General features: G+C 39.2%; 2 long non-coding RNA genes across 6 annotated transcripts; one reads left to right on the forward strand and one right to left on the reverse strand.

The window, feature by feature from the left end:
• The first annotated feature begins 1350 nt into the window (after nucleotides 1-1350).
• On the forward strand, nucleotides 1351-8407 carry LOC125692531 (uncharacterized). Of its 2 annotated transcripts, XR_007376739.1 has the most exons (7): nucleotides 1351-1532; nucleotides 2040-2222; nucleotides 2422-2615; nucleotides 2700-3100; nucleotides 3184-3347; nucleotides 5875-7034; nucleotides 8001-8407. It is a non-coding gene; the product is annotated as an uncharacterized LOC125692531 (long non-coding RNA). The 2 variants fall into 2 exon arrangements; XR_007376738.1 differs by having other exon boundaries at nucleotides 5875-8407.
• Nucleotides 8408-28927: 20520 nt separating this feature from the next.
• LOC125691933 (uncharacterized) lies at nucleotides 28928-47095 on the reverse strand. Of its 4 annotated transcripts, none has more exons than XR_007376357.1 (7): nucleotides 47061-47095; nucleotides 37284-37359; nucleotides 35108-35180; nucleotides 34813-34928; nucleotides 32656-32776; nucleotides 32346-32405; nucleotides 28928-30943 (listed from the first exon to the last, which is right to left on the reverse strand). It is a non-coding gene; the product is annotated as an uncharacterized LOC125691933 (long non-coding RNA). The 4 variants fall into 4 exon arrangements; XR_007376356.1 differs by having other exon boundaries at nucleotides 28928-31302; XR_007376358.1 differs by lacking the exon at nucleotides 28928-30943 and having other exon boundaries at nucleotides 31315-32405; nucleotides 32656-32773.
• Nucleotides 47096-72089: the final 24994 nt, after the last annotated feature.

The following is a 72089-nucleotide window of genomic DNA, read 5'->3' on the forward strand; positions in this document are numbered from 1 at the left end:
AGCTCTGCGCTTGAGCTGGGAGCTGGCAGCTTGTGGGCGGGTTCCAGAGTCACTAGGGGAGGCTCTGGCACATTAGTGGCACAACTTAAATACCCAGCCTTGCCTTCACACCTTGGCATCTGATAGTAAGCCTTAAATAGCTCCTGAGAGTGGGGAGGATAGCTTCTTCCCACAAGTCACATCAGGTGAGAAATTGTTGTTACTGTTCATTGGAAAGGGTCAGTCCGTCCTTGCTCTGGTGACTGGATTTTCTTGAAAGTCTCTGAGACAGTCTCTGAAAACACAGGCTGAAACATTGTCTCCAGTAGACAGCGGGCTCCTTGCAAGCAGACTGTAGCAACCCAGACTGAAACCCTGGTAAGAAATGTTGCTGTTCAGGCCTCTGGCTGCAGGGAGTGACTGAGCCTACTTCTGCCTGGGGAGAGTGGCAGGGACTTAACCTATGCTAGGTGTCTGCAGGTGGACGAGCTTCTCAGCCTGGTGGTGGAGCTCAAGGATGAGGTGAAGAGACTTAGGACCATCATGGAGTGTGACTCACTGGCTTACCTGAGAGAAGGGCCCTGGGGGAAAAAAAAAAACCCAGGCAGCTGGTGGACCCCCTATCCTGTCGCAGTCAGACAGACCACACTGATGAGGAAGGTTGGAAAAGAGAAAGAGACAAAACAGGCCTCTCAAGAGATTAGCTTAGGGGAAAGATGCTCAAGCAGGGGATGAGGCAGATGACTCACCTGAAATGTGTCTATACCAATGCATGCAGCATGAGCAACAAGCAGCAAGAGTTGGAAATGACTGTGAGTCGGGCCAATTACGACCTGGTTTCCGAAATGCGGTGGGACCACTCCCTTGACTGGAGTGCTGAGATAGATGGCTACAAGCCCTTCAGAAGGGATAGATGAGGAAAGAAGGGTGGTGGCGCAGCCCTTTATATTAAAGACTGTTTTGATGTAGAAGAGCTTGGGATTGGGAATGGTAGTGAAGTGTCTATGGGTAAGGATTAGGGGGAAGGCCTGTAGGGGAGGCATCTTGGTGAGGGTCTGTTATAGACCACCAGAGCAGGTAAGTCTGTGTGGGCAAAGGATCAGGAGTGAGAAAAGGCTAACTAAAAAGCTCTTCTTAAGGCTTTTTTAGGACATGGTTGAGGCAAGCATCAGCACAGTGCTTCAGCTGGCAGCTTGTGGACAAACTCCGGAGTCACCAGGGGAGGAGCTGGCACATTGGTGTTAAGGTTTAAACACCCTGCAAGTGTGCTGTAGGTCATTTGCTGCAGACACTTGCTTCTGAGCAGGTAAATCTGTGTGGGCAAAGGATCTGGAGTGAGAAAAGGCTAAGAAGAGAGCTCTTTGTAAAGCTTTATAAAGGCTTTTTTTGGACTTCTTTTGCGGCTTGCATCAGCACTGTGCTTGAGCTGGGAGCTGCCAGCTTGCGGACGGGCTTCTGAGTCACCGGGGAGGTGCTGGCACACTGGCGGCACGGTGTAAACACTCTATGGAAGTGTTACCGGTCATTGGCTGCAGACACTTGCTTGTGAGCAGGTAAGTCTGTGTGGGCAAAGGATCTGGAGTGAGATAAAGATAATCAAAAAGCCCTTTCTGGGCTTTTTAACGGCTTTTTTAGGACTTCTTTTGAGGCTAGCATGAGCACTGCGCTTGAGCTGGGGGCTGGCAGCTTGTGGGTGGGCTCCCGAGTCACCAGGGGGGGAGCTGGCACATTGGCACCATGGTTTAAACTCCGTTTTAGTGTGCTATCAGTCATTTGCTGTGGAGTCCTGCTTCTGAGCAGGTAAATCTGTGCGGGCAGAGGATCTGGAGTGAGAAAAAGCTGACCAAAAAGCTCTTTTTCAGGCTTTTTTATGACTTTTTTAGGACCTCTTTTGATGTGCTTGAGCTGTGTCGTGGTTTAGAATATGGGGTGGAATGTCATGGTTTTGTGATTTTTATTTTTTTTTTTAATTTTTTTTTTTTTTTTTTTTTTTTTTGCTTTTGGTATTCCACATCGTGACATCATGTGGGGCACTGGGACTTCAACTGTTAATGCTCAAGTCCTGGGTACCTGCCCTGAAGAAAGGAAGAACTACATTCCCCAGCGGACTTTGCGGTCAGGGAGAGGAGGTTTAACTCCTGGCAAGGCCATCTGATTTCTCTTTCTTGCCTGCCTTTTGTCGTGGACACTGCTCCTGTCTCCCTGCTGCTCAACTGGACCGCGCATCTCACCTCAGTGCTGTGGTGAGGCCTATCCACCTTTTAGACATTCTCTCTCTCATTTTATTTGATTTATTAGCTTCAGTTCTGATTATATTGTATTATAGTGTGTTATCTTGCGTTCCGATAATATACTTAGTAAATTAGTTTGTTTCTCCTCAGATCAGTGCTGCTGTTTGAATTATTTTGGGGTCTCCTGTTTCCTTTTTTTCCGGAGGCACAGATCTGCGGATCCCTCCGCCCCTCCCGTCACGGAACCGGGCCGAACTAGCCCGTAAACCGGTGACAAGCTGGGAGCTGCCAGCTTGCGGACGGGCTTCTGAGTCACCAGGAACGTGCTGGCACATTGGCAGCACGGTTTAAACACCCTATGGAAGTGCTGTCGGTCACTTGCTGCGGAGTCCTGCTTCTGAGCAGGTAAATCTGTGCGGGCTAAGTATCTGGAGTGAGAAAAGGCTACAAAAAGAGCTCTTTTTAAGGCTTTTTAAATGTTTTTTTTAGGACTTCTTTTGAGGCTAGCATGAGCACTGCGCTTGAGCTGGGAGCTGCCAGCTTGCGGACGGGCTTCTGAGTCTCCAGGGAGGTGCTGGCACATTGGCAGCTCGGTTTAAATAACCTGTGGAAGTGTTATTGGTCATTTGCTGCAGAGTCTTGCTTCTGAGCAGGTAAGTCTGTGCGGGCCAAGGATCTGGAGTGAGAAAAGGCTAACCAAAAAGCTCTTTTTAAGGCTTTTCTTATGACAGGGTTGAGGCTAGCATGAGCACTGCACTTGAGCTGGGAGCTGGCAGCTTGTGGGTGGGCTCCAGAGTCACCAGTGGAGGAGCTGGCACACTGGCGGCACGGTTTAAACACCCTAAGGAAGTGCTGTTGGTCACTTGCTGCGGAGTCCTGCTTCTGAGCGGGTAAATCTGTGTGGGCAAAGGATTTGGAGTGAGAAAAAGCTGACCAAAAAGCTCTTTTTAAGGCTTTTTCATGACATTCTTAGGACCTCTTTTGATGCAAGCATCACCACTGTGCTTGAGCTGGGAGCTGCCAGCTTGCGGATGGGCTTCTGAGTCACCAGGGAGGTGCTGGCACATTGGCAGCACGGTTTAAACACGCTATGGAAGTGTTATCGGTCCTTTGCTGCTGAGACTTGCTTCTGAGCAGGTAAGTCTGTGTGGGCAAAGGATCTGGAGTGAGATAAAGCTAATCAAAAAGCTCTGTTTAAGGCTTTTTTAGGACATGGTTGAGGCTAGCATGAGCACTGCGCTTGAGCTGGGAGCTGGCAGCTTGTGGGCGGGCTCTGGAGTCACTAGGGGAGGTGCTGGCACATTAGTGGCACAACTTAAATACCCAGCCTTGCTTTCACACCTTGGCATCTGATAGTAAGCCTTAGATAGCTTCTGAGAGGGGGGGAGGATTGCTTCTTCCCACAAGTCACATTAGGTGAGAAATTGTTGTTACTGTTCATTGGAAAGGGTCAGTCCATCCTTGCTCAGGAGACTGGATTTCCTTGAAAGTCTCTGAGACAGTCTCTGAAAACACAGGCTGAAACATTGTCTCCAGTAGACAGCGGGCTCCTTGCAAGCAGACTGTAGCAACCCAGACTGAAACCCTGGTAAGAAATGTTGCTGTTCAGGCCTCTGGCTGCAGGGAGTGACTGAGCCTACTTCTGCCTGGGGAGAGTGGCAGGGACTTAACCTATGCTAGGTGTCTGCAGGTGGACGAGCTTCTCAGCCTGGTGGTGGAGCTCAAGGATGAGGTGAAGAGACTTAGGACCATCATGGAGTGTGACTCACTGGCTTACCTGAGAGAAGGGCCCTGGGGGAAAAAAAAAAACCCAGGCAGCTGGTGGACCCCCTATCCTGTCGCAGTCAGACAGACCACACTGATGAGGAAGGTTGGAAAAGAGAAAGAGACAAAACAGGCCTCTCAAGAGATTAGCTTAGGGGAAAGATGCTCAAGCAGGGGATGAGGCAGATGACTCACCTGAAATGTGTCTATACCAATGCATGCAGCATGAGCAACAAGCAGCAAGAGTTGGAAATGACTGTGAGTCGGGCCAATTACGACCTGGTTTCCGAAATGCGGTGGGACCACTCCCTTGACTGGAGTGCTGAGATAGATGGCTACAAGCCCTTCAGAAGGGATAGATGAGGAAAGAAGGGTGGTGGCGCAGCCCTTTATATTAAAGACTGTTTTGATGTAGAAGAGCTTGGGATTGGGAATGGTAGTGAAGTGTCTATGGGTAAGGATTAGGGGGAAGGCCTGTAGGGGAGGCATCTTGGTGAGGGTCTGTTATAGACCACCTAATCAGGATGAAGAGTTGGATGAGGCATTGTACCAGCAGCTCATGGAAGTCATGTGATCGCCAGCACTTGTTCTGATGTTCTGCTTCCCTGGTATATGTTGGAAATATAATACAGCGCAGAGGAAGCAGTCCAGGAGGTTTCTGGACTGCTTGGAAGATTGCTTCCTTAGGCAACTGGTTGGAGAGCCTACCAGGGGCGGTGCCACGCTGGACCTGGTCTTCACTAACAGAGAAGTACTGGTGGGAGAAGTGAAGGCTGGAAACTGCATTGGGCAGAGTGGCCACAGAATTGTGGAGTTCTCTGTTCTTGGGGATGTCAAGAGTGGCCAGCAAAACTACCTTCCTCAACTTCCAGAGGGCAGACTTTGACCTGGTCAGAGAGCTTGTAGCGCAGGTCCCTTGGGAGTCGCTTCTCAAGGGTAAAGGGGCACAGGAAGCCTGGATGCTCATCAAGACCGAAATCTTAAAGGCACAAGAACAAGCTGTTCATGAGTGCCGTAAGGTGAGCCGCAGGGGAAAACGACCGGTGTGGATGAGCTAGGAATTACTGTTGAGACTCAAGGAGATAGAGTCTACAACCTCTGGAAGAAGGGACAGGCTGCTTGGGGAGATTACAAAGAAATAGCTAAGGTATGCAAGGAGGAACTTAGGAAGGCGAAAGCCCAACTTGAGCTCAGGTTGGGCTCTGCAGTATAAGACAATCAAAAAATCCTTCTGTAAATACATCAACGGGAAAAGAAGCAAAGATAATTCTCATCCTCTACTTGATGCAGCAGGGAATGTGGTCACCGAAGACAAGGAGAAGGCTGAGGTCCTCAATGCCTTCTATACATCTGCCTTAAAAAGCCCAAAGGCTAACTGATCTGGCTATTAATGCCCCGATCTGGAAGTGTGGGACACTACAGAAAAAATGACCCCAGCAATTCCGGTGGAGACAGTCAGAGAGCTCCTCCTCCGTCTGCACTGCCGCAAGTCCATGGACTGGGTGGGCTGCACCCTCGGGTGCTGAGGAAGCTGGTGGGGGTGATCGTTGAGACTCTCTTGGCCATCTATTAGCGCTCCTGGTTAACTGGTGAGGTCCCTTGCTGATGTGGCTCCCATCTTCAAGAAGGGCCGTAAGGAGGATCTGGGGAACAATAGGCCTGTCAGCCTGACCTCAGTACCGGGAAAGATGATGGAGCAAATCATCTTGGATGAAATTGCGCAGCACGTGCGCAGTGTCCAGGGGACCAGGCCCAGCCAGCACGGGTTTGTGAAAGGCAGGTAATGCTTGACCAACCTCCTCTCATTCTATGAGTGGGTGACTAGTCTGGTAGATGAGGAAAGGGCTGTTGATGTAGTATTACTAGACTTCAATAAAACTTTTGACGTGGTCCCTCACAGGCTTCTTCTGGGGACACCGGCTGCCCATGGACCGAACAGTTCTTTGGGTAAGGAACTGGCCACAAGGCCGTGCTCAGTGGGTCGTGGTGAATGGAGTGAAGTCCAGCTGGTGACCCATTTCAAGTGGTGTCCCCCAGGGGTAGGTACTGGGGCTGTTTAATATCTTCACTGATGACCTAGATGAGGGGATTGAGCGCACCCTCAGCAAGTTTGCAGATGACACGAAGCTGGAAGGTGGTGTGATCTGCCTTAGGGTAGGGCTGCCCTTCAGAGGGATTTAGACAGCCTGGACCGCTGGGCTGAGGTGAATGGGCTGAGTTGAAACACTTCTGTCTCTTTTTCTTCATTTTCTTTTATGTAATAAAAAAGAAATCACCCTTGATTCTATCTACAAGAAACAATGTAGTAAAGAAAAGAAGATAGTCCATGCTCAAAATGAAAGTATAAAAAGGATACCACTACTGAGTGGATATATCAGTTCGAAGAAGTGAAAACGATGGAATAACTAATGTAACAGAGTTTTTCAGTTACCACAAATGATTGCCTAGCAGGGTGAGTTCTAAAACATGTTTACATGATCTGGGAAGTTGTTTGCATTAAAAAAAGTGTTGTAAATAAAGTACAAGTGTAATTGCTGAATCCATTGTAATACAGCAGAGTTGGATTGTTAAAAATCACAAGATGCTAAGAAAAGGCAATGTATATTTTTTTTGTGTGAGAAATAAAGTAAAAACAGTATAATTATTTTTAAACTTTGCAGTAAGGCAACAGATGTTGACACCACTGAGGAAAGCTGTAAGTATAAACAACGGTGGGTAAAGCTAATGGTGGATGAAATTGCGCAGCACGTGCGCAGTGTCCAGGGGACCAGGCCCAGCCAGCACGGGTTTGTGAAAGGCAGGTAATGCTTGACCAACCTCCTCTCGTTCTATGAGTGGGTGACTAGTCTGGTAGATGAGGGAAGGGCTGTTGACGTAGTATTACTAGACTTCAACAAAACTTTTGACGTGGTCCCTCACAGGCTTCTTCTGGGGACACCGGCTGCCCATGGACCGAACAGTTCTTTGGGTAAGGAACTGGCCACAAGGCCGTGCTCAGTGGGTCGTGGTGAATGGAGTGAAGTCCAGCTGGTGACCCATTTCAAGTGGTGTCCCCCAGGGGTAGGTACTGGGGCTGTTTAATATCTTCACTGATGACCTAGATGAGGGGATTGAGCGCACCCTCAGCAAGTTTGCAGATGACACGAAGCTGGAAGGTGGTGTGATCTGCCTTAGGGTAGGGCTGCCCTTCAGAGGGATTTAGACAGCCTGGACCGCTGGGCTGAGGTGAATGGGATGAGGTTTTACAAGGCCGAGTGTGGGGTCCTGCTCTTTGGGCGCAGCAATCCCATGCAGTGTTATAGGCTTGGGGACGAGTGTGAAGAAGAGAAGGACCTGGGGGTATTGGTTGATGCTCAGCTGAACATGAGCCAACAGTGTGCGCAGGTGGCCAAGAGGGCCAACAGCATCCTGGCCTGCATTAGAATTAGCGTGGCCGGCAGGAGCAGGGAGGTGATCATCCCCCTCTACTCAGCACTGGTGAGGCCGCACCTCAAGTACTGTGTTCAGTTTTAGGCTCCTCACTGCAGGAAAGATGTTCACATCCTGGAGCGTGTCCAGAGAATAGCAATAAAACCGGAGAGGGGTCTGGAGCACAAGTCTTATGAGGAGCGGCCGATGGAGCTGGGATTGTTCAGTGTGGAGAAGAGGAGGCTCAGGGGAGACCTCATTGCACTCTACAACTTCCTGAAGGGAGGTTGTAGTGAAGAGGGGTTTGGCCTCTTCTCCCAGGCAACAAGCAGGACACGGGGTAATGGCCGCAAGTTGTACCAGAGGAGGTTTAGATTAGACGCAAGAAAGAACTTGTTTTTTCAGAGTGGTCAGGCACTGGAATGGCCTGCCCAGGGAGGTGGTGCAGTCGCTGTCCCTGGCAGTGTTCAACACGCGTCTGGATGACGTGCTGCATGATAGGGTTTAGTGCTTGTGGTGGCAATGGTGATGAGGAGACGATTGGACTGGATGATCTTGTAGGTAGTTTGCAACCTTGGGATTCTATGATTCTATAAACATTGTAACAATATTCTTAAGGCTGCCCTGAAGACAGACTCCCAGTCCCTGCAGGGGTGGACGAAAAGATTCTATGAAACCCTGCGGGACCTGAATGAAAGACCTCAAGATGGCAGACCCAGTGCCCGGAGAATGTTGCGGACAACATGGGCCACCCCGCTTAGGATCCCAATTACAGGCACGGATCATCAGGTAAGAGCCCAAATGGGTAACGAAAATAATATTCTGTTCCCTGCCCCTGAGAATTTAGATCCGGGTGCCCATAAAATAAAATGGCCCCAGAAGGTGCTGGTAAAACCCAAGCGGTATGGCCTACTTGCACCTCGGGAGAGACTATTGGAGGAGGGAGGCTAAGTAGTCCCTCCAGTAATAGGTACATGGCCTACTGATATTGTGGTCAACTCTCCGATCTTTATTGCTAAAGGGACCCCCATCGTGTCCCTGTGGCTGATCAGGACACCTCCTTTGGTGCCTGATATCATTATGCAGCCGCAGATATCCGGCCAAAAGGTGTGGTGCAGGGGGCCAGGACGTGCTCCAGTACAGGCATAAGTGTTGACCCAGGATAGAAATACAGCCTGTATCTTGCCCTGGAGAGCAGACCTTCCCCTCCTGGTACCTGTAAAACATCTGTATTACTCCCTGTGAGTCTGTGAGCTTTCAGGATCATCAGAAAGAACAAAATGCCATCAAGCGTTCCAGTGTTGCTGTCAGATCACGTACAACACCCGGTGATGGTCTGCATGGGACTGCTGGAACACAGAACGGACCTGCACCTCAGGACCTCATGCCTCCAGTTACATCATGGAGCACTGGCCCATAGAAGAACATGGACATTGACTGATCATCACTCGTCTTGAATTGTACCAACACATGTAGCGATGAAAATTGTATAAGCGTTGCGATATAGCTGATATTTGTATTAGGGTAAGCTTAGCCTTTAGTCAACCTGATCAGTGGATCACGCTGTGAAGGCATGAGTGTATGCTGTATGAACGCTGTGAGTGTATGGCAGATGCTGGGACAGGGCCTGAAGCACTGTTTGATCACCTGAGGTGAGCCATGAGTTAGGCAGAGGAGCACAGGTGAAGGCTCCACACTTCCTAGACCTATTTGAGAGCTGGCTACCAGTGGGGAAGGATCTCTTCTGGAGATCTGCTCTGCTGGTGTTTTGTGAGTGAGCCCAGGATAGCGGTAAGCTTTCTGAATTGTTGTTGTTATCATAGTCTGCTTTGACTCACTCTGTTGTTTACATTGTGATAATAACATCCTAATATTCCTAGATTAAACACCAAATAACAGGTGAGAGAGAGATCAGACAAGGCTGGTTGATTGAGAGAAAATCAGTTGTATACAGTTTTGAAACAATTCTGTCTTTTTTTTTTTCATTAACTGTTTTGTAATAAAAAAGAAATGACTCTTGATTCTATCTACAAAAAAAAAAAAAAAATGTATTAAAGAAAAGAAGATAGTACATGCTTAAAATGAAAGAATAAGAAGGATACCACTACTAGTTAGACATATCAGGCTCAAGAAATGAAAATGATGGAATAACTGATGTAACAGATTTCCAGCTACCACAAATGACTGCCTAGCAGGAAGAGTTGTAAAACAAGTTTTCATGAACTGGGAAGTTGTTTGCATTAAAAAACTGTTGTAAATAAAGTACAAGTGTAATTGCTGAATCCATTGTAATACAGCAGAGTTGGATTGTTAAAAACAACAAGATGCTACCAAAAGGCCAATGTATATTTTTTTTATGTGAGAAATAAAGAAAAAAAAGTATAAATAATTCTAAACATTGCAGGATGGCAACAGAATTTGACACCACCTAGGAAAGCTGTAAGTATAAATAACGGTGAGTAAGACGTAACGTAACGTAACGTAACGTAACGTAACGTAACGTAACGTAACGTAACGTAACGTAACGTAACGTAACGTAACGTAACGTAACGTAACGTAACGTAACGTAACGTAACGTAACGTAACGTAACGTAACGTAACGTAACGTAACGTAACGTAACGTAACGTAACGTAACGTAACGTAACGTAACGTAACGTAACGTAACGTAACGTAACGTAACGTAACGTAACGTAACGTAACGTAACGTAACGTAACGTAACGTAACGTAACGTAACGTAACGTAACGTAACGTAACGTAACGTAACGTAACGTAACGTAACGTAACGTAACGTAACGTAACGTAACGTAACGTAACGTAACGTAACGTAACGTAACGTAACGTAACGTAACGTAACGTAACGTAACGTAACGTAACGTAACGTAACGTAACGTAACGTAACGTAACGTAACGTAACGTAACGTAACGTAACGTAACGTAACGTAACGTAACGTAACGTAACGTAACGTAACGTAACGTAACGTAACGTAACGTAACGTAACGTAACGTAACGTAACGTAACGTAACGTAACGTAACGTAACGTAACGTAACGTAACGTAACGTAACGTAACGTAACGTAACGTAACGTAACGTAACGTAACGTAACGTAACGTAACGTAACGTAACGTAACGTAACGTAACGTAACGTAACGTAACGTAACGTAACGTAACGTAACGTAACGTAACGTAACGTAACGTAACGTAACGTAACGTAACGTAACGTAACGTAACGTAACGTAACGTAACGTAACGTAACGTAACGTAACGTAACGTAACGTAACGTAACGTAACGTAACGTAACGTAACGTAACGTAACGTAACGTAACGTAACGTAACGTAACGTAACGTAACGTAACGTAACGTAACGTAACGTAACGTAACGTAACGTAACGTAACGTAACGTAACGTAACGTAACGTAACGTAACGTAACGTAACGTAACGTAACGTAACGTAACGTAACGTAACGTAACGTAACGTAACGTAACGTAACGTAACGTAACGTAACGTAACGTAACGTAACGTAACGTAACGTAACGTAACGTAACGTAACGTAACGTAACGTAACGTAACGTAACGTAACGTAACGTAACGTAACGTAACGTAACGTAACGTAACGTAACGTAACGTAACGTAACGTAACGTAACGTAACGTAACGTAACGTAACGTAACGTAACGTAACGTAACGTAACGTAACGTAACGTAACGTAACGTAACGTAACGTAACGTAACGTAACGTAACGTAACGTAACGTAACGTAACGTAACGTAACGTAACGTAACGTAACGTAACGTAACGTAACGTAACGTAACGTAACGTAACGTAACGTAACGTAACGTAACGTAACGTAACGTAACGTAACGTAACGTAACGTAACGTAACGTAACGTAACGTAACGTAACGTAACGTAACGTAACGTAACGTAACGTAACGTAACGTAACGTAACGTAACGTAACGTAACGTAACGTAACGTAACGTAACGTAACGTAACGTAACGTAACGTAACGTAACGTAACGTAACGTAACGTAACGTAACGTAACGTAACGTAACGTAACGTAACGTAACGTAACGTAACGTAACGTAACGTAACGTAACGTAACGTAACGTAACGTAACGTAACGTAACGTAACGTAACGTAACGTAACGTAACGTAACGTAACGTAACGTAACGTAACGTAACGTAACGTAACGTAACGTAACGTAACGTAACGTAACGTAACGTAACGTAACGTAACGTAACGTAACGTAACGTAACGTAACGTAACGTAACGTAACGTAACGTAACGTAACGTAACGTAACGTAACGTAACGTAACGTAACGTAACGTAACGTAACGTAACGTAACGTAACGTAACGTAACGTAACGTAACGTAACGTAACGTAACGTAACGTAACGTAACGTAACGTAACGTAACGTAACGTAACGTAACGTAACGTAACGTAACGTAACGTAACGTAACGTAACGTAACGTAACGTAACGTAACGTAACGTAACGTAACGTAACGTAACGTAACGTAACGTAACGTAACGTAACGTAACGTAACGTAACGTAACGTAACGTAACGTAACGTAACGTAACGTAACGTAACGTAACGTAACGTAACGTAACGTAACGTAACGTAACGTAACGTAACGTAACGTAACGTAACGTAACGTAACGTAACGTAACGTAACGTAACGTAACGTAACGTAACGTAACGTAACGTAACGTAACGTAACGTAACGTAACGTAACGTAACGTAACGTAACGTAACGTAACGTAACGTAACGTAACGTAACGTAACGTAACGTAACGTAACGTAACGTAACGTAACGTAACGTAACGTAACGTAACGTAACGTAACGTAACGTAACGTAACGTAACGTAACGTAACGTAACGTAACGTAACGTAACGTAACGTAACGTAACGTAACGTAACGTAACGTAACGTAACGTAACGTAACGTAACGTAACGTAACGTAACGTAACGTAACGTAACGTAACGTAACGTAACGTAACGTAACGTAACGTAACGTAACGTAACGTAACGTAACGTAACGTAACGTAACGTAACGTAACGTAACGTAACGTAACGTAACGTAACGTAACGTAACGTAACGTAACGTAACGTAACGTAACGTAACGTAACGTAACGTAACGTAACGTAACGTAACGTAACGTAACGTAACGTAACGTAACGTAACGTAACGTAACGTAACGTAACGTAACGTAACGTAACGTAACGTAACGTAACGTAACGTAACGTAACGTAACGTAACGTAACGTAACGTAACGTAACGTAACGTAACGTAACGTAACGTAACGTAACGTAACGTAACGTAACGTAACGTAACGTAACGTAACGTAACGTAACGTAACGTAACGTAACGTAACGTAACGTAACGTAACGTAACGTAACGTAACGTAACGTAACGTAACGTAACGTAACGTAACGTAACGTAACGTAACGTAACGTAACGTAACGTAACGTAACGTAACGTAACGTAACGTAACGTAACGTAACGTAACGTAACGTAACGTAACGTAACGTAACGTAACGTAACGTAACGTAACGTAACGTAACGTAACGTAACGTAACGTAACGTAACGTAACGTAACGTAACGTAACGTAACGTAACGTAACGTAACGTAACGTAACGTAACGTAACGTAACGTAACGTAACGTAACGTAACGTAACGTAACGTAACGTAACGTAACGTAACGTAACGTAACGTAACGTAACGTAACGTAACGTAACGTAACGTAACGTAACGTAACGTAACGTAACGTAACGTAACGTAACGTAACGTAACGTAACGTAACGTAACGTAACGTAACGTAACGTAACGTAACGTAACGTAACGTAACGTAACGTAACGTAACGTAACGTAACGTAACGTAACGTAACGTAACGTAACGTAACGTAACGTAACGTAACGTAACGTAACGTAACGTAACGTAACGTAACGTAACGTAACGTAACGTAACGTAACGTAACGTAACGTAACGTAACGTAACGTAACGTAACGTAACGTAACGTAACGTAACGTAACGTAACGTAACGTAACGTAACGTAACGTAACGTAACGTAACGTAACGTAACGTAACGTAACGTAACGTAACGTAACGTAACGTAACGTAACGTAACGTAACGTAACGTAACGTAACGTAACGTAACGTAACGTAACGTAACGTAACGTAACGTAACGTAACGTAACGTAACGTAACGTAACGTAACGTAACGTAACGTAACGTAACGTAACGTAACGTAACGTAACGTAACGTAACGTAACGTAACGTAACGTAACGTAACGTAACGTAACGTAACGTAACGTAACGTAACGTAACGTAACGTAACGTAACCGTAACGTAACGTAACGTAACGTAACGTAACGTAACGTAACGTAACGTAACGTAACGTAACGTAACGTAACGTAACGTAACGTAACGTAACGTAACGTAACGTAACGTAACGTAACGTAACGTAACGTAACGTAACGTAACGTAACGTAACGTAACGTAACGTAACGTAACGTAACGTAACGTAACGTAACGTAACGTAACGTAACGTAACGTAACGTAACGTAACGTAACGTAACGTAACGTAACGTAACGTAACGTAACGTAACGTAACGTAACGTAACGTAACGTAACGTAACGTAACGTAACGTAACGTAACGTAACGTAACGTAACGTAACGTAACGTAACGTAACGTAACGTAACGTAACGTAACGTAACGTAACGTAACGTAACGTAACGTAACGTAACGTAACGTAACGTAACGTAACGTAACGTAACGTAACGTAACGTAACGTAACGTAACGTAACGTAACGTAACGTAACGTAACGTAACGTAACGTAACGTAACGTAACGTAACGTAACGTAACGTAACGTAACGTAACGTAACGTAACGTAACGTAACGTAACGTAACGTAACGTAACGTAACGTAACGTAACGTAACGTAACGTAACGTAACGTAACGTAACGTAACGTAACGTAACGTAACGTAACGTAACGTAACGTAACGTAACGTAACGTAACGTAACGTAACGTAACGTAACGTAACGTAACGTAACGTAACGTAACGTAACGTAACGTAACGTAACGTAACGTAACGTAACGTAACGTAACGTAACGTAACGTAACGTAACGTAACGTAACGTAACGTAACGTAACGTAACGTAACGTAACGTAACGTAACGTAACGTAACGTAACGTAACGTAACGTAACGTAACGTAACGTAACGTAACGTAACGTAACGTAACGTAACGTAACGTAACGTAACGTAACGTAACGTAACGTAACGTAACGTAACGTAACGTAACGTAACGTAACGTAACGTAACGTAACGTAACGTAACGTAACGTAACGTAACGTAACGTAACGTAACGTAACGTAACGTAACGTAACGTAACGTAACGTAACGTAACGTAACGTAACGTAACGTAACGTAACGTAACGTAACGTAACGTAACGTAACGTAACGTAACGTAACGTAACGTAACGTAACGTAACGTAACGTAACGTAACGTAACGTAACGTAACGTAACGTAACGTAACGTAACGTAACGTAACGTAACGTAACGTAACGTAACGTAACGTAACGTAACGTAACGTAACGTAACGTAACGTAACGTAACGTAACGTAACGTAACGTAACGTAACGTAACGTAACGTAACGTAACGTAACGTAACGTAACGTAACGTAACGTAACGTAACGTAACGTAACGTAACGTAACGTAACGTAACGTAACGTAACGTAACGTAACGTAACGTAACGTAACGTAACGTAACGTAACGTAACGTAACGTAACGTAACGTAACGTAACGTAACGTAACGTAACGTAACGTAACGTAACGTAACGTAACGTAACGTAACGTAACGTAACGTAACGTAACGTAACGTAACGTAACGTAACGTAACGTAACGTAACGTAACGTAACGTAACGTAACGTAACGTAACGTAACGTAACGTAACGTAACGTAACGTAACGTAACGTAACGTAACGTAACGTAACGTAACGTAACGTAACGTAACGTAACGTAACGTAACGTAACGTAACGTAACGTAACGTAACGTAACGTAACGTAACGTAACGTAACGTAACGTAACGTAACGTAACGTAACGTAACGTAACGTAACGTAACGTAACGTAACGTAACGTAACGTAACGTAACGTAACGTAACGTAACGTAACGTAACGTAACGTAACGTAACGTAACGTAACGTAACGTAACGTAACGTAACGTAACGTAACGTAACGTAACGTAACGTAACGTAACGTAACGTAAACGTAACGTAACGTAACGTAACGTAACGTAACGTAACGTAACGTAACGTAACGTAACGTAACGTAACGTAACGTAACGTAACGTAACGTAACGTAACGTAACGTAACGTAACGTAACGTAACGTAACGTAACGTAACGTAACGTAACGTAACGTAACGTAACGTAACGTAACGTAACGTAACGTAACGTAACGTAACGTAACGTAACGTAACGTAACGTAACGTAACGTAACGTAACGTAACGTAACGTAACGTAACGTAACGTAACGTAACGTAACGTAACGTAACGTAACGTAACGTAACGTAACGTAACGTAACGTAACGTAACGTAACGTAACGTAACGTAACGTAACGTAACGTAACGTAACGTAACGTAACGTAACGTAACGTAACGTAACGTAACGTAACGTAACGTAACGTAACGTAACGTAACGTAACGTAACGTAACGTAACGTAACGTAACGTAACGTAACGTAACGTAACGTAACGTAACGTAACGTAACGTAACGTAACGTAACGTAACGTAACGTAACGTAACGTAACGTAACGTAACGTAACGTAACGTAACGTAACGTAACGTAACGTAACGTAACGTAACGTAACGTAACGTAACGTAACGTAACGTAACGTAACGTAACGTAACGTAACGTAACGTAACGTAACGTAACGTAACGTAACGTAACGTAACGTAACGTAACGTAACGTAACGTAACGTAACGTAACGTAACGTAACGTAACGTAACGTAACGTAACGTAACGTAACGTAACGTAACGTAACGTAACGTAACGTAACGTAACGTAACGTAACGTAACGTAACGTAACGTAACGTAACGTAACGTAACGTAACGTAACGTAACGTAACGTAACGTAACGTAACGTAACGTAACGTAACGTAACGTAACGTAACGTAACGTAACGTAACGTAACGTAACGTAACGTAACGTAACGTAACGTAACGTAACGTAACGTAACGTAACGTAACGTAACGTAACGTAACGTAACGTAACGTAACGTAACGTAACGTAACGTAACGTAACGTAACGTAACGTAACGTAACGTAACGTAACGTAACGTAACGTAACGTAACGTAACGTAACGTAACGTAACGTAACGTAACGTAACGTAACGTAACGTAACGTAACGTAACGTAACGTAACGTAACGTAACGTAACGTAACGTAACGTAACGTAACGTAACGTAACGTAACGTAACGTAACGTAACGTAACGTAACGTAACGTAACGTAACGTAACGTAACGTAACGTAACGTAACGTAACGTAACGTAACGTAACGTAACGTAACGTAACGTAACGTAACGTAACGTAACGTAACGTAACGTAACGTAACGTAACGTAACGTAAACGTAACGTAACGTAACGTAACGTAACGTAACGTAACGTAACGTAACGTAACGTAACGTAACGTAACGTAACGTAACGTAACGTAACGTAACGTAACGTAACGTAACGTAACGTAACGTAACGTAACGTAACGTAACGTAACGTAACGTAACGTAACGTAACGTAACGTAACGTAACGTAACGTAACGTAACGTAACGTAACGTAACGTAACGTAACGTAACGTAACGTAACGTAACGTAACGTAACGTAACGTAACGTAACGTAACGTAACGTAACGTAACGTAACGTAACGTAACGTAACGTAACGTAACGTAACGTAACGTAACGTAACGTAACGTAACGTAACGTAACGTAACGTAACGTAACGTAACGTAACGTAACGTAACGTAACGTAACGTAACGTAACGTAACGTAACGTAACGTAACGTAACGTAACGTAACGTAACGTAACGTAACGTAACGTAACGTAACGTAACGTAACGTAACGTAACGTAACGTAACGTAACGTAACGTAACGTAACGTAACGTAACGTAACGTAACGTAACGTAACGTAACGTAACGTAACGTAACGTAACGTAACGTAAACGTAACGTAACGTAACGTAACGTAACGTAACGTAACGTAACGTAACGTAACGTAACGTAACGTAACGTAACGTAACGTAACGTAACGTAACGTAACGTAACGTAACGTAACGTAACGTAACGTAACGTAACGTAACGTAACGTAACGTAACGTAACGTAACGTAACGTAACGTAACGTAACGTAACGTAACGTAACGTAACGTAACGTAACGTAACGTAACGTAACGTAACGTAACGTAACGTAACGTAACGTAACGTAACGTAACGTAACGTAACGTAACGTAACGTAACGTAACGTAACGTAACGTAACGTAACGTAACGTAACGTAACGTAACGTAACGTAACGTAACGTAACGTAACGTAACGTAACGTAACGTAACGTAACGTAACGTAACGTAACGTAACGTAACGTAACGTAACGTAACGTAACGTAACGTAACGTAACGTAACGTAACGTAACGTAACGTAACGTAACGTAACGTAACGTAACGTAACGTAACGTAACGTAACGTAACGTAACGTAACGTAACGTAACGTAACGTAACGTAACGTAACGTAACGTAACGTAACGTAACGTAACGTAACGTAACGTAACGTAACGTAACGTAACGTAACGTAACGTAACGTAACGTAACGTAACGTAACGTAACGTAACGTAACGTAACGTAACGTAACGTAACGTAACGTAACGTAACGTAACGTAACGTAACGTAACGTAACGTAACGTAACGTAACGTAACGTAACGTAACGTAACGTAACGTAACGTAACGTAACGTAACGTAACGTAACGTAACGTAACGTAACGTAACGTAACGTAACGTAACGTAACGTAACGTAACGTAACGTAACGTAACGTAACGTAACGTAACGTAACGTAACGTAACGTAACGTAACGTAACGTAACGTAACGTAACGTAACGTAACGTAACGTAACGTAACGTAACGTAACGTAACGTAACGTAACGTAACGTAACGTAACGTAACGTAACGTAACGTAACGTAACGTAACGTAACGTAACGTAACGTAACGTAACGTAACGTAACGTAAACGTAACGTAACGTAACGTAACGTAACGTAACGTAACGTAACGTAACGTAACGTAACGTAACGTAACGTAACGTAACGTAACGTAACGTAACGTAACGTAACGTAACGTAACGTAACGTAACGTAACGTAACGTAACGTAACGTAACGTAACGTAACGTAACGTAACGTAACGTAACGTAACGTAACGTAACGTAACGTAACGTAACGTAACGTAACGTAACGTAACGTAACGTAACGTAACGTAACGTAACGTAACGTAACGTAACGTAACGTAACGTAACGTAACGTAACGTAACGTAACGTAACGTAACGTAACGTAACGTAACGTAACGTAACGTAACGTAACGTAACGTAACGTAACGTAACGTAACGTAACGTAACGTAACGTAACGTAACGTAACGTAACGTAACGTAACGTAACGTAACGTAACGTAACGTAACGTAACGTAACGTAACGTAACGTAACGTAACGTAACGTAACGTAACGTAACGTAACGTAACGTAACGTAACGTAACGTAACGTAACGTAACGTAACGTAACGTAACGTAACGTAACGTAACGTAACGTAACGTAACGTAACGTAACGTAACGTAACGTAACGTAACGTAACGTAACGTAACGTAACGTAACGTAACGTAACGTAACGTAACGTAACGTAACGTAACGTAACGTAACGTAACGTAACGTAACGTAACGTAACGTAACGTAACGTAACGTAACGTAACGTAACGTAACGTAACGTAACGTAACGTAACGTAACGTAACGTAACGTAACGTAACGTAACGTAACGTAACGTAACGTACCGTAACGTACCGTAACGTACCGTAACGTACCGTAACGTACCGTAACGTACCGTAACGTACCGTAACGTACCGTAACGTACCGTAACGTACCGTAACGTACCGTAACGTACCGTAACGTACCGTAACGTACCGTAACGTACCGTAACGTACCGTAACGTACCGTAACGTACCGTAACGTACCGTAACGTACCGTACCGTACCGTACCGTACCGTACCGTACCGTACCGTACCGTACCGTACCGTACCGTACCGTACCGTACCGTACCGTACCGTAACGTACCGTAACGTACCGTACCGTACCGTAACGTACCGTACCGTACCGTACCGTACCGTAACGTACCGTACCGTACCGTACCGTACCGTAACGTACCGTACCGTACCGTACCGTACCGTACCGTACCGTAACGTACCGTACCGTACCGTACCGTACCGTACCGTACCGTAACGTACCGTAACGTACCGTAACGTACCGTAACGTACCGTAACGTACCGTAACGTACCGTAACGTACCGTAACGTACCGTAACGTACCGTAACGTACCGTAACGTACCGTAACGTACCGTAACGTACCGTACCGTACCGTACCGTACCGTACCGTACCGTACCGTACCGTAACGTACCGTACCGTACCGTAACGTACCGTAACGTACCGTAACGTACCGTAACGTACCGTAACGTACCGTAACGTACCGTAACGTACCGTAACGTACCGTAACGTACCGTAACGTACCGTAACGTACCGTAACGTACCGTAACGTACCGTAACGTACCGTAACGTACCGTAACGTACCGTAACGTACCGTAACGTACCGTAACGTACCGTAACGTACCGTAACGTACCGTAACGTACCGTAACGTACCGTAACGTACCGTAACGTACCGTAACGTACCGTAACGTACCGTAACGTACCGTAACGTACCGTAACGTACCGTAACGTACCGTATCGTTGTTTTTCAATATACCTCTTATTTATCATAATGTTTACTTATGTATGTATGTTATCATAATGTTTGTTTACTTATGTATGATATTATATTTTTTACATATAATACATATTTTTTACATATAATACATATTTTTTACATATAATACATATTTTTTACATATATAGTATATTATATATTTATTTCTTTATTTTAATATATTATATTTTAATTATACTTATATATATTATTTATTACCTGTTTTATATTGTATTTATATTTATATATATATACTTTATTTATATATATATATTTATACTTTACTTATATTTATATATACTGTTTATTACCTGTTTCCTACTTATTTAACACAATGAAATATAGGTTTTAAATTGTACTGATAATTGTCAATTGTATTTGATTGTTATATGTCTGTGTTGTAAATGTGTGCTATCTCATGTTACTGTTAGATTATATTAGTGTTGGAACTACGGTGTCCTGAACCTCTGATTGATCACCTGAGGTGAGCCATGAATCAGGCACAGGAACACAGGTGAAGGCAATTCATCTGCGCTACAGGAAGGGGAGGTGCCTGGCCCCACCCCTGCTAAACCCCTTTAAATACTGGCTTTGAGGGTGAAAGTATTTCTTCTTGAGATCTGCTCTGCTGGAGTTTGTTCAGGGATCCCAGTATACAGGTCAGCTTTTTCTCTTTTTTTCTTTGAGTTATCATTATCTGCTTTCCTTAACTCTATTGTTTTGTTATTTTTTTCTAATTGTAAATTTGTAATATTCTTTGTCTGAAAGTTTGGGTAACCAGGCAGGCTAATTAAACTGAAAGTTACACCTTGTCTTGTCTTTCGAATTTCTCTAAGTGTATAAATTCTACTAATTAATGTTACTGCCTTTGTTAAATGTTTAAGACGTTACGGAGCGTTAGGGTATGGAACATCACAGTATGGAAAAGAAAAGAGAGAAAATGAAGGTAGATAACAAGAACAAGTTAATTAGTAAATTACTAAACAACTTAATTAGTAAATAAGAACAAGTTAAAGTTAACAAGTTACCCAATTACTACAAAAGATTTCTTGGGCTTGGTTACAAATGTTGCCATGAACAGTAGACATGGTTACAAAGTACATGGAGGATACCATTTCGTAACATACCCTTGCGTTCCATTACCTTTCAGTAACATCTTAAACACTTAACAAAGCCTGTGACGTTAATCACTACAATTTGCGCCTATATAGATACTCAAATGACAAGACATGATGTAAATTTATTTGGCCTGCCTGACTCCCCAGCTTCCCAATCAATGAATATTAAGCTGATATAATTTCAAAATGAACAAGATAGTAAAGTGAATCAGATGATGATAACGCAAATAAATCAAAAATTAAAAAAACAAAACAAAAACCAAATAGAAAGCTAACCCACATACAAAGCTTAGCTGTATTGTGGGCTCACTTACCAAACTCCAGCAGAGCACATCTTCAAAAGAGATCCTTCCCCACTGCTGGCCAACACTTACATTGGTTTGAATTGCCTTCACCTGTGCTCCTCTGGTTGATTCATGGCTCACGTCTGGTGATCAATCAGAGGTTCAGGCCGTGACTCAGCACTTCTAACACAAACATAATCTAACATTTAGTAACATGACATAGCGCACATTTACAACACAGACATATAACAATCAAAAACAAGAGACAATTATCAGAACAATTTAAAGACTATTTTTCATTGTCTTAAAGAAGTAGCAAACAGGTGATAAATAAGAGAATCATTAGGAAAGCGGTACGTTAATTAATGTAAACACTCTCAGTAAATATGAACAAGATCTTCTGTTCTGCTGTCTTTTTTTCTTTCTTTTTCTCACCACTTTTGAGTGTCACTTGTGCTTCAATTCAAACCGTCTTTGGGTGTTGAGGTTGTGTGAGCTACAAGGGCTGATCTTGTGATTAAATCAATGTGAATGAGACTTAAGTAGGATCCATCAGGACATATTAGAAGAAATTCCTAGTTTGGTAAACATAGAATCAGTATCACAGAGTACGTTTTCCTTCAGTATAGGGGTTATGATAGTTATTCTGCAATACACAGTATCAGGGTGGGGGAGAAGGGGGGAGGAGGAAGAAAGCAGCAAATACATAAGACTCACACAGCTCTGACTTAAACTTCTTATATTAAAAGTGGTTGGTGTTCTATCGGAAAGTTGTTATTTCTCATGCAAATGTACTTATTAGTGTACTTCTGTAAACAGTATCGCAGAAACAACAGTATATTGTAGAGCAGCTGTGGGTGGCCAAAGCCACTTACAACTAGCTCTTAAACCTGCCATTACAGCCACTTGATTTTCCAATTAGATGTTCACTCACCTTGAGGGACATTAGAAGGTGCAAATAAGAGAAACTTAAGTAGCTTACTGTGTAGACAAACAGAATAGAAAAGGATGTGTGTTTTGAGATGGAGATCTGTCTTTGATTTAAAAAAGAAAAAAAAAGTCAATGTAACTGCATCAGAAGACTACTCTATTTCAGAAGACTAGGCTTAAGGAAGACCATGGTCTTGATTATCCTGTAGCTAGCCTGTCTCAAGTGATTCCAAACCTAAGTGATATTTATACAGGATGGGATTTGCAAGGACGTTTAGGCTGAGCTAAAATTTCAACTTAATTTTTTAACTTGCTCACACTATCATCCCTTAAACAGCCTACAAAATTATCACAATTGCAGCAGCAGCAAAGTCAGGTCATGGACACATCTGAAAGCCCTTCCCTTCTTATTTTTCTTCCATACTTTCACCTTAATTTTCTGTGTTCATTCAATTTAAATTTCATTTTGCAACGTCTCTGCCGTTTGTGGCATTAATAAAATTAACTTCGCAAAGAACAAAAATACAAAAAGCCGTACCAGAGAAACAAAGCTTTCTTCCCTTTCCTCTTGCAAGGGAAAGTTTAAAAAAAAAAAAAAAAAAAAAAATCATTTTGGCGTGTGTTGATGCAAGTTGTTATTCTGTTTACAAACAAAATTAAATGTCACTGAGAAGTTAGAAAACTTCATCTTCAAATGTATCTACTAAAGGCTATAAATTACTAAGACATGCTTGAAAGTGAAGTGCTGCACCCTAAAGGTTATTCACTTACAGGCGAGTGGAAAGCATGCTGTGTGTTGATGCTTATTGGTGAATGAAGGCTGCACAGACTACAAATCTTTAGTTCTAGACATAAAGTACTTGTCATGGTTCTGTGATTTTGGTTTTTGGTATTCCACATCGTGACATCATGTGGGGCACTGGGACTTCAACTGTTAATGCTCAAGTCCTGGTACCTGACAAGAAGAGAAGAAGAGCTACATTGCCCAGGGGACTTTGCGGTCAGGGAGAGGCGATGTAACTCCTGGCAAGGTCACCTGGTGAGCTCTTTCTCGCCTGCCCTTCGTCGTGGGCGCTGCTCCCGACTCCCTGCTGCTCAACTGCACTGCGCATCTCCACTCAGCATTATGGTGAGGCCTATCCACCTTTCGGACATTATCTCTCTCATTATATTTGATTGATTAGCTTCAGTTCTGATTACACTGTATTTCAGTGTGTTATCTTGCATTCCAATAATATACTTAGTAAATTAGTTAGTTTCTCCTCAGATCGGTGCAGCTGTTTTTTATTATTTTGGGGTCCCATGTTACCCTTTTCCGCAGGTGTGGATCCATGGATCCCTCCGCCCTGCTCGTCATGGAATCGGGCTGAACCAGCACATAAACCGCTGACATTCTTGGTGGAGAATGTGGGCAAAGGTTGTTTTTTTATCTTTTTAGATCCCTTCTCTCAGCTCAGAGATTCTCCCCTTCAACTTGGAGACTTTCTTACTCAGCTCGGTGACACTCTTGCCAGGTTTTGAGATTCTCTCTCCTGGCTAGAAGACTCTCCTTCTCAACCTGGAGATTCTCTCTATCGCCTTGGAGACTCTCTGGGATTTCAGGGAGTCTCTCTCGATTTGGAGAGCATCTCTCTGGGACTTGAGGATATCCCGCTCAGATTGGAGGTCTTTTCTCTCAACCAGGAGACTCTCTCGCTCAACCTAGAGATTCTCCCTCTCAGGTCTCAGACACTCTCTCTCAATTTCACAAACTCTCTCCCTTTTTGGGATACTATTGAATAAGGCCCGATAAGCATTAGCCAGGCCCCAAACCATTTGTGCCTCCTCAGAGCTGCTGGAACTGCAATACTCCTGTCTCAAATAACTGTTTAAGCTCTCAGGGTCTTTCAGGTGTTCAGGAGTGAAGTTCCATGACACCGAAGATGCCCATCTCTCTAAAGTCTCTCCCAAGCCTAAAAAACAATCTTTGCCCACATTCCCCACCAAGAATGTCAACAGTTTATGGGCTGCTTTGGCCCGATTCCATGACGAGCAGGGCAGAGGGATCCATGGATCCACACCTGCAGAAAAGGGAAACATGGGACCCCAAAATAAAAAAAAACAGCTGCACTGATCTGAAGAGAAACTAACTAATTTACTAAGTATGTTATTGGAATGCAAGATAACACACTGAAATACAGTGTAATCAGAACTGAAGCTAATCAATCAAATATAATGAGAGAGATAATGTCCGAAAGGTGGATAGGCCTCACCATAATGCTGAGTGGAGATGCGCAGTGCAGTTGAGCAGCAGGGAGTCGGGAGCAGCGCCCACGACGAAGGGCAGGCGAGAAAGAGCTCACCAGGTGACCTTGCCAGGAGTTACATCGCCTCTCCCTGACCGCAAAGTCCCCTGGGCAATGTAGTTCTTCTTCTCTTCTTGTCAGGTACCAGGACTTGAGCATTAACAGTTGAAGTCCCAGTGCCCCACATGATGTCACGATGTGGAATACCAAAAACCAAAATCACAGAACCATGACAAGTACTCAAACCTGTAGCCCTCAAAACCAAGAAGAGTTGACAAAAGGCTAATCCAACTGGAACTAGACCCAGTAGGAATATGTTGGTCTGCAGATATGGACTCAGATAGAATGAAATAAGGAAAAATCAATAAAGAAAACACGCCATTTATATTACACTATGGGGGGGGGGGGGGGGGGGGGGGGGGGGGGGGGAGAGGGGGGGGAGAAATCACTAGAACAATAGCTTTGGGAAACCTTGTATCTACAGAAAACCTGAAAACCTTCTGGACCTAATGCAATTCAAATCTGTCAGAAAACATCTATGAATAAGTGCTTTTACAATTGCAAATATAATGCGAATATGGAACCTCATCCTAAACTCAATTTTTCCAGGAAGGAAATAAGGCTTATTTTTTTTTTTTCTTCCACACGATGTTACTTAGTTAGCTGATTTAATTAGACTGTTGTTGGTAAACAAAATTACTTCATAATGAAGTCCCCATAATAATCACCGATACATGCACAAAGACTGTTGCTGTGCTTAGATGTTCCACTTGTAATAGCTTATTAAAGACACCTGTAAGAGTCTAGTATGATAAAAAAAACCACCTTCCCAGAAGAGAAATGATCAAAGCAATTGCCAGATAGCATAAGGCCAGCCTTTCATGTACCACACAAGGGATTCTTTCAGCTTTGTCTTGATAGACCCTCTGATGCTCCATTCCATATTGCACTTCAACTCCGCACGTGAAAGGTTAATGGAGAGCGCCTTTAATATATCGGCACATCTTAACACGGATGAACAAAATAAAAGTAAGTTCTCATTAAGGCGTGTTCATTTTTTAACATATTAAATTGATAACAGAACTAATGCCTTGCCTTGACACCAGCACATTCAAGCAGCTACTCAACGCAGTGAATGATAAGCCTCAGAGAAAACTTCCCGTTAGACACGTGACATCAAACGTCTAACGCAGGCCAGTAAATACATTCCCTTTAATACATATTCACTATCGATCCATATAACTAAATGCTCATTTCTGAGTGGGCAGAATGAAGGTGGATTATTTTTAAACAAACACGGCTGATGAGAATAAGTATCTATTTGAATATTAATTCAGTACACACACAGTACAGCTTTCAGAAAGGACTGGAGAATCCAAGCAGCACTAAGTGTCTAACTAAGTAGAAGGAAGGCTCAGAATACGAGAATGACGACTTAAGTAAACTCAACTAGTAGAATCTTTCCGTGCGATTCAATAAATAGCTTAGCATTTTGGTTAAAAACACACTTGACATAAGATGCCAGAATTGGATAGAAACTGTAGAAAAGCAGTCAGTTCTCAAGTGTCCGCAAGTAAGCTCAGTAACCTTCAAGTTTATGGTCTAACAACAACTGAGGAGCCGGGTAGTTTTCAGCATGAAAAAAAATAATAAAGCAAGAATAGCTATCGAGCTAGAAAATATAGTCTGTGAGCTGAAACAATAGCAAGTATGTTTACCAGCCAGCACCAGATTCAGTACAAGTAACTGAAGGGGGTTGCTGTACAAGTAAGGCTACAAACAATGAGAAAACTTTCATTTCCTTGCCAGTCTACTTCAGTTTATTTAAACACCATTGACAGGTAAGGTTAAAAGTGATCTGAATGCAGAAATACAAATATCAGTACTCTAGATTAGTGCTAGCAACATTTCAACGGCTCAAGCAGAAAGTTCTAGTGCCATTTTTAGAGGACTAGTTTAGTTCGCACTGAAAATGAGTAACAGTTATGAGAAGAGAGCAGTTCTTGTAAATTCATGTACGTTGTCAGACAGCAAGGTTAATAAGTTTTCTTCAGGTACATTCAGGGAACTGAGATGCATACAGCTACAAGGGCTGATCTCGTGATTAAATCAATGTGAATGAGACTTAAGTAGGATCCATCAGGACATAAAAGAAGAAATTCCTAGTTTGGTAAACATAGAATCAGTATCACAGAGTACGTTTTCCTTCAGTATAGGGGTTATGATAGTTATTCTGCAATACACAGTATCAGGGTGGGGGAGAAGGGGGGAGGAGGAAGAAAGCAGCAAATACATAAGACTCACACAGCTCTGACTTAAACTTCTTATATTAAAAGTGGTTGGTGTTCTATCAGAAAGTTGTTATTTCTCATGCAAATGTACTTATTAGTGTACTTCTGTAAACAGTATCGCAGAAACAACAGTATACTGTAGAGCAGCTGTGGGTGGCCAAAGCCACTTACAACTAGCTCTTAAACCTGCCATTACAGCCACTTGATTTTCCAATTAGATGTTCACTCACCTTGAGGGACATTAGAAGGTGCAAATAAGAGAAACTTAAGTAGCTTACTGTGTAGACAAACAGAATAGAAAATGATGTGTGTTTTGAGATGGAGATCTGTCTTTGATTTAAAAAAGAAAAAAAAAAAAGTCAATGTAACTGCATCAGAAGACTACTCTATTTCCGAAGACCATGGTCTTGATTATCCTGTAGCTAGCCTGTCTCAAGTGATTCCAAACCTTAAGGAGCATCCATCAGGACATATAAAGAGAAATACCTGGTTTGGTAAAAATAGAATCAGGATCATAGAATACATCTCCCATTACCAATACAAGATTGAGTACAGCCTTACAGAAAAAGACCCAGGGGTACTGCTGGATGGAAAGCTGGGTGTGAGCGAGTAATGTGTCCTCACAGCCTCAAAAGTCAACCGTATCCTTGGCTGCATCAAAATAAGTGTTAACAGCAGGTCAAGGGAGGTCATCCTGCCCCTCTACTCTGCACTGGTGAGGCCTCACCTGAGTACTGCATCCCCATGTGGAGTCCTCCGTACTGGAGGGACGTGGATCTGTTCAATTGCATTCAGAGAAGGGCCACAAAAGTGATCCAGAGGATGGAACACCTCTCCAACGAGGACATGCTGAGAGAGCTGGAGTTGTTCAGTTTGGTGAAAAGAAGACATTGATGTGACCTGATACCTGCTTTTCAGTATTTAAAGGGGAGCTACAGGAGAGAAGGGGACTGACTCTTTAGCAGGGTCTGGGGGAAAATAGTTTCAAGTTCAAAGAGGGTAGATTTAGGTTAGATATGAGGAAAAAAATTTCTACAGTGAGGGTGGTGAGACACTGGAACAGGTTACCTAGAGGTGTAGTGGATGCCCCCTCCTTGAAGACTTTCAAAGTGAGGCTGGATCAGGCTCTGGGCAACCTGATTTATCTGCAGTTTCCTTGCTGATTCTGGGCTAGAAGGTCTTCAGTCTTCTTTTCCAACTGTAAGGATTCTATGATTCTAAACAGACATTTAGGATATGAGAAGACCATCAGTTTTAGTCCATTCTCTGCCTATGACAAGCCCTTCATAATGTAATACTTTTCACAAGGCGATTAAATGCCTTCTTAAGAGTGTCTGCGCTTTTGTTTCAATAAAGAAACCATTCCAGAACCTTGCAGTTCTAACAATTTCTTTCAATTTCAGCTTGAATTCATTCAAAGACTGCTTACAGCCATTACTTAGGAACCATTCTTGCCCTTTATTTTAAGCAGTTCTCTTTGCATCCCTGGTGTTTATCTCCCTCAAGAATTCAACTTCATTCAATTACATTTCCTAAGACTAATTATCTCAAAATGAGGGAACACACTTTATAAGACCATCAATGACATATTCCACAAGAAGAAAAACTAACTTCTCTAACAATTAAATATTCACTCAAGTTGAAAAGTGCACAGTAAGGGAGTTAGGAGTCCATGCAAAACTCACGTTACAACAAGACATGAGAAGTAAACCTAATACAAAGATATTAAAGGAGATTAGAAGCGTAGAAGCATGTTGGAATCCAAACTAGCTCTTATGAAATAAAATATGTTTATTTTTCAACGCTCTCACATGCAAGTAATACTTTTCCAGGGAGGCTTTTACTTAATTATTTATTGTCTATTTCTTTTGCCATTCTGCAAAATTGAGGGAAAAAATTAGAGAGCAGTAAAATGAAACACAACAGGGTGCATGAAAAGAAAAAGGAGTACTCCATATGCCTTTGAAAGGTTGAGAAGGCTTTCTAATTTTTACTAGGAAAACTTTTAATGTTATTTTGGTACCTCTTGATAGTTCCTACAACAGTCAAGACAAAGTAAAACCAAATGACAGAACAACTTCATCTTTTTATAAAATAATCTGTTTTGGGAAGCAATCTGTTAGACTCCCGTTAAGTAATTCATCTGATCACTACTCTGTGGAAAGAAATCAGAGGTTATAACAGTATTTCAGAATCACATACTCATTTATTTCAGAAAAATTTATGCTAATAAACCTAGGTGTTCCATATACAATATAATTTAAATTAAGTTATTGATTTAAAGAAATTCAACTTAGTTTTATCATCTGAGTTTTCAGTTTGTTCCTGCTTAATGTAGTGTGAAAACAAGAATTCCAACACAATTCTCATACTAATAATTCTAAGAAAATGCATACCTACTTCTAATTGGAAGCCATCAACTTGTTAAGAAGCAGAAGTATTACTAACTCAAGAAATCAAGAGGATGTATTTCAGAAAAAAAGAGTCAAATTCTATTTTACTGTACACAGCAAAGAAATCATCTATTCCTTATCTATGAGGAGTAGAAGACAACAGATTTGAGTTACCCTACAATTTCTGTGAAGTGAAATCCAGCTTTCGCCCAACATTCTACTTGTTTAGTGAGCTACACTAATAACTGCCTTTCATCTGAAGTATGAGCTCTTTCCGTAAGTACAAGATTCTGCATTAAAGAACCAAACCACAGACCAGACCAGTTCTCTACTTCACTGAAATCTTCACAGCAAATCAGAGTTTTCATGTTTTGCTGACTTCAGATCTTCAAAGAGTTATTGAGACTATATTAGTACTATGCTAAAATTCAGCAAGCCTGAATAATCAGAGATCTAGAAGCCTAAACAAGTTAGACTCATGAGAATGGCCTAGGCAAAAGATTTTTTTCGTACTTTCGTTGTGGTCTTCCTCCCTCTTTATGTGATTCTTCTAATCAGCGTGTAGAACCAAGGTTCAAATCCCATTATTACAGATCTGTGGATCTTATTAGGTGGAGCTGCACTGTGTAGTAAAATGCCCATTTGGCATACTTCAAATGACAAGCATGTCTTAGCGATGTTCTGCGGAAATCAGACACGAACAAACTTTCAAGAGAGAAACAGGATTTAGCTTTAGAACCAACACACTAATGTTTGGAGATGGCGAAAAGCAAGCATCAAAACTTGTAATATATTTCTTTCATATCTCATTAAAAACTTACGTTAGCAAATGAATGTTTCACACTAGACTGGAACCAAACTTAAAGTGCAGGCAGTGCTAATACAGATAAGCAAACAAAAAACGGGTTTTTTTTTCCAGAAAAATCACTGCAACAGTCAAAATATGGTCAAACATCACTATGACAGAAAATTTCTTCAGTCAAACAAACAACAACAACAACATCAGTGTCTCTAAATATTAGCTACAAAAACCTTTCACTCATAATGTGATGGAGTGCTGACTGTTGATTTTCATTCTGTGAATTTTCTAGTATGAATTCAATAACCGTTGCTAGAAGAAAGAAAAAACACCTGACAAGTTCTCTTCCCTTCTGGAATGTGAAGCTGTAGTAGCCCATAATTTTCAATGAGTATTCTTAAATGCTCTTCGTACTGCCACAAACAGAAAATCAGGATGATTAAAAATAAAACAAACCTAATACAGACTGTGTTTTTAGTAAGTCTTCAAGGCCAGTCACAAGTTACTAATTCCTGGTAGGCGCAATAAGGTTGACGTTGTTCAACTTTTGGCCTAAGCACACAGCATTATGAAAATACGCTTCACAGAATTATTGCGAAAAGGTTAACAATTCTTCCATCTGCATTACTGCAGAAATACAAACCGTGCAGTTTGTATCCATACAGGGTCCGTGTTGAAACTCATTCAGCTGAACTTGGATATTTGATTCTTTCTGTAACAATGTCCTTTTACATTAAAAGAAAACTTTCATTCGCAGAATTTTCATCGGAAACTAGAGTAGATGAAAAAGAACCGATTGTTCTTTCGTCATTTTGGCCATAATTATTCTTTCAGCCACTCATTTTTCTTAAAGCAAGCAAAACTCCACTGCATTACTTTGTGTTTTAGTATACCATTAAAAAGACACCACTCATCATCTTAAATTAACTAGTTTAACAATACTGAACTCATATGACTGCTCAATGCTTTTGAAATTACATGTTCTTTAACATAAATCAGTGGCAACCAGCAATTTCACATTATAAAAGATGAATAATTAATATCAAAACTTGATCACGGTAAATAAAAGAAACAAAAGATCTAAAGAACAAATAACGTAACAGCCTACTATCTTATTTACTACTTGAAAGAGAAAATAAACAAACTTCTCCCTTTTCAATAAGAAAAAGCCCTCCTTGTATCTGAAAACAATAATTTGCTTTGTACAACTACATTTTTAATACTTCTGCGTACTTTTTTCTTTTGTAGTTACGGGGAAAAAAAAGAATAGGGAAAGAAAAGAGAGTAAAACATCAGTAATTTGTTTAGGTGGTGATGCAGGCTGTTCTCCAATCAAATTTTGTTTCCCAAAGGAAGATATCAGTTTTAAATTACACAGCAAGCAGGCAAGAAAAAGGAAGCCAACAATCAAAACCTTCCCAGGAGGAGTAAGAATAAGGCTAGAGCTCCAGAGATCCTATTTAATAAATAAACACCTTCATTTCTGTAAGTTAATTTCACCAAAGAAAATAAGTTTAGTTTTAATTGCATTGCTTTATGTCATGTTTTATAAAAGGTACACGAGGCTCATTGACTCTCTCTTATTAAAGCCTTTACATGCTGTGGAGATGCTACATGTAGATTAAGTCTCAGTACAGCCTTCGTAGTAGAGTGCAAAGTGATGTAAACGCAAAATTTTCATCATAATCCTAGATCCACAACAAATGCTGAGATTACGAACAAGGTGTTGCTGCAGTTTATTTTTTTTTCCAAACAACAAAAGGCACAAACAATTAGACATAAAAATATAGCTATTATTTACGCAATAAAACGTACCATCAACACAGAGCTTGGCTTGTTCAGTTGAAGGAGAAGTTTTTCCATAAATCCAGAACCCTAAGAGGTTATATGAAATTAAAAGCAAAGTTAATAAAAATTCATTTCCAAAAAATAAAAAAAATTCAGAACGGTTTTGCTATCTAACTTGGACCACATCATGTTGAATGATATGCTAAGAGTTGTGGAACACTGGCATAACTTTCTTGGACCTTCTGTCAGCATTCTCTATCATAAGACATCAAGTTAACTATGGGAATCTGTGGGAATTCTGTCTTACAAGGCAAAAAGTAAACGTTAATCGAATTACCTTTCTTTTCCTCGGGGCAGAGTTACGATGCACATTCATCATTGCTTCTCTCCCTGTTGCATCCAGTTGCAGCAGCTTTCATTTCAGACAGCAATCAACAGGTTGCTTGTTCTTCCACCTGCTGAAGAAAAAAATAAATACCCTACAATAATGCTGAATTCTTTAACATAGGTCTAATTTGCTATGACTTTTCAATATCCAGAGTCATACACCCATGCAATGCTTTCTGCAGTTTCCAAAGAACAAGAACAAATCCTGGGCACTACGGCCATGGAAGAGAGAAGTCTATTTATATCCCAGACTGCTACTTGTGCAGAGCAGGCATCGCCTTCTCTTGCTATCAGCCTAACGCTTCTAAGGATTAAAGAAATATCTCATAAAGGGGTAGAACTCTTGTAGCATTGACAACTTCACACGAGACATAAAATTCTGAGAAATGTAACTCTTACTTTCCATACAATTTGCTGTTAAACAGTTTGAAGATATAAAGGGAAAGCCAGTTAGATGAATAGGGAATGTATGCAAACCACAAAACTAATAGACCCTAGGCAGTGCAGCTGGGCTTGGACTAGGCACTGAGAGTAAGTTCAGAAAATATTTATACATATTTTTAATATTGAAGTTAATTTCCATCGAGACATGAGCTACGGTGAGCTGTACAAAATTCATCTCATTTCCATTTATATTCCATTCCATATTTAATGCATATTACAAGGGAGATGCTACACTATGCTTCCTTACTTTGATCACTTTCCTGTCCTATTCTAGTTCAACAATGCGTGCAAGTGTACTGTTCTTATTAGAGGCATGGTTTAGAGAAGCTGGGGGAGTTGAACGGCATTTCTATTTCAACTGTTGAAGCATCCAGTAACTTTGTATGTCACTCACACTTTCAGACAGAATACTTTCAGGCATACTTATTGGGATCAGTAAATAGCCGTATGCCATAACTACCATTGCTAATTTGGGGCAAGTGCTCCAAACTGCATATAAAGAAGAAAGTGTTCAAACGCAGCATCCATGAAAAGTTGATTTAAATATTTTAGTACACTTCTAGTATAGGTCGTTACATTTAGAAAAATGTTGATCATTTTCTTCTTAATATGGATCTTGAACGTATCACCAGGTTATCCAACGAGGTCTATTTTTGCTCTACATAAATATACAATATTCAAGACTAATTAAATCTCAGATTGTCACGTAGATCAGCTAAACTTCTGTTCACAAAACTTTTAAAATATCTTGCTTCCTTAACCTGTAGCCTAGCTCTTCCACATCTGTTCGGACATATTCTAGTAATATTCATTGCCTACTTACAACAGAGATACAGTTTGGGAAGGGCATTTCATTATGTGTCAATATCTTGCATATTGCAATTGCCCAGTATTCTGTAGCTAGCAGATCAAAGTTCCCATTTTTGTGAAACGGCCGTAGGTTTGTCCTATAAATTTATTTAGATTTGCCAAGTATCACAGGTCATGAAGTATTTTCACCTTTTGAAAGATGCTCTCTATCTTCATTTTAGTAAAGCATTATGCTATCAGGTTCCACTCCACTGATTAATGACTAATGTCCCTCTCCTTTCATCAGCTCTTTCCCTTGTTTTATAACTTATGAATTTCAAGACGAAGCTAGTTCATGCAGAAAGTAAGATATTTAGAGAGCATCTCCACTGCACAGTGCCATTGCTATAGCCTTCATTACAGCTTACTGCTTACACACATCCAAAATCGTAGGTAAAAACAAAAAGAATACAGGAGAACATGTATACTGGTAGGCAGCTACATAATGTATTATCCAAGTGCTAGCATTCTCCCCATGCCTTTGCTCTGTAGCTCTGTAAATTAAGAACTAATACAAGATGATGATACTAGAGACCAAGACACAGAGATTAATTCTGTGTTTGCCTTGCACTTTGTGTAATCAGTGAATATACAGATATTACAAATAAGAAATAATACAAGAAAGTTAGGCTAAACAGGTTATCACTCTGAAGAAAAACAGATGGAAAGCCTACCCTTGTCCTGGGCTAGCTGAGAAGATTCCAGAAAGAGCAATCTCCAAAAGAGATCCATGCCCAGCGGTAGTCAGCTGTTAAATGGGGTCTGGGAGACGTGGAGCCAGGCTCCACCCCTTCCAGCAGCACAACTGAATTACCTTCACCAGTGCTCCCAGGGCTGACTCATCGCTCTCCTCTGATGGTCAGTCACAGGTTCAGGCCACGATTCAGAAGTTCCCATACACTGTTAAATTCATCATTAGCATATGTGCACCTAAAATGAATACAAGAAATGCTTTCATGCACTATAGTATTGCAGAGATGAACTCTGGACTTTGCATAGAGCCAGCATATAGCCAAATGCAAGCAAACACACAATCCCCACACCTAAAATACTGGTAGCTTATAGTAACAACAGAAAATGATGTGTCATTAGTAAAGACAAAACCGTACCTTTCTCAAAATGCCTTCATTCTTCCTCTCAAAAGCCACAGTTTCAGAACACTTCTCTCTCCTAAGCAAACAGCTACTAGGCATGAAAAAAATGCCAAATATTCAGTAGGTCAGGTAGAATGAAAATAACAAAAGCAGACCCAGTCCATCATTGTTACTTTTCTGTTCTGTAAAGGCAAAAATTCTAGGCACCTCATTAAATTACGCCCATGGTTCCACATACACAAAATTGGTGAGGAATAAACAATAAATGTGAAGACATTTGATTCTAGAAATATTAATTTCATCTTGGCTTGCAGCATCTGCATTGCTAAGAAGTATCCAAATATACCAAGTATGAGAAGCCAAATAATTACAGATATTTACCACCTCCCCGTTACTGTTTTGTGATGGTTCCAGTAGTCAAGTTCTGAGTGAAATGAAGGGCAACTTTTGATAAAATTTATGATTGCTTCCTTAGCCAACTTGTATTCCTAACAGAAATCTACAGTACGATTCTTCTGCCTCACTTTGCATAATGGAAACTTGCACCGCAAAAACACCATCTACCCCTCACGCATTGGAATACCACCCTTACGTTGGAATATTCCAACTTGCAAAATATCAGTGAAGTCTGATCCGCAGAGCTCATTTAAAGCAGCTCTTCATTGTGAAAATGTTAGCTCTTCAATAGAATTGGAACCTAAAATAAGAATATTGTCCTTTTTCACTAATAATAATTATAATAATCATAACAATACATTAACAGAAAATAGGCCAATAACAAATGGCTGGCCATTTTTGGTATTTCATTCCTTTCAATAATACTTTCATGTCTAATGAAGATGATCGTAATTACTGTTTTTATAAGAAGCCTGCAGAAGAACAGACATCAAATCTTCATTGCCATTTTCAGGACTGCTGTGAAATCACTGTTTTCAATGCAGTACAGAAAGAATAACGTGTAAACTCTGAAAAACTGCATGGGAACTGCATGAAAGCATTGCTTTTATGCAAATCGTATCATGGGTGTCACAAAAACAGGTGATTTTAAATATTAAAGAAAGTTTAACCCAATTGTTCCTGAAACACTATATGATACCTAGATGATAACTATTCCACAGATTGTAGACTTCGTAAAGGAGCACTATGACCCCAACCCATCAGCAATTGGATTGAATCTGAAATGTAATGGCAAGGGTCAGCATTAAGGTGAATCTATTTTTGTATATGTTGCAACATAAAGCTATCAAACGAGTTCTGCCAATTTGCAGGCATTGAGAGATGCCAGGTTATCTGACAGATTAGCATGGGAACTAAGTGAAACTGTCACAGAAAAATGACTGCTAGCAGAATGAAATTTAGATTTAAAATGCATCCTGGAAATATCTCTTAGAAAAGCTTCAACAACAAAGAATTCACTGACTTCCCAAAGGACAAGAGGTTGTATATTACACCAAATCAATCAGCTATGCTCCTCCACTGAAATACTAGAGAAGAAGAGCTAAAAGTGACTGAAATAAAAAGAATTTATTAAAAGGAAGAGTGAGACCCTATAACTAGGGACATGGGTTGCAGCATTTAAAAACAGAAAAAGCATTATTCCAATGGGCGCAAGAAGAGAACCAGAACGATCCATTTCCTTTGGAAGATCGGAGCGTTCCTGTATGCTGAGGAAAACACATGCGAAGCCCTTGTTTCCATATCACTAGGAATGTTCTGGTAACTCTAACAAACCACTACTCAACCCAGAAATGTGCACAAATGGAACATATCCACTACTGTTCCTCATTTACTTGATGTAATCATGTTTTACATATGTTCAATATATATGTACATACCTGTTTTATATAAAGGGTACTATATTTAAGCATATAGGTAATAAATACTACTGAAAGCTTCTAAAACCTAGAAAAACTAGACAATGAATCCTCCTCAAGCATTCCCAGAGCAAAGGGTACCTTCTTTCAACAGATTCCTTTTTCTAAATTCATTTATTCTACATCTTTTCCCTCCCCCAGGAACACTGGATGGAAACTTTCAGAACTTGTTTCTGCACAAAATACTGGCTGCTCTGGGTTGTTCAGAAGAACTAAAAGGGTTATTAAAAAAAAAAAAAATGCAGTTGGATCTGTATTTATTTATTTATTTTGTTCAAAACGGAAGGTTTTAATAAGTCAGTAAAGTTCAAACTCACCTCAATGAGCAGCCTGAGCCTACAGGATTTCGGCATAAAGCAAGTATCAATGCTACCAATCAGCCATCTTGGAAGCCTGCAGTACAAACAGATATTCATTTTGTATTCCAAAAAGGTTCTCGTTGGTATTGTAAAGTCATAAAACTGTTTTAAACCAGCATCTTAAAATTCCTTCAGTGGCAAATCATAACCAGCTGCAGTCACTCTGCTGTATAATATTTTTAATTTGTTGAGTATAGAAGAAGAATGATGTAGAGGGGGGGAAAAAAAAAAAGAAGAAGAAATGATAGGAGCATGCTATCCAAGAGGAGTTACTGATCTAACAGCCTTTATATCATTACAGTGTGCTAGCCTAGGTTGTTCAAACTCTCAGATTGCCTCCCTGCTGTTCTAGATACTTAAGTAGCAGAATGCAGTCTTTCTTCCCAGCATTCAAGGATGTTTGGTCTGATTTTACTTCCAATGCCAAACGCAAAATAGAAAGACATAATTTAACTGAGAGTATAAACAAACAGAAGAACTGCTATTCTCAAGATATTTCTAACTGTACTTGAGTGATTTTTCATCATTTTAAAGCATGATAATCTTAATTTTTTTCTGTTCTTCAAATGTGGAGATATCAAAAGTAGCACCTTGAAAAACTTGAAAAAGTTGCATGTATGCATAAGCCCCAGTGTTTAAGTCAGAATTACCCATCTTCACGAGTATATACTTTTTAATTAAAATAATGACCCTACGTAATTCCACTGAGGCCTGAGTAGAAAGCCCTCGTCAGTTCCTAATATTTACAAACATGCCTTCCCTAGAGACAAACTTATTGTCAATAACCAGGTTCCCTGAATCATCTGAGTTAGGAATACTAAATGTAAAATTGCAAGCTCAGAATTAAAACAGTAGGTTACATGTTATTAACGGACAATTTGTCTATTACATATTTACTTTTTCTAAACACCATTGCTCACTCAGCTATTCAAAAATAGATGAAATTCTTATGAGTGCCAACCATTTTTAGCAAAATACAGAAGAAAATGGATAATCGCTCTCTAGAGTACAAAATATTTTTAAGAATGGATTTAAAAACATGCCAAAAGTCAGAGGAATAAATTGTAACTTTTTGAGTTTAATCACCAATGCAACTCATTCTCCACATTAAAAAAAAAAAAAAAAAAAAAAAAAAAATCAATAGAATGTCAAATTCAATGAAACTTTCTGAAGACTAAACCTCCAACAACTTCTTTGTGAAGTTCTTACAAGCAGTATATTTATACTCAGAAAATCACATCTCACATGACGAATGTGAGAAATGATGTCTGCGCTACCAATTATCTTACTCTATTAGACTTGCTTGATACAAGCCAGTTAGCTTGGTAATGCAGAAGACATGTGGGCATGCAACCAATGAAAATGAAATGATTCTTGAGCTCTCAAGAGAGACAAAAAAGTTGCATCTTCCAGATTTTGGACAACGTATTTATGGAGTAAACAGGGCAGTAAACTGATGTTAAACATTCCTGAGAAGTGGCATTCATCCTCTTTTTCCATTCCCTTTAATTTCCTGATAAATGTACATCAGTGACTCACAAAGTGTCACAGATGTGTTCCACTTAGAGAGCAGAACAGAAAGATAATACCTAAAAAACTAAATGTAGTTTTGCAAAGTTATCTTGTCTAGATCTTACGAGCAGAACAGATATCATCACTACTGAAGTTTCACTCCTAGTTCCCAGCAAGTTCAGCCACATTTCCTTCAAAGTAGAAAAGAGCAAAGGGCAGAAATGAAGTCCACCTAATTTTTTGGACATTGATATTATGTCAAGGCAGAACAGTTCTTTATGGATACAGTTTAACACCATATTGTTAATTAGGAGAAACTATTGGGTTTTGAAGTCTTTTGCATAAAAATTGGCTTCAATAGGTCAAGGAGTACAGCTAAATCTCTCAAATCCTTTCCATCCTTCAACCTACTGTCCGTTTTCAAAATGTCACAACTCTAAAATTCTTTATAAGTCTTTCCTGCAGGATTTACATAGGGAATATTACAGTAACAGCAGTAACAAGAATGTGGGTCTTCTGAACACGTGACCACTGAAGCACACGGCAGCTGCAACTAAGGAGCAGCAGTATGTCTTCACGAAAAACACCCAGTCCGACAAAAATTTCTTGAGAAGATTGTCAATTCTAGTGAAGTATATTCTTCTGAGTAGTGAAGTATATTACTGAAATTATGAAATTTCGAGTAATCTGATCTGGTTGAGTAAGTGCCAAATTCTTTCAGAACATAGAGAATGAGGTTTCTAAAATTCAGTTGCTTATTCAGTGGTATCAGAACAAACAAAACTATCAAGCTACAATCACACTGAATTTCAATGGGAGATGAAGGGGGGAGTTGAGAAGCTCTGTTCTAAACAACGTATTTATCTTGAGGTCATTTTTGTCTCTATTTTCCCTCCAAATGGGTCAGAGTTTCACATAACAGAAGTATTTTCTGGAACCATCCTTGTCATCTACGCTTGCTCTTCGTGTGTTTGTGGGTTGTTTCCCCTCTCCCATCCCCAAAACACCACACCTTCTGAAATGATATAAAATTTTGCAGTGCTGTCACATTACCCCATGTTCTGTTAAGCCATCTATTTTAAAATAAATAAATAAATAAAACAACTCTGCTCTTCAAGTTCATCCATTACTACAGAAAGAGTTGTATATCATTTCATTGAATTGCTTGAAATGAGTAATTGTGGAATAGCGTATGTAAGAGTTCAAGGGTTGGTTAGAATTCATAGTCTTGGCTAGAGTCAATATGAGATACAAATAGTCGAATGTTAAAGGATGGTATTAAATAAACAAATATCAATGGTTTAAACATGCTTCATCTAACAGTACCACTGAACTGTGTATTTTATTGAACTGCTCTTGAAGTGAGAAGACTGAAATGCAAGACTTATTCAATTACAAAACTCTGAATGATTTATCATTCCAGTAATTTGTTTTAAGTTACAACTACTGGATCAATAGAAACTTAATAAATAGTCTTATGTTGATAAAAAGGATATATTGGGTCTAAGTAATCAAAATTAGGATGTCTAAATTTTCTTTTAGTACTTTATAGAAATTAAGACTGGGTTGATGTATTGCAATTAATTTCTCCACCAGTTTCTTTAGGAGAAAACACATGTGATTTTTTTTATTATTATTATTATTATTTTTTAAGGTATGTAGATATAGATGAAGGCAAAGAAAGGTTACAAACAAACACACACACACACACACACCCCCCCCTATGAAGGAATTCCCATTTGCTTGTATATTACCTTCATCTTTCAGAATTATAAAAATTCATCATTAACTGACTATAAGAAGCAGTCATGATTTTATGATTATTGGTTATTGGTATTGTACATCATAACACCATGTAATGCACTGGGAGTTAAAGAGTTAATGCTCCAGTTCTGTGAATTGTGAATACTTCTGGATACCTGGTTCTCAGAAGAGAACAACTACATACTATATGTCCCACAGGACTTTGCTTTGTTCTGTTCTATTTTCTATTCAGAGAGAAAGATAAAACTGTTCCCTTCACTATACCTCCTGTATTGCTCTCCCTCGCAACACAGCATAAATTACTGAGCACAGGTTTTTGCTACTACTGTTTCATTGTTCAAACTAGCCACACCTAAATTTTAAAAACATATTTCTCCAATTGTTTCATTCAAGAACTGCTCAGAATGAGATAATGAATGGCTCATATTTGAGCTGAACTCAAAAAAAAAAAAAATAACCCATTGACTTCAACAAGCAGCAAATTGTGCCCAAAGGGCTCACATGGGATTTATTCTCGGACTTCTAGTAAGCCTCTACACATCACTGATCTTAGCCTACCTTGAATTTATGAATGAATAAGGCCAAGAAAATATATTTTAATGGCTATTTCAATTCTAAAACGTAGTGAAAAACTGCATCTGTATTCTGATCAATCATTCAGTCATTCCTCTGAAATAATTTATCAGTCTATATAATGCCCGCTGTAGTCCATCTGTATTTTGAACATTAGTAAAACCTGTAGACAATAGGAAATATTACATGCTGATTAAAGGATACACATTCATTGCCATGCAAATGAAAATGACTTCAAATGTTAAGATTAGGGAAACTGACAAAAATAGGAGGGCATAACTCAGGAAACAATTACTCATCCCAGATGTGGAAATTCTACAGATTTAATTAAAAAGTGTGCAGAATGCGTTACTGTCCATTAAAGCACATCCCATGGAATTCATTAAAGCCTTCTCCCTTGTGCAGGTGACAAAAATTCATAGAATCATAGAATCACCAAGGTTGGAAAAGACCTAAGAGATCATCCAGTCCAACCGTTCACCTATTCCCAATAGCTCCCACTAAACCATGTCCCTCAGCACAACATCCAGCCTTTCCTTGAACACCCCCAGGCTCAGTGACTCCACCACCTCCCTTGGCAGTCCATTCCAGTGCCTGACCACCCTTTCTGAAAAGTAAGACTTCCTAATGTCCAGCCTGAATCTCCCCTGCCGTAGCTTGAAGCCATTCCCTCTGATCCTATCACTAATGACACGAGAGAAGAGGCCGACCCCCAACTCACTACAACCTCCCTTCAGGAAGTTATAGAGAGCAATGAGGTCTCCCCTGAGCCTCCTCTTCTCCAGGCTGAACATTCCCAGCTCCTTCAGCCTCTCCTCATATGGCCTGTGTTCCAGACCCCTCACCCCCATTCCATTATGTACAGGAGAAATAAAGCATAGCACAAAGGGGCAGTGGCAAATTAAATAGGGACTGACCTTTTCATAGCACAAAACTATATTATTCAAAAAAATCAAGGAATTTGGACAAAAAGGATGAAACGAGGGAGAAAAAACGCCAAAGAAGGGGTCTCATTTGTTTACAGAGCAGTTAGGATAGAGAATTTACAATAGTAATTAAGCTATTATTCAATGACAAAAAGTGGGGGAAAAAAAAAAAAAAAAAAAAAAAAAAGCAATTACTAAAGAAACCTCACTGACACCTGGCCTAAAAATATATATACCTTAGTTAGAAAGCACTTGAAATATGCAATGAGAGAACTCCTCTTTACACTGCTTTATCCAAAATGAAATGAGCCAAGTTATCTCCGTCACCTCATTTGTATCCTTTCTGTTCTTCTCTATATTCTTTTCGTTTTGGACTGAAGTACCTTTCAGAGCTCCCATAAGTAGCTGTAGACAGGCATTTACATAGTCTGGAAGTACTTTCCATATTTCTTTATCACTCCTTGCCTACTTATTGTCATTTACTGAATTGTCTTGAAGTATAAGTGGGGAAAAAAAAGATAAAATTGAATGCTGTTGTGGATGGCAATGTTCTTTTCGGGGAAGACAGACAGGCAAGGTGATGTAATTGCTGTTCCAGAGAGAGAACTGGAACGTATTAAGCTCTGCTGAGAGATAAATGAAGAACTAGTGGAGTGCTAGTGCGTGAGGCTCAAGAGGCAAGTAAATGCTGGTGACTTCATTGGGGGTGTTTTTTTACAGGCCAGGATAAGAAGATTGATAAGACCTTTTTCACCTAAGTGGAAGTAGCCTCAGAGCTGTGGGCATTAGTTCTCACAGTAGATACAAACCTCCCCGCCATCTGTTAGGAAAGCAACGCTGCCAGGCACGGTCATTCCAGAAGGTTCCTTCAACGTGTCGAAGATAAAATTTCTGACACAAGAAACAGAGGAGCCAATGAGGAGAGGGTGCTACTGGAGTTTGTTCTCCCTCTCAAGAATGGGCCAGCTGGCTATGTGAAAACTAGAGGCGGCCTTGAGCATGGAGGCTGCGAGACGATGAATTTCAGGAAGATGGAAAGCAATGACTAGTATTGAAACACTGGACTTTGACAGAGACAAGTTTGTCCTCTTAAGGGACCTGCTTGGAAGAATCCCTCGGGTTAAAGCATTGGAAGTGAGTCTGAGGATAAACTTTGAAGGGGAGAAGAAAGATTGGATGAGGAGAGCTAAGGCCCACTTAGTATCACCTTTAGCGAGGGAGTCAAGGATAACAGAATTTGACCAACTTGCAAACAGCAGAAAAAAGACTAGGGAATGTGTGGGCCTGCTGCTTTATGAGGCAGCTGTTCTCTATCACATTCTCTATGATCTTTCCTGTAGGAAAGGTGCCCAAGGACTGGAGGATAGCCAAATCACTGCAGTCATCAAAAAGGGCAAGAAGTCATCAAAAAGGGTGACCTGCGCAGTAGTAGTAGTGTCAGCCTCACCTCTGTACCTGGAAAGGTGAAGGAACAACTTGATTTAGATGTCATCTCCAAGGAACTCGAAGCTAAGAAATCCCTAAGGAGCAGTCAATGTGGAATCACCACGGGGAAATCACACTGGACCAACACTGGTAGCCTTCTATGTCTGGTTACATGAGAGGAGGGAGGTGGAATATGCATACCTGACTTCAGCAAAGCGTTTGATGCCATTTCACACAACATACTTGTAATAAAGCTTAGGAGGTGAGCTCCGTGGGTAGATAGCGAGGAGGACTGAGAAAGGGCAGACCCAGTGTCATGATCGGCAGAGTGGTCTAGTTGGAAGCTGAAACTAGTGGTGTTTCCTGAGAGGGGTACTGCATCTAGTACTGTTCAATATTTTTATTCGGTGACCTAGATGAAGGGATGGAGCCCACCATTGGCAAATAAGCCAGTGACATGAAGCTGAGAGGAACGGCTGACACAGGAAGTCTCTGCCTATGTTCAGTGAGAGCTGGTCAGGCTGCAAAGTTGGGCAAAGAGGGACCTGATGAACTTTGAGGAGAACAGGTACAGGGTCCTGCAGCTAGGGAGTAATAACCATATGCACTGATACAGATTAGGGACTGGTCTGCCAGAAGTAAGACCCAAGGAGGAGAACTCGGATGTCCCAGTAGGTCAGCTATAAGCCAGCAGCATATCCTTGCGGCCGATAAGGCCAGTGTTATCCTGGGGCATATTAAAATGAGCGTGGCCAATGGGTGGAGGGGCCACTATTAATTAGTTAATGATCCCATTCAACTGCGGCCAAAGGACAGCAGCTAGTTAATTCAGGTTGTGATTCTGCTTCCTACTCTGTTGGCTGCCAGGGCATGTGGCTGACTTGAGTTTAACTTGCTACTGACCACAGGTCCCAAATTCCTTTCGGCAGGGCTGCTCTCCAGCCTCTCATCTCCTAGTCTGTATAGATAGATGGGGTTGGCTCATTTCAGGCACAGAATCCAGCTCTTGCTCTCATCAAACTCCATGTGGTTGGTGACTGTACAGCCTACTAAAGTATCAAGATCTCTCTGCAAAACCTTCCTACCCCGAGCAGTCAGCAGCCCCTAACTTCATATCGTTAGCAAACATACTTAATACACATTCAAGTTCCATATCCGGATCATTTATAGAAATACTGAAGAGAACAGGCCCTGAAATTAGGCCCTATGGAATCTGACTACTGATGATCTTTAATCGGTAATACATTCATAGCTAATGAGTAAAGATTTTCACCCGCTCCAAGTCAAATATTTTTGGCCGCTATAGTTGAAATAATTTTACTACTCCAATTCTCTGCATAGTAACATCATTAAAAACAGAATACCTAGTAATAGCCAGAACGGCAGAGTGACAAGTGCACTTTGCAGTATAAAGCCAAAGTCCACCAAAAAATCCTTCTACTGAGTAGTCATGTACTTCCTGAGCAAACACAAACACAAGAGATCTTCCAGTGCGGCAGTCTTCATAACATCTTTCCTTATAAAGGGAAGTACAAACTCTCTTTACAGTCTCTCTAGCCACAGGTCCGGACTGTTTAAGTGTATCCCACCATCAGAGAATAGAAGTAAATCCTCTGTCATTTTTTATGGCAAATCAGAAATAATTTCATTCACGTAGGTTTGGCAACAATGAAGAGCATTTGTCTGTGAGAAGTTTCACGAATCTGACTTCCATTCCTTCACTGTTTATATTGAGCGCTGATCCCTAATCACACTTGAGGAAGCTCTAACCTTCTCTAATTTCTATACTCATTGGTGGTAATTATGTACATAGTAATCTCATTTCCACATTAAGTTGTGTTACCAATCTGCTAAGAAATATCCCTCCCCACAAACCTACAAAACAATCGTCAAGTTATGGGGATTTTATTTTTTAATTAAAAAAAAATAATAATAAACCATACAAGAACAATAGTAGGTCTTTTAAATGTCTTCACTTGATTTAGCAGTTCTCAGCAGTACACACACTGTAAAAACCAGTGGTAGAAGTAGGAAAAGTAAGGAAAGAGGAATGTTTCAGTTATGGTCTTGCAAATCTTACTGCTTACAGTGTAAGCTACTTAGATGGCCTAGATACATCAGTCTTGAAGAAGTAAGGCAGAACTGCTTCCAGGAGAGAAGTTATCTATCTTTCTATCTATCTTATCTTCCTAAGCGCATTTTCTAAGAGACAAGATCCCACAGATGTCTTGAGCCTAGTAAACGCACGCAACAACGGGTCAAACAAATTCCAAGGAAAAAGCAATGAGCTCCTTATTCAGTACCCTAACTCCCCTCTTCTCAATTATTTATTTCAAGTTAGGAGATCAAATATTTTATTTAGAAAAGCTGCAGGAAGAATTTGCTTGATTCCAAGACAGGGCAATTATCTAACTCTTAAGAGAAATTTGATTGCCATATCCCTAAGAATCAACTGATTTCCAACAGATCTGATTTCCAGACACAGTTTTGCAATGGCAATTTTTCCCCCCTCCAACTCAGAGTATTTCACTTAATTTGCTATTTAAAAAAATAAAAAAATAAAATAATAATAATAATAAAAATCCACACACACACACAACACTCCAGAAAAAGTTTCTTTTTGTGGCCCAAATGATTAACACCACCATATATTCTGTGCTTGGAGAACTCAGTCCTATTTACCCCATAGAAGCCATCAAGAAGGCCCACCGACAGAAACAATTGAGAATTTCAGGAGTTCTCACACAGGGGAATTCTCCTTTAAGATTTTTCAGGGATTACAAAATTAAACATTTTTCCCTTTCAGATGGACTTGCTTACAGGTGAACTGACCTTCTCCCATGAAACCACAAAGAACTGTGTGCTCAGTTAAGTGTTTAGTAGCATATTATGCTATCAGCACCCTATTGAAGTTCTTCACCCTGTGAAGAAATTACCACATCTTTCAGGCAGCACTTATAGCCTTACAAGAAAAAAAGTGAAATTTTAGATTGTAAGATAAAAGGAATTTGAGTAGAAATCATCATTTAGAATAAGAAAAAGAAAAAAGAAAATTGAAATGCAACCAGAAAGAAAACCTAATGGCTAGCAGCTAAGTGATTAACTACCCAGGATTAACCAGAAGTTCTGACTCCTTACTCTCCCAAGTGCTCCCGTAAGACCTTTGAGCGCTTACATTTTTAGATTCAGCAACCCTCTATTACAGTGCTCAGGATCTCTGTGGGGCGCAAAACAGAAGGGGGACTGACTGACTTTTTACATGATCTGTGAAATCCTATAACATGATGGAAAGTACCACAATAACAGCAAGACAACAAAGTCTTTGCAGCTAAAGAGAACAAAACCAAACACAAGTGCCACAGACAGAAAAGGAGAGAGGAATAAGAAGGAAGGAAAAACAAACAATCAACAACAACAACAACAACAACAACAACAACAACAACAACAACAACAACAACAACAACAACAACAACAACAACAACAACAACAACAACAACAACAACAACAACAACAACAACAACAACCACCTGCCTACCTTTAGAAAGCCTCAAGAAAACAGGAACACAAGAACTTCCACTGAGATACCTTTTCCTCCACTGCCAACCCTTAAATGAGGTCTGGGAAGGGGTGAATCCTGACTCCACCCCTCCCAATCACTCAAGTGCATGCACCTGAGTTTCCCTAGGTTGGTCCTGCCTTCCCACCAAGTGCTCCATCACTGCTTCAGGCCGTGACTTAGCAGTTCCACTACACTCTGTCAGTGATATGACAAGGTGGAATGCCTTTAAACTAAAAGAAGGGAGATTAAGATGAGATATTGGAGGTAGGAATTTTTTACTCCGGATGGTGAGGCAATGGCACAGGATGCCCAGAGAGGTTGTTGTGACAGCCCTATCTCTGGAGGTGTCTAAGGCCAAATCGGATGGGTCCCTGGGCAGCCTGAGTTAGTGGGTGGCAGCCATGTCTATGGCAGAGGTGTTAGAACAAGGTGATCATTTCATCAACCGAGGTTGAGCCTTTTTTTTCTTTTTTCATTCACGGTATATGATTGTGTAGAGATGCAACATCATAAGCCATTACTAAGATAAGAGGAGAGCTGGTTTTTGATTAGAAACAATTTTATTCAGTTATGGAAAACCATTAGTTATATAAGTGATTCATCAGTATCTCCAGCAATTTTCAAGTCCCTAACAAGGCCAAGTGTTTGAGTTAGTCAGTGATTGCATTGCTGAATGCACAATGTACAATTCATTAATTTTTTCTAACTAATGTTCTAACAAGTAATAGAAGACAGACTGCAAACTTGCCTTGAAATATAGTTCTTCTATCAGTTGTATCACTGTATAAATACTCAAAAAAAAAAAACAAAACCCAAAACTCTGCACAACACAAACTTACAAAATAAATCACCTTCTGTATTGTCAAGGTAAGCTTAGATATATAAGCCTACGTAATACCACATAGGCCAAGTCACCAATTCCCAACAGAAGCTTATTGGTTATCATGGAATTCATATTATCTGGCTTCACCTTGAAATAATTTCTACGTTAATTGGAAGTGAAAAATTATTCACAGCTACTGAAAGCTTACTGTCCTACTGATATATTCCCTTATGCAAATTGATTCAGTGGTGGGAAATAGTTTCTCATTTCTCGGCTGTATTTTTTTTGTACAACTTCAGTCAAACTCAAAATATTATTCTAAATTAAGTTAGAAGAATTAAGAGACTGCTACCTATTCCTTACTCCAGCAGAGATGGATGACGAGAAGTGCAGTTCTGTTTTGTCCAGCAGTACAAATGAACTGGCTTCAATCTCAACTAGATCAAAGATCTAAGCTACATCTGGTTGCTCTATTTCTTTCAAATTAAGTGGTTGAGTGTCTGCGAACGGTTTCTGATACTGCAGTGAGTTGGCCACAGCTAAAAAACGCTCCCACCCAGCCATTCTCTCAATGCCTCTCCTCATTGGGAACTGAAGCTAGAAATCTCTGGGCAACAAAAGAACAAGGAGATCACCTACCAATTCTGTCATGAAACAGATAGACTTGGCTTGGGAAAATTAACTGAATGTCACTTAAAATAAATAATTACCGATTTGAGTACTCTACTACCTCTACTCTGTACTAGTACTCTACCCTCTACTCTGCCCTGGTAAGACCTCATCTGGAGTACTGCGTCCAGTTCTGGGCTTCCCAGTACAAAAAAGACAGGGATCTCTTGGAAAGAGTCCAGCGGAGGGCCACGAAGATGGTGAAGGGCCTGGAGCAACTCCCCTATGAGGAAAGGCTGAGTGAACTGGGTCTGTTCAGCCTTGAGAAAAGGAGACTGAGAGGGGACCTGATCCAGGTCTATAAATATCTAAGGTGTGGGGGGCAGAATGGCGAGGCCGGACTCTTTTCAGTGGTGAGTGGAGACAGGACAAGGGGAAACGGCCGGAAACTGCAGCATAGGAAGTTCCGCACAAACATGCGCAAGAACTTCTTTACAGTGAGGGTGACGGAGCACTGGAACAGGCTGCCCAGGGAGGTGGTGGAGTCTCCTTCTCTGGAGATGTTCAAGACCTGCCTGGATGCCTACCTGTGCGACCTACTGTAGGGAACCTGCTTTGGCAGGGGGGTTGGACTCGATGATCTCTGGAGGTCCCTTCCAACCCCTACAATTCTGTGATTCTGTGATTCTGTGAGTAGTAGGAAATAATAATAAAAAATAATAATATGCTTTGAGAAAACACTTTTCTTCCCCCAGGTTCCTGGCCTTAACTTCTCACTAAGGACTCACTGTTATCGCTGCAGGTTACTCTGAGACCCATCTGTGAAGGAGTACACAGTGAAGGATTACACTGTGGTTTCTCTTTGCCGTTCCTTCCCTCTCGCTGTTTTCCACTGCTCCAATGTGGGTACCCCGTAGGCTGCTGTCCCTTCAGGGTGCACTTTCAGAGGGGGTTCATCCACGGCACAGGTCCCTTTGGTGAAGTAAGTCCTCTTGGATGAGTTCGCCGTGCGTGAGGATGAAAGTAATTCCTCCTGGGTGAGCCTGTTCCAGAGTGGAATGCCTCCTACTCCAACCTTCACGTTCCTTCTACTCCTTCCCACCCTCTTTGCTTCCCCGTCCAGTTCTTTCTGTCCATTCTCAAATTCCTTTTCGCCAACAGCTCTGCTAATGAAATCATCTGGGTCCTGGGATAGGTCCAGCACAGAGTGGGCTGAAATCAATTGTAATCATCAAAGCATCCCCTAATATCTCACAGACAACACTCCTGCAGCTTTCCTTCCAAAATGTTGCCATGGAAGCTCAATACAAATACAAGTATTTATTAATAGAATACAAACAAACAAACAAAAAGAAGCATTCTTAGCAGAATTTTCTAGAACAAATAATAAAATTAATAAAATAATGCAACTTCAATGCAATACTAGAAAAAATTGCAGTTTAATATGTGTTTAGGCAAGGAATAACAGTATAGACAATAGGTTTAGATCTGAAAAACGTTCAAAAATGATCGCTAGCTGTGAGAACATTTTCCCTGGATCGCAGACTGTAATTCAATGCAATTTCTAATTCACGAATGATTTAATTATATATTTCTTTCCACTCAGAATCATTACACAACATTCATAAACTGATTGCAGTTGAAGTCTACAGGCATCCAGTGGAAATCCTGATATTAAGATACAATTTGAGTTCTGATTCTACTAAACTTTTACATTTTCAGACTTTAGTTGACAATTTTTACTTCAAACAGAATTCAGCTGCACACCGTAAGACCTGTGCACAATTACTTCTTTTGACATTTGATTTAATTTTTGTCATAGAAAAACTTCAAGATTCTGATTCTATACGTACAAATCAAACAATTCTTGGTCACGTTTCAGCATGTTTCCCAAGTTTTCCGGATTACTCAAGAATTTCTATTTGCTCATTTTCTCTTTTTTTTAACCTCAAAGTCAACAGTTACTGTATTAAGAGAATCATCAGGTGTTTGCTTACAGCATCGAAAGAATGAAAGTCAGGAAGCTATAAGAAAGAAAACAAACAAACAAATAAAAAGATAAAAAGATAAAAAAGAGGAAAAGAAAAAAAAAAACCTCTTGCTGTGAACCAGTCACTTACTTCAGTGAGAAACTCTCCAAGCAAATTGGCTCCCTCCGCTCACTCCAGTTGTGGGGTTGGAACCTCATTTCTTGTAACCGAAATCTTAGGAGTAAAAATGATGCTGAGCCTCTGCCCTTCATCCTCCTCAAAGAAGGCTGCAAAATTCTTTTATCCCATTCAACTCATCAAAGATATGCTGAGAACATTTGACTAAATCTGCCAACAACCCAGTTCTGTAATAAAATATAAATCTGGTCACATTAAAATAACAGATCATGAGCCTTGAAAGGAAAATCATTAGGCTGCCTTATGAAAAATCAGGTGCTTAATGTGAGAGATCAAAATTCTGACCGTAACAGAACAAACCAGGATTTGTCATTGCCATGATTGTGATGTGATATTCCTTCTCTCAAGACTTTTTCATGTTAGCTGGCAGACAAATTCATTTAAGACAATGTATTGATCTCAGTTTTACTGCAAGAAAAATATATTTTTTGTTCTAGCTGATCGATAATACAAAGTTCTGTTTTGTCCCAGTATATTCAGGCATGAAAAAACAAGTGAAATTACGGCCTATTAAAAAGATAGCCAAGTGCTGAGCTTCCTCCCATAGATTTCAAAATAAAAAGGCTTTACAAAAATAACTCAGCGATCTTTCATCTGCTTGCTGTTACTGAATACAGAGCCCTCTGTCTCTTTAAGCTTATGTCTGTCAGCTCTGACTGATTATTATTTTATGGTAACCTCTGTTATCTTCATGCTGACTGAGGTACAAATGTCTGTTCATTTCAGGTAACTGAAAGATAAAGACTGGTCTCTGTTTTGTTGGTTTAGTCATGCTATATTTATGTTATGCGTTATGATTTTTCTTCCTCTTTCTCAGATTTCCAAATACAAAGTGAAGGACCTCATATAAAGGAAGGACTGGGGAGTCAGGTGATTTATTCTTGTAAGGATTCATTATTTAGGAAACAAAAAGGTTGTTGCAACATAGCTGCTACAAATAGTTCTCAACAACATTCAGGATGCAAATAGGAATGACTTTTTGCATAGATTCCCCATATTTTGCATTCCTTTCTCACTGACTTTGATGTAAGAAGTTCTGATAAACTCTATTGTTCCCATTACTGTTAACTTCCCATGCTAGTTTGTTAAAAAGAAAAGAAAACAAAGCAAAGCAAAGCAAAGCAAAGCAAAGCAAAACAAAACAAACTCATCACAAATCCAACATGGGAATTGTAAGAAAACCCACAACCCAAACCCATACCCAAATTTCCACAGAGAATTTGACTTAACAAAACAGAGCACTAGGAGTTCTATTTGAGAGAAATGTGTTACTCTTCTGGGACCTGAGATGCCATTTACCCGCACTTAACTTTGGTTTACTCATTTCTTGACAATTAATTTTGAGAAGTTTCTTTATGAAGTATTAGCATGATTACTGTCTCTTCTTTTTAAAATGGCTTTTTTTTTTTTTTTAAATAATGTACTATGTGAAACAAGCTTTTAATAATAACTTGAAAAGCCTTGGAAAAGAATTTCCTGAAAATTGAGGCTGTCAAGTAGCATTGTCAATATCTGATTGACTTGTGCCACATCTCCTTAGTTACATGTTCTTTGAAGGGCTCCTTACGGATGTCTAAAAGTCACTTTAGATTTTGGTTTCAGTTTATTCTTACAGAATAATCACACGCACTAGCTAAATATTTTTGGTATTAAAAGCTATGCTAAAAATTTAATTTGTGTAAAAATAGCCCCGATATCTTGTATTGTAAAATTGTAAAGAAAACACTAACAACAGCGTTATCTATTCCGGTCTAATGTAAATAATTTCCATAATGATTTTCAGCTGCCAATAGAATAAAGTTATTTTCCAGTTAAACCATTGCATGTGAAACATATTTTTTTCACACAACACGTACTGAAGTTGAAAAAAAAAAAAAAGAAATTATGTATTTCATAAAATCCAAAAGAAAAAAAATGCATTTTAGTACCAGAGGAAGCAAGCCCACCTAAGTGACATAAACGTTTAGTTCCAATTGTGTTTATGAACATACACTCCACAGATTTGTTTTTCTTTGAAAGAAATGGGTGAAAAGCTATACATCGCTGCCTTAATTACACTATTTCATTATCTTGTTTGGCTACCAACAGGTTTTTCACATAGGCTATGCCTGTGAAGACAAGGTGTATTTTCATTTTGGAAGCATGGATTGAAGTTAGTAATGCACAAAACAGGAAAATTCAAAGTAGAGGGCTACAGAACACAGTTTTCTGTGGTAAAAATGAGCCTGTGTTTATCAGTGCAGTTGGCTCTGGCACAACAGAAGAGTGAAGTCTTTGATTTTTGACCAAATTTGTTCAAAGCTGTTCCTGCTAGAAGCAATTCTATATACATTCCTTAAAAATTCTGATACATTTTATTTAGAGCAGCATAAGGTATCTTCCACCTCCTATAATCCCTAAGCCATACAGCCTTAGTATGCAAATAATTGCTCATCACCACCTAGCTAAGAGGTATAATCACTTGGAAGAGATTTTAATTCGTGCTTTTGGAATATGTTAATATTTTTTAATATATATATTTTTTTCTGTTCATATGCCAGTAAAAGCCTAACAGTATCAGTAACTGATTTTCATTTATCTCAGATTCATCCCTTAAATTCAATGGTGCAGTAAGACATTTCCTAACTAATAACGTTTAAGTATATGAGCTTTCAGCTTTTACACAGTGTCCTTTAGGAGCTGAGTATGTATATTTAGCAACAGAAAGGTGAGTAATTTAAACAGTTTAAGATACAATTAAAACAGGAGAAAGAGTAGTATCTACTATCACTATTTTAATGACAAACTAACATGAAGTAGCTACAGCAAATCATGATGTCTCCTTAAAAATACACTCTTCTTCATTTACTTATTTCCAAAATTTCCCAATGAACTAATTCCCAAAGTTAATTGTTTCCTACCTGCATTCTCTGTGTGCAAATTTGCTGTTTACTGTGTGGTTTTAGTTTATTTGGTGTTTTAACTCAGAAAGATGCTACTGGATCATGAGCGAGTTCTGCGGTCTTCAAGTTCATGAGTATAAACCAACACTTTTTCCTTTTTACAATTAGGAAAGAAAGAAAAAAAAAAAACCACCTATGTTAGGTTTATATCAAACTCCTAGGTGTGTGAGTTTGTTTCTAACATTTAGCAGCTATAAAATTGTATACACAGGACTCAAGGACTAATCTAGATAAACACCTGAGTCCTTCTCATGATTCTTAAGTGTCAAAAATCCCTTTAATGCACTTCTCTCTCTTCATTTAACATCTGCGTTGCTTCTGCTTTTGACCACTTTTACATCTGCTTCTCCATCTGCCTGTTCTCTCACTGCACCAAAAGCCTGGTTTGCTAACTTTAAATGAATGCCATAAAAAGATTTTAAGAAAATGAACATCAAGATCTAGTTGCTGTTTGCTGTTGCACTTCTACAAATGTGATTTTTTCTGATTTTACTAAAGGCCACATGCTTTAAATTAAGCTACTGGTGTCCGACTTATGACTTGCCTAGACTGCTCTTGGCCTGAGTTCATTTTTGTCTGTCTGTCAGAAAACAGAAATTACCTAACTCCCCTATGCTTATCTCCATGAATACCAAGTGTGATAAAAAGACCTAGCAAACCTGTGCAGCCCCTGTATAACAACAACAACAACAACAGCAGAGCCTTTCCTGATAACTGACTTGTTGGAAGCTCTGTTCTATGTCTTTAATAAGGAGAAGGCAAGGATCATAAAACCGGATTTGAACCAGTGGGGGAAAAAATGCAAGAGGGCAGACGGCCTCAAGAAAACATGTACTGATAACTCAGGGCAGATCCAAGTGTGAGGAAAAAGAGGCTCTACTTTGAATGCCAAGCTCCTGCCAGGGAAGTGCACAGGATATTCGAAAGTTGATGTAACACTTATAAATACCTCAAGAATGGGTGCTATGGACATTGTGACCCAAATGCACACCTCCAAAGCTGAGCACTACCCTAGATAAAATAGGTAGTTTAGAAAACTTCTAAGCTACTAAATAATTTTAAACATTTAGTTTTTTAAAAAAAAAATAATTTTTAAAATTTAGCTTTTTTTTTCTATATTAATTTGTTTTGTGAGTGTTTGCAGTAAAAGGGCTAATAAAGTATGAATTGCATTACATTTGGACTGTCAAAAACCTATGCCGCTGTTAAATACTCAGATTCGCATAGAAGTTACATTTCCCTTAGTCTGTGACTTTAATTGTAACACTGTTGTTACTCGTTCTTGCAATAAAATAGCAATACGAGACATGACTGAGTTTCCTAACCATAAAATGTCTAGCACCATTTGAGATAACTTGCCATATCTGGGTTACTCACTGTAGAATAATGACATTGACCTCAAAGAAGATTCACACGCAATCAGAACTTGATGGGGAAGCAAGCTGGGATACACAAGGTTGTTTACAATGGAATTAGGAGCTTTATCTTGGAATCTTTATGACAGACCTGAGGCTCTTTATTTTGCCAGGTCACTGGAAGAGTTCCAGGCAACTACAAAATCACTGGCAGCAAGTTCCTCGTGTTTTTATTTTGTTTTGTTCACTTGTTTGTTTGTTTTTATTTTGTTCAAAATGAGAAACTATGGAGGTTAACAGCTGTGCAAAAATTTCTAAGAAAGCTGATTTTCAACAAGTCTGCTTTCGTAGTAAAAAGCACAAATTAGGCCAGACAGTCTCAATGGTGTTGAAGTTAAGTAAGGAAGAGTTTAAAGTCTTTAAAGAGGATTGCCAGATCATAGAATAATTCCCATCTCACTTAAAAGGCATAGAATATATGTTTCTAAAATTAAAATAATAATAATAATAATAATAATATATACTTGAAACACAGAATCTGTGTAAAAGTCTTTAAGTATTTCTAAGTTTTTTATAGTTTTGCAGACCTCTCACTGATTTCAGTTTTACTTACACAGTTTAAAACTTAGATTTAAATTTCCTGATGCAGGTGTTCATTTTGAAGAAAGCTAAGCTCTGCAAGCACCTGCCTATATTTAGGAAGGGGAAAAAGATAGATCTGGATTTATTTATTTATTTATTTATTTATTTTCTGAATCTACTACAACTACAGATAGTTGTAAAACTTAAGAAATTCATATCATCTGTGCTGCAGATCACAGAAAAAAATGGCAGGGAAATTATTTACGTTGGTATTTCATTTTTCATGCAAATTATGCATGACTACAGTGTTTCCTTATCTCCCACAGTTTTGGCTATCAAAGCACTACGGAACTATTTTATCCTGAAGTAAAACAGCATAATTCTATTTGTTTTAACATTAAGCAGTAGCTACGGTTCAAATGGGGAAATGTTATCCTAGATCATATATGTTGACAGGTTTTGCATTGATGCAGTGTGTCTATTACAGCGTGTGATGCTCTGTTTCATATTCTTTCCTCGCTGATGAAAGCCTGCACTGATTACAGCCAGCGCCCTCAACCTGCTCAGTGAGCAGAGCGATGAACAGCATGTCCCTCAGTAGCTCCAGCTCCTTCAGATCTGCAGCTGATCAGCCTAAAGGCATAATAACCACATCTTCAGGCTTTATTCCTGTCTGCACACAAACAACAGGCTCTGGTTCACAGGACTTCTAGCAGCTAAGATCCAACAGATCTCATTTTATACAGTACATGCCATGATACTAGCAGAAATGCTGCGTATGTATCTTTTGTAAGAGCTGTCTATTCAAAACCCTTTGGCAATCAGTAACTACCACTATTCCCTTGTCAGGATTTCTACTACCTTGACATTCAGCACTGGCCTTCACATGTGTGCACAAAAGGTTCTGAGCAGAGTTGGTTCTTTCAAAGAGTGAATCATCTTTTGTTTTGTTTTGTTCTGAAAAAGAATTGGTATCCCTTTCTCCTGTTCTAATGCCTTTCATTCCATAAAGAAAACTGTGCAGCAATTTAAGAACAGGTTCACCGTTACAGAGATTGAAAGGAGTGATGTGTTCCAAAGAGATGGCTGGTGTCACTCCATATGGATTCATCAGACAAAATTACAACAAAGAACAACAACCTTGGTCGCTGGAGGCATTTTTTTTCCCCTCGGAGTATCTGCATTTCTGATTCTCTTTATATATACATATTGTTTGTTTGTTTTTGTTTACTAAGTTAATTCAGAAAGCCTTGAAAAAAGTTTAAGTGGCTCAGAAATGAAATAATTTTCAAGATGAGAAAAACTGACAAGAATTTTTTTCTGTATTGCCCTCCAGCAAAAATAAAACAACCAGGTAGCCCCAAGAGTAATGTATCCTCAAGAGAGAAAGATATCTTGTCCTTTAAGAATATTTTCCAGAAGTCAACAATAAAACTCATGCTAGGCTTCAATATTATATGAGGTCACCAAGAACTACAGGAAATACCGTCTTGATCTTCTGCTGTTTCAGTCATTGCTGAGTGAAGCGTATTTGTATTGAATTGTACCTTCAGGTTGCACTTTCTCTGTCACACACACAATGTTTTCCCTGTGAATCTTAAAACACCATTTAAAATTCTACAGTTGATTTAATCTCTTTTTAGCACTGTAATTGATACTCAGATGTTTTGTGATTTTTTTAGAATGTAGATTTCTATGTAATGGAAAAAAAAGGTAATCCAAACCCAATTCTTGCCAAAAGTCTTGAATATCCCATGAGCAAAAATGCTTCCATGGACAACCTGAAATAGTTTGCAATCTATAGTTCAAGGAGTTAATTACTTTCATAATCTATTTTATTCACTTATTTATTCAATTATAGCTTAAGCAGATTGCAATATGGAAGATAGCAAATGCGCTCGTTAAGAAAAAATTAAAATTGCGTGTCTATAACTTTCTGATTTTAAACTGGTCATGTTACAACAGGAGCAAACAGATGACAAAGAGATGAGCTGAACGGTATTTTGTTGTTTAAAGCAAACCTAGTTCAAAAGGAAAAGTAGGAAGTTCATACAGGGAAGATAACTGCCCAGAAAAACAAAGAGAAAGCAGAGCATTTGTGTATTCTGAAATATTTGTTCCTAGGATGAAAAACGTCTCTTAAAAGTACATGATAAATTCCTATAGTTTAATATGTAACTATATGATAATTTATCATTTATGCAATAATTTAAATTGAGTTCATTATTGAAAAAAGAACAAAAATGAATTTTAAAAAGTCAGACAACCTTACCTTTATGATGAAAACTCCAGCATTAACTAACAAAAAAGGGAGGAGTTGTTCTAGATTCCTTTTGCTAAACTGTGTTCTCTCTGAAATTCAGATCATGCATAACCATTTCATTTCATAAATTTATAAAACTGCAAATCATAAAAATGATAGTTTTTGCGAGAGCTTTGAAATCTTGCAGTTAAGACTTATACTTGTTGCTATGATTCCTAATAACAGAAGAGAAAGATCACAATAATTTCTGCTGATGTCAGGAGATGCTGGGAACCTAGTATTCATGGCACATCTGGAATTTACTGGTGCTTTTCATCACAGAAATGCTAGCAAGGAATGTCAAGCAACTACTCAAACTTCTTTTTACTATGTACTATGCTGTAGCATAATAACACAAGAATTTGTTTAAGATTGTTCAAGAACTTATTTAAGTGTATGTGATTGCAAAGTGTAGCCAGTGAAGATTTTACAGTATTTCAGCTGCCCCTCACCCAATTTGCTAACCTAAGATTTTCTGTTTTCCACGAGATGAAATCCTAGTTCTCCAATTCCCTGCTTCTTCCAGATGTGTTGTCAATTTCTGTCAGTAATACAAAAGGTACTTTCAAAATTCAAATTCCATCACATCACCATTTTGCTTGTGGAATTACTTTATATTAAATATGTTTTCCTTTACAACTGGAACTTGAAATGGCCCTCAGATTGATGAGGCCACAGGTGTTGAGGCAACAACTTCTTATTCATCTTTCCTGATTTCATAGTTAGGACCAACTTAAAAAAAAAAATTATAATATTTCATACTGATCATTTGCTTTTAACAAAACACAGCTGACGTGCGTTGGCTGTTGTTAGCATCACATTATACCCATGACAGGGGAAGGAAATGACTTAGCATGTCAGAGCCAGTGATGCGTTAGACTTAGATATATGCTATAAGTTGTCAGAGCACTGGTAAAACAGTAATGGCAATCTTCCAGTACTAAATGAACTTGTTTCTAAGCATTTAATCTGCTTGTTCGCTTTTGCATAAATTCAGAGCGAACTCCAGTTTCGTTTTTAGCCTACTTGAAGTGGTTTACCAAAATATATATGTGTATATAGTCTTGTGAACAGCTAATGCTGGGAACCAGGGCTTTGTGACATATGCAAAGTTGTTGTTTTTTTGTTTAATTTTTTTCTTAAGCATCTACGTACAATAAGTAATGTCTGAAACATCCAATACTAACATGTATACAGATAAGTTAGTCATCTGAGTGCAAAAATTAAATGTGGAACAGATGCATTTACATTTTAAGGGGCTGCTTGGATGTCACCAATACAATACAAGGACACTGTAGGGACAGCTGTTATACATGCTGGGTTGCAGCTGCAACTGTATTGCACCTTTCTGAAAGCAATACAGAATTGCCATAAATTCTTTGCTAATAAGATTCTCTGAGGCTTCAAAAGGACTCTGGTAATGACTAGATTTTTAAAAGATTTACTTACTGACAGGGTACAATGTCAAACATATACTGGAAGCCAGCTTTATATTGAACGGTCACTCTTAAAAACATATAATATGTCATTGTCTTGATCACCAAGTTACCACATTTCTTCCATATCATTTATTTTTAGGAAAAAGAGTACTGTAATAATTGTATTTGTTGATTGAAGATAGGCCCAGACAGTTATTCCTTTGAAAAAGGACATTCAGCAGATAAGAAAAAAATGATAAAATTGTTTACATGTTACTTTTTTTTTTTTTTTTTTAAACAAGATTTTATAACACTAAGCAACGCAGACTTGCTTAATTTTAGCACTTCTTGCACTGCTTAAATGTCTTACTGCATGGGACACATCATATTTAACGTCTATTTAATCTATCATTAGATTAAATTAGATTAGTTTAAACCTAAACTTCCTCAAAAAACACAATGCTTCTCATATTCTTCCTCCTTATTTACATACGTTCGCTTGGATTTTGTTTGCTGGCATATGCAGGCCCTTCTTCTGTTTTTCGTGTTAGCTTAAATACTTATCTGTGGAATCTTTTCTTTTTTCTTCTAAACGGTTTTACTTGTGGAGCTTTTGCATGTCAGTCACTGCAAAAAGAACCAGCAAAATTTCATCTTCTGAAATAAAAGATTCTGAGAGTCTCTCGAAGGACTAACTTAATGCTATAATATTTCATCAGGAAAATGGTAACCAAAATAGATTAATTTTAAAAGCGCACCAAAGGGAATTTGCAAAGTATATAGATCAATAGGAAATAAGGTTTGCTTGTTCCCCTGTGGGTGCTGCTTCATTTGCAATGTTGTTATCATAGATGGTTTATTGCTCACGTGAACAGAAAATGAAAGGAATGGAAATTTTACAAAGAAAAGGATCTGAATTGAATAAATCACACCGTAAAGGAGAAGGTGACGCACCCTAGTCACAGCCTACTTCTGTGACAATATCACTCCACAAAATGCTGTTAAAGACAGAAAAAAAGAAAACAAAGAGGTGTAGTTAAATATTTACTACCTGAACCTTGCAAAGGACTCAGTCATGCAACAGCTTCCAATGCCCTGGATTTCTTGCTTGAGGAAAGCTGGATTCCTTGGAACTGGATCTTAATTCTTCCTTGAAAAAGGCAATGTTTAAGGGTTAAGAGACTAAGAGAGAGGCATAGAACTGCATTTATCTGGTCTGTTGAAAGATTAATGAAAAATAAGAAGAAAGAAAAAAAAGCCATCTAATACACCATATGGCCAAAAAATAAAATTAAAAAAAAGGCTAAGTCTGAAAAGTCTCAACTGTGGATAAAGAAGAGATAGACAAATACACTTAGAAGAAAGTCTTAACTGTTAAATTAATTCTGAAGCTGATTACAGAGTCACCTGTTCAACGCTACTGTGGAAAAGCAAGATTAGACAACCATAAACACTCAGTAACTATCATTTTGTTTTAAACATTAGCTTAATTAGGATTGTCAAATATGAGAAGAAATAATCTAATTAGCAATATTCTGTAGATTTGTTTTTTTACATTAGAAATTTTTAACATACGTACGGAGGTCCAATCCTCAAGATGCTGAACATTTTCATTTGTATGAAGACTAAAATGCAAGAAATATTAAGCATTCACAATTGCGTGCTTAGGTAGATAGGCAGACAGACAAGCAGATAATGTATGTCAAAGATATAAGATGGTCACATACAGACATGTTGGTACAAATTCAATCACTGCAGTTCCCATACATTTCTTGCCAGATGCACAGGGACTTCCAATATTTGTGCCCAGATTTTCAAAAGTAATGACATAATATATCAAGATCTGTTTGTGGACATAATAAGAATGCTATATAGCTCTTCAAACATTTACCAATTAGGGGAACGTATGTAACCCAGGGAGTTTACCAAGCATATCTGCCAAACTTGTGTATCAGTTGTACAATCTGTTATAGTTAATACAGATTCACACTCAATTATCTTGCCTTCTAGGTTGAACTAGAAAGAACTTTTTTTTTTCCTAGGCACTAACGAGGTGATTATGTCTGCAATAGGAAAGATAATGCACACAAGCCCTCTAGCAGTAGCTGTTGTACTTTGGATGGTGTAGGAACATACTGTTTAGATTAGACAAATAAGGTATGAAAGGTACTTTGTCCAAATTTGCATGTACTCTCAGCATTTAAATCTAGGTAACAGAGCTGGGGCTGAGCACAAGTTGGTGTGTCAGCTTGCGTAGAGCTGTGAAGGACTACACTTTCTTAAAGCACTTGGGAGTTTTTGATCATTACCTTTTTGGTCCCTCTGCAGCAGCTCGTGCTTCCTACTTACAAATAAGAATTCATAGTGGGAATAGTATGGAATAATAACCTAGAATTCCAGATGAAAATTGCCAGCAAATAAAACCTTTTTCTGACCTTTTTTACACTGCTGCATTAAATGAAGTTGCCACATGCGATTTATAAAAAAATACACAAACATCATATAACTAAGACTCATTTTTTTTTTTTACTTTTTTGGGGGGATATAAAATGTCACAGCAATGAGTCCAGTTGTGGATTGTTTGTTGTTTGGTATGTCCGGGGCTTTTTATGCCTGTGGTGTGTGTTGGTTTTTTTGGTGCATGTGTTTGCTGCAGTACTGCATTAGTCCAGAGGTTTTTCTAGCTTTAGCACTACGTATTACCATGAAAGCAAAAAATGTATACGTAAAATGCATTTTTACGTTGAGCAGGCAGAAAATTACATAAGGTTTGAATTAAAAAAAAAAAAAGTAACAAATGCGTTGATTTTACATTTTGCTAGCCACATCTTTATTCTGCTCACTAAGCAATTTTCTATTTGATTAGTTTCAAGTAAATTGTTTCAAGTTAATTTGTAGATCAGTATATTTCAGATAGAAATATTATTGCAGAAACAGTACAATTATGTGAAAAGGATGCATAAGAATGCAGTCAAGCTCACTAAATAATTTCAATAAGTTTAGGATTTTGTGTGTCTATAGTTGTGTGTGTTTGTGTCTGTGATTTATGTGTCTGTATATTAAAGGTTATTATCCAGACTGGCAAGAAAAGACAGCAAAATTTTCAAGGAATCTATTCCAACTATGAAACAAGAGGGAAAAATAAGCATTAATTTTTTCAAATATGCCAAAATCTACCTCTTAACCATGCAATTTAATATAATATTTATTATATTTATTTATACATTTAATTTATTTATATAGTACCAAATGGGTTGCGGCACTTAAAATCATTTTACAGATATTTTCTTTCATCTTAATTTGTTGGCAATCTGCACTAATACCTGCAAACAGTACCTTGCAATACTGTACTTCAAGCCAGTTCTCCAATTTCTTTTCCTTCAGCTGCCTGTTTTGCCACCTGATCCACCATCATATGCCCAGTTTCCTGTACAGTGTCACTCTTCTGATGTCTTTTACAGCGTATAACAGCCATGATGTTCTTTGGTAGATTTACATCATGCTGAATTTGTTTTCCCTGTGTGTAAGCAATCCTCGCTCTTTCCAGATGACACCATGAGTGTCATCTGCCACCCCAAAAGCACATTTAGCATCTATCCATATAGTTAAGGTTCTTGTCAAGGCAATTATTTCAGCCCTCTGAGTGGAAGTCCCCATAGATAATGGTTGTGCTTCAATTACCTTGTCAGTAGCAGTTACTGCACGTCCTGCCTTACAGTTTCCTTGTCTTCACAAAACTGCTTCTGTCGACGAGTCCAGGAATCCTCAGCATCGTCCAACAGATCCTCCTGTAGGTCTGACCAGCTGGCACAGACAGTCTCCGTGCAGTCGCACACTGCTGGCTTCTGCGTTGGTGTTCTGGGTGCTCAGCAAACGGCTTCCTTCTCTTTGATCAGTTGTGCTTTCTGTTGAGAAACTTGATAGCCATTTAAATCAAGAAATTCAGCAAGCTCACAGTCCATTGCACACAGTCCTTTGTTACTGTAGCATCCATGTACTTGAGTAAAGTTCCTCTGTGAGATGGCGAACCCAAATCTCAGGCTCACGAGTTGACCAGTTCTCAAAAATCATTGGGCTATTCTCACAACCCTGAGTAACACTGTGCAAGTTAACTGAATTATCATTATTATTTTTAATTATCATTTTTTTTCTCTCCATATCTGAGTTTTCCTATTCAAAGGCAAATAATTTTAGACTCTCTTTGGCAAAACCAGGCAGAAAAAGGTGTACTTCAAATCCAGAACAGTAAACTCCACCTACTTATTCCTTAACTTGGTTAATAAACATATACACCATGGATTGTATATATTCAACATTTCTATTAATTGCCCTCAAATCTTGTACCAAACTATAGCTCTTGCCATCCAATTTTTCATTTGCAAGATTGGGTGTTGTATTTGGATTTCTATCCAATCAGTAATCCAAAATCCAAAGAGCTATTTATTATTTCTTTTATCCTCCTACAATCTGGTATCTTCAAAGGGCATTGCTTTACCCTGGTTGGGCTGGCTCCCATCTTTAACTTAACTTTCATTGGGCTGCATTTTTGGCTCTGCCAGGCATCCCTGATGCCTGCAATCCTGTGTATACCCAATGTAGGATTTACATAAGTTCTGCGAGTACAACGTTGCTTTTCCCAGTTTGTGTTAAAGCCAGACTTAAAATTTTCAGTCCATTGGTCTTGCTTGACAAGTAGCTCCAATTGTCTCTACTGAATTTAATCTCTATATTCAACTGTTCTAACATGTCATGCCCAAATAACGGTTTTGGAGAACCTGGCATGTACAAGAATTTATATATTCCTACTTGTTCTCCTAGCCTGTATTTAATCGGTCCAAAAAAAGAGTAAACTTCTCTTGCCAGTAGCTCCTACAACTATTACAAAAATCATCTACGGGTAATAATTCTTGATGTAGCACAGAGTAAGAGGCACCCATAACAGAAAATGAACCTCTTTACCCTGCTTCCCCAGCTGCTTTCGGTTCTGTGGGAGTGGAACTCTGCCTGAGCCCTTCCAGGCTCCCCCTTACCACTTCTAGGTAAGGGACATCCCTGTTACACCTTGCTCAACCTTGCCTTCCTCAGCTTGTTTTTCCCAAATCCTTTTCACTTTCCAAACTTTCATAATCACAGACATTACTAACATTATATTTCAGTTTCACCCCCTCCCCTCCCCAGGCTTCCAGTGCTCACACTGGGATATCAGATTTCCCAAGATCTCTGCAGATGACGGCTATTCTCACTTCCAATGTCCCGTCCCATCCCCATTCACAAGTAATACACCCTTCACAGTTACAGCGGGAGGCTCCGGCCCCCAGCTCTTTCTCCCACTCCAAGTTGTTCTTACAAGCCGCAGTGGGGGGGGAGAGTGTGTGATGTGTTCTCGTGACGGCCCAACTCTAATATCCCAAACTCACTGTTTTCCTTAACCTTTTTGCCATTTTGTTTGTTTGTTTGTTTCCACAACATTTCCACAATTCCACTATTTGTACCCTCAACTGCAATTCCACATACCATTAACAATTGCATTTCCACATACAATTAAAGCTGCATTTCCACATCATTTCTACATACCATCAAAAATTGCATGTCCACATACCGTTAACAACTGCATTTCCTCATAATTTCCACATACCATTAAGACAGTTTTTCCCAGTGCCTTCAAAATCCACAAATCAAACAATACAATTCCTCAACTTTCACAAACACCCAGCACTCGGTCTCATGATTAGGGTACTCAATTATAAAACTGGTCCCATTTCTCCATTTACGTTCCTGGTTTCTTATTCAATATTCCCCCTGGCTCACCAACAGTGTTTCTCCAGTGAGCCAACATACAACCCAGGGGGTCTTCTCGTATCACTTTAGACACCCCTTGTCCCATAACAGCCTCATACACGACATAACATAACACAACACTTTCATGACATAAACATTTAACAATCACAAAGACAGTGACAATCAGTACAATTTATCCTCAGGATCCTTCCTCTCTCTGCCTCCCTCCAGAGCCCAACCTTCCCTCTGTATTCATTTCCCACGTTTGCGTAGCTGCCCACCTCCTCCAATAAACAACATATCAATGATAAACATCATTTCCATCCATGAGTAGAAATTAGGCCCTAGAAATTGATCTAATTGTTCTGCTACACTTAGAGGATTCTCAGTTAAGGAATTCTTGAAACTCCTAACTTCTCTTCTAGTAAAAACAGCAGGCATTAGCATACCCTATTTCCCTTTGAGCTAATACTGCCTTAAGAGGATAAAATGAAGTATTAGTAAAGTTAGTATTAGAGAAAGGAAAACTATCCAGGTCCCATTTGCATTACTCCAACTCCATCAGTAATCGAGAACACACCCTCTCTCCAGGACCCTGCACAGACCAGCAGCGCAGCCACTCTCCTCCTCTGGAGAGGTCACCGCCGCTTGCACTGCTTTAGAAATTGAAGGGGGGGGAAGTTATCTAAGGGATCCCATTTATGATCTTTCTGCTTCTTTTTCCTATTTCCTTTCAACTTTGACTCCTTGCGGGGAACATTTCTTTACTTCTTGCACCCATTAAGCGACCTAAGCCAATTCTGTTTCAGAAAAAGGAGTCTCACTGTTTACATATAAATACAAAGTCTGACAGGACCAATCTTTGTCAGACTCAGATTTTGGTCAAAATAATGATTTTCCCTGTAGTGGCTCTCTACTGTATACAGTATCTAAACATCTTTTCCCTGTTCTTTTCCCTGGTTTTGGGATTATTTTCCTATTTTGAAACATTTCTTCCAAGGGGCTATCTCTAGGCACAATTGAGGGATTTAACAAGGTCATCTCTTGAAGAAGAGCACGGAATGCTCTTCTAAAGCAATAGCTTTTTTAATTTTGAAGTAATTTATTGATTGGGCTTTTTACACAAATAATTCTATTTATATTAGCTTTCTTCAGTCATAATGCTTTTTAAACATCATACCTCATCTTCAGAGTAAGTTTACAGACCTTTGAAGACTAACTGACTCCTTAGTGGGGGATCTAAATTACTACATTACTAATTAAGCAATTTCCCCCCACCTCATATCAAGGACAAAATGGCTTAGCTTCCTTTATGACGGCATTTCTTCTAAATGTTGGATCTGTCTCTGCTTTTCTTTTCTCCAAGGAAGTGAGAAATTGGAATAAGCAGAATTTTAACATTATTATTTTACAGGACTTGTGTGTGAGGTAGAGAAAAAAATAAAAATGACCCGAGGAATGATAACCAGCAATTAGTGATAGTAAACTGGATTGTGAAAATATAAGAACAGTTTCTTTAGCTCAGACAGAACCATTTTGCCAGTATCTGGCACCAAAACACAGTTGAAAGTGGAAGACTTAAAAAGTAAAATTTGTATGAAATGATCCCACAAATACTGTACCAGAGTTCTGCAATTCAGGGGAACATTTTAGTTCAGGTCTTGTACTTGTCCAGGTTCTCTTGGGTCCTTGTAATCTCTCAGCATCCACCTCATCTTGCTTCAAAGGCCTCTGCAGCAAAAATAACTTGTTATTTACATCAGCTTTTACATCTAGATTGAGGAAAACACCTTCAGAATTCAATTCCCTCCAGAAAAGGATATTTGAAATTGCCAAATATCCCTTGAGGCATATTATTGTGAAAAAGGCATATAGTGAGGAAATATAAAGAGGATGGGTTTCTTGTGCAGTGTTAGCAATTCTGTGGAACAGTAGTTGGTCTGTTTCTATGCATAAGTGTTATTTACTGCATTTCACCATGGTGATTGTGAGTGTCCCAGACTGGTTTGGTGTGCCAGGTTTGTGTCTGTGTTAAGGACCCCTGTTTGAGAGCAGACTGCTGTGCTTTCAGTTGCATGGACATACAGTATGGACACAGCATTTGCGAAACGAATAGACATCCTTATCTGTCTACAGCTCCAGGGACTGGTGAACAGAGAAGTTACTGACCTTCATAATTGAGAAAATTGCTTATTAAGCCACTATACAAAGGATATATTAACAAGAAAAACAAATAACTATTTGCTTGACCATGCTTACCCTTTATCATGCTATTTGTTTCTGAAGTGCTTCCAGATTCAGGTCATTTCAACTGAAATTATTAAGTTCACATAACAGTCAAGAGAGGTCATTCCCAACCTGGTTATCTCTGATATATGGGTACGTTTGTAAGAGTGCTCCCATGGCCAGGTCACTGTTTTGAAGCAGCAGAGAAGACTTCTGGTAAGGGAATGGAGAGAAACTCCAGTTTTATTTAACACCCCCTCCCACCCCCAACCACCCCCCCCTCCCAAAAAAAAAAAAAAAAGACAACCAACCAAACAGCTGTATTCCCAGTCAGTCCAACATAGTTTGGTCAGCTGCCTATCTATCTGTTATGTGCTATGATGCTTTCAAATGCTGTATAGCTCAATCTTGCACAAAGACAGAAATCATGCTTCTCTGCATTGCTGCCTTTTTTCCCCTGTTTGCTCTCTAAAAAAAAGTAATCTCAGGAATCATCAGTGAATGTGGCATCATTAAATAACAAGCTTTTTTAAAAATTGTATGTAAATTACTATGAGAAAAAAGCAATACTTACACCACCTCCTGTAATACGTATGTGTAGTCAACTAATTTTGTAGAATCTGCAGTTCTATCAATGCTGCTCAGCTGTAGAGTGAATGATCACAAAACTGAATACTTGATGTAAATTTATCTTTACAAAGCATTACCAGTGACAATGACAAAATTGTAAAAGGAACAGAAAATGCCGCAAAACCATTTTACTTTCTGCCAAATATATAATGAGATCTGCAAATGGCAACAAAATTAATTCATTTTTTGACAAATCTAAGATTTTAATCTTACAGAGGGATCTTCTTAGAGCCATATATAAATACTATCAAAACGCTGTTGAAAGGAACAGATGGCATTTTTTTCCAGAGGGTTATCTGCACATAGGGATGAAGTGCAGTGTTATTAATGGCCATAAAATCATTTGCAAATGTTTTAAAAACAAGTATTAGCATATCTCAAGCTTGGCAAATGTCCTCCTTTGCAGGAAATTGGATTCCGGAAATATTTTCTCCTTGTTACTGTATGTAACAATGAACTTAATGAATTGAATGCTTGCTCAATTCAATTGAATGTTGAGGTACTGTCACATTGATGAAAAGTCAGGAAACACAGAACATTAATAAGATTTTAAGGGCATTATAACTTTCTAAATCATTTTTAACATGCACAGCATGCAGTGCGCATCCTGCATTGGCACATTTAATAGAGATGTATTTATACAATCTCGTTGATGGAATAAATAATGGATAACAAACACTAATAACGAGAAGGGATAAAGTTACCTAAATATTATGCTAACATTCATACCTTTCATCATTTTTTGTCACTATCCATTTCATAGGAATAGGATACTCATTATATTGGTGGACACTATTCAAGGTGTCATGCAATTCTCACCAAATATGTTTAATATTGCTAGCATCAAGAAATAGAAGTTTATATAATCTGTGTCCAGACTGCCTTTGCTAAAGGTAGACACATACTATTTTTCCATCGCAATGTTACTCCTGATATTCCAGAGGAAGAGGAGCAGAATTAGTCCCTGAGATGATATTCTCAGTTTGTAGAGCAAAAAGCACACGTATAAATGAGCTATTTCCAGAATATATCAAAATCTGATTTTTCAAGTTGTATGAGGCTATTTTCAGCCTACAGTTTTGTTTGTTTTTTTAATAAATATTCATCTGTAATATTTTTTTACAATCGATGACAAATAGATATCCAAAGGCAGTTAGATCTGTCTATGTTCTGGTCAAAACTGTCCAAGTAAAGTTGCTCGTAGGTATCTTTGTTTTGTTTTTCTTCTTAACGTTAGCAGTAAACTTCTAAACCTTCTGGAGGATTTGATGGAATTAATGACATGTCTAAAACTGGAACTTTACTCCTTCTTTTCTGGCTAATTAACTGTTTTATCCTAATTCTTACTAATTTTAAGTAGCAGTTTGTCAGTTGAAGCTCTTCTTCCCTGGTATATTATGGTTCTTCCTACTTTACATTTAAAACATAAAAGTTATTTCTATGTAAAGTCACTAATTTTTACATTTTTTGTTTTCAATTTACCATAAGAAACCAGTCAATCAGTTAGAAATCCAAATGATGAAAACAGGCAGAGCAATTATGTCTTCTGGATCAATTTAGACATTTAATGGCTATGTTGTCTTTGGCTTCTTGGGATCTAAGAATCCCAAGGGAGACAAGAACAAAGCAGTGTAGACCAGAAAAGTTGCCCAAAACCGGGGTACTACAGACTTATTTTTTGTTTGTTTGTTTCCTTCTGACCGCTTTAAACATGAGCTCCTTGAAACCACAGTGACCTTCTGTAAGTAACATAGAAAAACTGTTAAATAAACATGTACTGTAAACTATTTAAGAAACTGTATTAATTTTGATGCTTCTAAATGTTAAGTACTCACTCTGGGGCATTTAGTAAGGCTTTCACTATGCTGGGTTTCAGAAGGGGAAAATATATACATTCTACATAAACATACATACAGATATTCACTAAAGAAAATGCAGTGTAGTAAATTTATCTTTCATTGTGCTCTGGAGAGAAGAGACAAAGCACGACACAAAGATTGTCTAAAAAATTTAGCAGTGACTTCTAACTGTCTCCATGAACAATATAATTATCTTCCTATCTATTACAAGTGCAGCTGAAGAAATTAGATAGTCTTGGTAATGCTTACTCAGCCAAAAGGGAATTCAGTAAGTATTTGAATGCACGTACACAAATGTACCAAAATCCAAACATAACTTTTCTGACAAGAAACTAATTCACCAAAATAGCATCAGCTACAATAAGAGCACAATGGACTCACCTGGGAATGATTCAAATATTTGATCATCTTCTTAGTGTAATTGTAATTAAACGTTGCATCACTTCTGTTTCTGTCTTGCCCTGTCCTTTGGCTCTCACTTGTAAAGCCTTGCACAATCTAACACCTCTGTCCAAACACTTTTGGACCCTGGTATGCACGTTTAGCACTGCATATGATGAGTTTTACATCACTGAAGTTACATACATCAATTGCACCTCAGTAATCTACAACGCAGGGGAACATGAATTGAAAATACGTAAGCTAGATTTTGTCCTTACCTCCAGGATTTACCAAAACTGCTCCTACCTATTTATGTGATGCTGTTCAGAAAAAAAAAAAAAAAAAAAAAAAAAAAAAACCACCAAAAACCCAACAACAAAAAAAGAAAAACCCACACAGAAACACCAGCACACCCTGCTAATTATTAAAGGAATGTTTCTAACTTTCAATTGTTAAGAGTTGAATCTAATTCAAATGTATTCAATGAATGCCCCAGTTTATAATACTTGAGGAAATGAAATATCATAGGAAAAAGATTAATGAAATAAAGCAGCAAGAAGCAAGGCTGTGATCAGAATCTCAATATTAAAGGTGGAAGCTTGTGGTTAAAGAACAGGAAGAAACAACAAGAGGCTTGACCAAGAACAGTCACTAAAAAAAAAAGACACCTCTGTCTGAAGGTTCATATTTTCCTGTCTTTATGTGGCCAGCAACACTGCAGATGTTTGCTTGAAAACACAGATGAATTATTCCCCCTTTCTTCTAGTGTTAATCATCCTCACAGGCTAGGCTATTGTCACAGACATCTGAGAAAAGGACTAACACAGGGCAAGTACTATAGCAAAGTTGTCTAAGATTCGACTCCTAAAATATAGCAAACAAAGAAATACATAAAGAGTGAGACATGGACTTATTAAACCCTGATCAAACTTACTGGCTTCAGGTCTTCCCTTGACTTATTAGCAAGATTAGATATCATACCTTTACATTAAATAATGAAGCCACAGGATTAACTCATTAATTTCTACCTTATTCGGTGTGCTCGCCATATGATGCTGCCATTTAAGAATCCTAGTCAGGTAGCCAAAGGCAGACTGAGATGATCAGCCTGCAAGCAAATCCCTCCTGTGATATTTGGGCTCTCTTAGTAAGATCTTCTAACTGGTTGTCTGTCTGACATCACCAATGACAGATATTTCTGCAAAAACAAATTGAATAGATGATGAAAAATTCCTGGACACTACTTGTTTGACACTAAGCAAGGAAACATGTTTGTTTCTCAGTCGTAATGCCTATACCTGAACATGAACTTTCTCCAACACTGCATTCATGTAAAGTAAATTTGGATTAGAATATATGGACTACAAGCTTGGGCCTATTCACAAAACACAAGTTTTGGGCATTACTATAAGTAACTCTTAACATACTGACAAGAATATTGCAGAATAATCTTACAAAAAGTAATGGTCTGATCTAATAATAGTTTTTCCAATCTTGTCTCATGATATACTTCCTCCTTTATTTTGTAATTTTAATTCAATGTAATTTCTGGATTTTTAGGCTAAATTATGTAGTTTTATTAGATGCACTAGTTATTGAAGAATTGTTTTTATTTTTTGTGCTCAAATGACTTTTCAAGCCCTACTGGTCTGACTCTGTCATGGAGGAAATTACATGGAACCATTGCTTCCATGGATTTTGAGGATTGGTATTTAAAATACACTCTTTTCAAATGCACATCTGATTAAAATTAAAACAAAGAATTATGAAAACCAAAAATATTCGAACAAAAATAAAGCAACAATTGTTACTACTGTGCATAATTCTAATTCTGTGAATTGGGCTCTATGAGAACGTAGTTAATCACAGCCTGTGTGGGATAAAATTTGTTGACCTTTCAGTAGATTCTGTGTGGTGGCATCTATTCCAAGG

The sequence above is a fragment of the Lagopus muta genome, chromosome 4 (assembly GCF_023343835.1).
Source record: "Lagopus muta isolate bLagMut1 chromosome 4, bLagMut1 primary, whole genome shotgun sequence".
Lineage (NCBI taxonomy): Eukaryota > Metazoa > Chordata > Aves > Galliformes > Phasianidae > Lagopus > Lagopus muta.